The following is a 72,089-nucleotide window of genomic DNA, read 5'->3' as shown; positions in this document are numbered from 1 at the left end:
CAAGGATGGGAAACCGGAAACGGTTCTAAACTTTTGGAAGGCGGGAGGGAGTGACCCTCCCGGCCGTATTTATTAAAATATGAAACAAAATCAAAAACATTAAAATAACATAACAGCGTCCAGTATAATAATGTTGCAGGAAACCTGGTCGACTACTAATGAACCCCTTATCGGCTACATAGAATACTGTAATAATGCAACACATGAAGCCAACTCAGGTCGCCCACGTGGGGGTCTTTCTATATACATCTCTACAAATCTTAAAGCATCTCACTTTGAAATTGACCTCCATGTCAAAAATGGCTCCAGTGTGTTAAACTAATAGCCAGTCACTCAATTATCTTATTAAATGTGTACTTAAGTTGTAAAAAGAAAGTTAGATCTTCTCAAATAATCCTGCTTTGGGGAATGGTAAAAACTTTATATTATGAGCATTTGGATTCAGTATTTATTATTTCAGGTGATTTTAATATGCACTTTGATCCTTTTAATGGGCAGACTCTTGACTTAAAACGGTTAGCTCAATGGACAGAATATGAGTTAAAAAAATACAACTTAAAGATTCTGCATGATTCTGATAATATTCCTACATTTAACAAGGGCGAATGTTCCTCTGTAATAGACTATACTATACTGTCTGAGAAATTAAATAATTTAGTAAAAAATTACGAGATTGTCCCAAGGATCGAAAGTGATCACAATCCACAAGTCATTCTCTTTGACATTGACCCGGAGTATCTGCCAGAAACTAGGACTATGATAAAAGTTCCAACAGCCTTTAATCTTAAAAGGTTAGTTTGGAATGGAAAAACTGAGGATAAAATCTTGGGCGTTCTTGGCTGTTTAATTCAGGATACGCATTCTGCTTACGGTGAAGGGCAGTCTATGGTTGAGCTTTGGTCTCATTTGTGTGATAAATTAGTAGCTAAATTTGCTAGAGATGAGCCCTGTAAGGGTATAACACTAAATCCCCGGAGACCAGGATGGTATTCCTTCCACTTACTTTATCAAAAAAGAAAACTTAATAAAGAAATAAGATTACTTCACAGGAATAATACCAGGCTACCGCGTCTCAATATATCATGTAAAATTAGAGAGTTAAAACAGAGATACAAGAAGGAAATATGGATAGCAAAACAAGATTATTATGAATCAACTTGGGCAAAAGTCCATCATGCGTGTAAATCCAAAGACCTTCGGTTATTCTGGAGCATCATTAATGATATTGAGAATGGTAATAATAGAGCCAGCAGTGCTAATGTTGATGAAGTGAGTTGGGTGAGCTTTTTTAATGAAAAAATTGATACAGAATATTTAGATAATGATAAATATAGTAATATATTAAATGACCTGCATAAAGTAAAAGCTAGGGGGAGTGGGGGTGGCATCTCTCCTCCTCTTTGTAGAGTGGATATGGAACCCTGGTCGCTCAATAAAGTAAAAAAGGCGATAAAAAGGATCAAATCCAACGGTGCACCGGGTCCAAATGGTATCCCGAATGCAATATTTAAGGCTGAATTGAGTAATTGGCCTGAGTTATTAATGCTTTTATTTAATGAAATTCTTAAATCAGGTCTTCTTCCGTTATCCTGGCACGGGAGTATTATACAGCCGATTTACAAATGTGGCCCACAGGATAATCCGGCTAATTACCGTTTAATTACACTCACTGACGTAGAGGCAAAAATATTTGCTAGTTGCTTGCTGGAAGAGTTAGAGACTTGGGCCTCACAGGAGGAGCTGATTCCTAAATTTCAAACAGGGTTTAGAAGGGGCGAATCAACCCACACGAATTTGATTTTATTAACGTTATTAGGTGAGAGAGCCAAAAGTAGGAATCAAAGATTATATGTTTGTTTTATTGATTTAAAAGCCGCTTTTGATTCTGTACCACGAAATAGACTTTGGAGGAAGCTACAGAATTGGGGTATTCCAGAGTCTCTATTAAAAATGATTATATTGCTATACTCCAACACCTGGGTGCAAATCAAATTAGGCGATGGCAAACACATGACCCAACGTTTAGTAACAAATGTGGGACTAAAACAGGGGTGTGTCTTGGCTCCTTGCCTTTTTAATCTTTTTATGGCTGATTTACCAGTCCATTTTAAAAATATAAATTCGCATTCGCCTTCTATTCATGGCCAGGAAATCAAATACATGCAATATGCAGACGATACGATTTTAATGAGCCAAACAGAAATAGGATTAAAAAGGTTAATTAACTCTTTTAATGGTTATGTTACACAAAACGGTCTGACAATTAATATAAAAAAGACAAAGATAATGACTATGGGAAAAGGGAAGCCAAGGATTAAAGAGTGGAATATTAACGGTATGATAATTGAAAATGTGAAATTATACAAATACCTTGGAATCATGTTTGACGATGGTTTGATTTTTAGACAGCATTTTAACACTCTGGAAGCTAGGGGTTGCTCACTTGCATTTGCTTTTAGAAAATTAAGAGACAAACTATTATGCCCCAATTTCAACCATCTGATAAAGGTGATGCGAGCAAAATTAATGCCATCTTTGGAATATTGCTCATTCATCTTCAGGGGCAAAGACGCTAAAGTGCTCGACGATATAGAGATTAGAATATATAAAACTGTTTTTAAAATCCCCAAATATATTAGTCGAGCAAACGTAAGACTGGAATTTGGTTTGAAAAAACAATCCCTGGCGCGTCAATCTACATTCTTGAAGTCTCTTTTAACATTAGTCCGTTCAGAGGAAGGCTCACTGGCAAATTTATGCTGGCTGGAAATCTCAGAAGGGGAATATTCAAAAAATTGGCAGCTGTATTTTAATGAATGCATAAGTAAATTCGACTGCTCTAATTTGGCTGATGAATTGAGGAGCAGGATAGTTTTTAAAAAAGAAATGAATCAAATGGCCGCATTATTAACGACTATAGCGGACAAGGAGGAATTAAGAAAAAGAAGTCATTTCTGGACAGTTGCTAACTCTTTCGATAGGCTGTCACCTCAATCTTACTTGTCTTATCATTTAAAACCTAGACTTAGGAATAAATTTATGTATTTAAGGCTGGGAAGATATCCGACAAAGGATGGTATACCGAAATGGGAAAATCAATGGGCATCGAGCATCTGCAGGCTTTGTAGTCAAAGGGAGGAAACACTAACACACATCGTAACCTTATGTCCAGCTTTGGCAGAGGCTCGGAAGTTGATCTTAAAACCAATTTTTAATGAATTAGGAATTAGAACATGCAGGCAAGCAATTATTACCTGTTTGAGTGGGGCCAATATCAAAGTTACCTACCACTTTGTTAAGTTCATTATTATTGTTGAGAAGAAACTCAAAGACGAAGAACAAGTAAATAACTGTTTATTGTGACCCAAAGTAAAAAAAAAAAAAAAAAAAAAAAGAAACTTATTTTAGGAATTGTTTAAATCAAACTGTATGCCAGTTGAAGGGTCTATTAGTTTAATTTACTATAGTTACGCATATTGCACTTTACTATAGCTAGCAAATGGAAAACAGCAAAAAATGTATTAGAATAGTATTTCCTACTGCTAACACTGTCACTTAAGTTAAATGCTGATATAACAGTGATTGCTGCTAATATATTGTACTCTAGTTAATACCTGTATTTTAATCAGTGTGTAAAAGCTTAAACATTATTATGGAATTGACTGTATTAATGCAATTTTAGATGATTATTTTAATATGATCATAACTCTGTGCATAGTATATGTTTGTATATGTAGGTTGCTTTTATCTATTCTTGTTTGTAATGATTTTAATTAATCAACAAATAAAACTTACTTACTTACTTACTTACTTAAAAACATTAAAATAACATAACAGTTTCATGTTATGTACTATTTCATTTCCACATTACGATGTTTGGCTAACCTTAACAGATCTCTAATACAAAGGTTCTCCTAGCCGAACTAACATCCTACAAAACATTTGACTTGAAATTGTACATCCTAACGTTAAGGGCCAACGGCAAGGTCGTAACCGGTGTCAGATCCCTAAACCAGAAATACCCCCCTCACTTGTGAGGGGAGCGACCGCACAGAGGCGTACCTCAAGTGCATCTACCAATTTCCCTTGGACTTGACGGGGGCCCCAATGAACTCGACGCCATTTAACGGTCGTCCGAGGACTCATGTGAGGTGTCTAAAAGGTAGCGTAAACCCCCTCCCGAACCCCACACAACTTACCCCATCTGCCGTCGCAGATGTCCTGGCCCCGGGAAATTCCCCAGGAGGGCCCGTAGCCCCTCCTATCCAGGAAGGGGCCTTGACCACCTTTCCTTTCCTTCCGGCGGCCTATCCTTAGAAGGGACTGCCTCCCCGTTGAGGGGCCAATGGCCACCTCCCCCGAGCGCTCCCATCCGTAATGGGTGACGCCCCCCCATAGGGATCTTCCAATTACTGCTCACCGATCATGACCTTACCGCCCGACCAAAATAAATACGACAATTTACCTAAATTACTAAATTACAAAACAACCATAACTATTACAAGCATGATTACTGATCAACACTAGCGCAGAATTACTTTATTTGAAAAACATACTGAAAATGACCATTCTTTATTGCATACTCAAAATATCACGACAATCATCACAACCTGCAAGAAATAGAGTTACCACATCAAAACTTTATTAAAAACAACTAGCTGTCCTCAGGGGCTGGTGGGTGGGTCAAAATTGGCTCTTCGTTCCGTCTCGAGCTCACGTGCAGCGGGGAGGTGCAGCTTCAGAGCACAGGAACAAGAGGATGCTTTCTTGGCTTGTTGCTCCTTTTATCCGTCTTCGGGCGGGCGTAAACCCGCCCCCGCCTGCCTCCGAGGGCGTGGCCGGCCGCGTCAGTGTCTAGGACAACCCACTCCAGAGCGGGAAAAGGCGCGCCCCGGCTACGCCGCTTCGGGCATACCAGCCGAGACTCGCCTCCCGCCCAAGATGGCTTCCCGGGGGGATCGTGGTACTCCACCATACGTTCGGGGGGACCGAATGGTCGCCCCTTTCCAAGAGCGTCCAGATTCCATCTGCCAAGTTCCAAATTCGCCCAAACGGCCACTATGAGGCAAACCTGACAGAAGAGGCCTCAGTCGATGACCGGCGCCACACAGATGGTCAGATGGGAAGGGAAGGAAGAATACCTCGGGATGCCAGGACTAAAGGCGCCGCTGGCAGTGATCACGTCCCCGGCAAGGTTCCAATCCTTCGTCACGACCAATCCTTTGAGCATCCGAGTCGCCGAAGAGCCCCACGTGACGGGCACCAATTGATGAATACAGGCCTCAGCAAGGCCTGCGAATGCGAAAGGGTTCCCCCTTCTGTACACAGAGTCCTCAGACTACATAAAAAATTGGCACGGAAACTGAAAATACAAAAACATAGTTTAATAAACCTTTAAAGGTGGTACTACAGCCCACACAACACTCTACAGTATTGTACAAGGTAGCACAAAGAACTCGGACATGTGGTCCCCTTTTATTCATAAAGAAGGGGTTCATAAGTGGGCGGTTACAGCTCAAAAACATGATTTACAACCATATAAGGACATTTTCTTGAACATGATCGATACGTGGGTGGAGTTAATGGTTCGTGAAGCCCGCCGAATGCACATTTCAATCCCCATTAAGCAGAAACAGATGTTACACGTACTGGGCATGCGCCAGGCAAGCTGGAACTATTTATAGCCTGTTGCGGGGCAAACTTCAGGGGTGACAATCAGCGTGGTAGGACTTGCCTCGTGGCGGGCACATGGCAATGCGTAGCATACAAGATGGACGCCCGAAAACAAAATGGAGTCCGGCCATATTAGAAGTACGAGCGGGAAAACTGAAGAAAGACACAATAGCATGTCTTCAGCGAATGCTTAATACTATCGCTGTTTTATTTACAACACTGCCTAACCTATAAAGCTCAATGATTGAGTCCTCTAATAGCCACTGGTCCAGCCCTGTGGTATTGGTACCAAAAGCAGCTCCCCTGGGCGGCACACCAGAACTCTGGTTCTGTATGGACCACAGAGGACTAAACCTAGTCACCGGGACTGATACACACCCCATTCCTAGAGCTGATGAGCTAATTAACAGACTGAGCGGTGCTAAATTCTTTGGTACATATATTTCGACATTGGACTACTGACAGATTGTTCATACTGAGGGGGGGCAAATGAAATCTGCAGTTTTAATACCAGAGGGCCACTTCCAGTTTTGGATGATGCCCTTTGGATTGAAAAATGGCAATTACCTAAATCCCAAACAGAATTGGGAGCTTACCTAGGCCTCACTGGCTGTTAGTATTAAAGAACATTGTTAAGAGATAATGCACCATTGGTGCCCCCTTAACCGAGCTGATTTCTAAGAAGCAGCCCAGATTAGTGTAGTGGACAAAGACTTGTCAGAAAGCCTTTGACTCACTCAATGAAGCACTGTGCACAGCACCTGTGCTCATGGCCCCTGACTCCTCTAAAACATTTATTGTGCAGACTGATGTCTACGAGCATGGCTTAAGGGAAGTCTTAGAACAGCTAAATGAGGAGGGCCTAGACCAATTGGTAGCCTTTGTTCGTAGGAGGTTACTTCCACACTAATAGAAGTAGGGTGCCAATGAAAGACAAGCTTTTGCTGTGGTCTGGACACTAAATAAGTTGGGACCATTCCTGTTTGACACTCACTTCCTGGTTCAGACAGACCTTAGGCCTCTTTGATGGTTCATGCAGATGAGGTCTGAGAATGCCAAATTGTTGAGGTGGTTAATCTCCCTACAGGGAATGGGCTTTCGGGGTGTGGAATTGACCAGGAACAGACCAAACCAGTGCTGATGGTATCTCCAGATCTTTCCACCTTAGTAAAGAGTAGCCCTCCCCAATTTCAGATGGTATGGGACACATATTAATAATAATAATAAACCTTTATTGCGTGATTTAAAAAAACCCATTGCAAATACAAACATTTAAAAGGTTTCAAAATTGCATTTAGAATGTCATATTCATAAAAAAACATTATATGCAGACGATAACAGATAAAACTTCCGTTTAAAAAGTCATATTTATAATAAGCCAGTAGGAATAGCAACAACAAGTTAAGCTTGACAGCGTTATTCTGATGGGGGGTCGCAAACTCTGGGCACCTCAATGAGATTTTTTTCAGCGCGCTCCATAAATCTTACTAGGGTACAATTTAATTTAATGTTTCTAGGGTCAAGGCAGGCCAAAACTGCTGCTCTACAGCTTCTAATAATATTTCTATTTCAATGGTGCTTGAGTAGGGCCCGTTTCTCTGTCAATAGTTTTGGGCACAGGCATATGATGTGTATGATATCTTCTTTGTAGGGCCCACAAAGTCGGCATTGAACTTTTCCATGTTCCCTTTTCCATTTTGGCCAATGAGTCAACAGGTTAATAACTCCCAGTCTCAGTTTTAAAAAACTTAGTTTCGTTCGAGCACTGAACGATATGGTAAGGTACGGCTGTGGATTTACCAAGGCATAGGATTGAAGGGTCATCCACCCATGACTTCTTTTTGCAAGGGTGGCTTTATCATCCACTATTGATAATTGTTTGGTACTGATTTTCGCTAGCCTTTTAAATTCCTTCTGACTATTGTGTAAGTTCCAGAGGTCATTTAGGCATAGGGTTTTTAAACCTTTTGACCAGTATTCATGTCCTGCTCGCCATGAGTTGTTATCAATGCTGGCCCACAAATGGTATCCTAAACTTCCCTCCTTTGATAACCTCAATTTGTGACAGCACACAAGAAAATACATGGCTCTGGCCAATGGCTATTTGCAGATGCCTAGTTCCAACCTAATTTGTTCCGGTGATGTATGGTTTGGTAATTTGAACACTGACCTATAGATCTGGGTAATCATTTTGTCCAGATGGTCACTGTCCAATGAGGGGCTGCGGTTGAGCCTGGTGTCCGTGACCGTTCGTGACCCCCCCCACCCGCCTGTGGGCCTGGCAGGAGACGTTGCTGGTGCAGTCGGGGCGAGGTGTTGGAGGAGTCAGCAAGGTGAGGTGAACGCTGCTCTGAGCGACCTTGCCCCTCCTCTGTGAGTGTCTAGTGTCCAGAGGAGAGTGCACGCACACGCCACAGAAGTCTGGCTACAACCGTAGCGAAAGTTGAAAGGCTCTAAGAGGAGCTGCGGGGAGTGGGATCCCTTGAAGCCACCAGGTACTGGCTATCTTCCGCGGGCTCCGAGACCCTCGCCGACTTTGGTGCCATGAGCAGGAGCCAAGAGCTGCAAGTGAACCCAGCGTGAGACACGTCTCTCTGCACAGCGGGTTTTTCACGGCGGTGGTGTTGGTGTTGAGAAGCGTAGCCTTAGCCTCTGCCTTAGCCGCAAGGGAGGAGAAGGCGGCGGAGAAGGCAGCGTGAACATAAGGTTGAGTGCACCTGTGGAAGTAAAGACAGGAGTCCAGCAGTCCTGTTGGTCGCGAGCGGAATTAGCGATCTGCAAAAAAACTGTGAACTGCCTAACTTCGCGCCATAAACACACTAAGTGTGGTTAACCCGGCGGAAAGCTTGAGGAGGAAGGCATGACGATTGGAATCTACTGAGTGACTGAGGCCACTTAAGGGCAGTAGAGAGCAGCCGACTACCGGAGCCCGATCCATTTCGCCATTGCCATTGCACGCTGAAGCAGCAGCAGATATCCGTGCGCCCCTGCTGTGCTCCCACAAGGTGTTCGTGGATTGGGGGACCGGGGAGCAGGTGAAATCTGTGCCCAGTACCCAGCTACTACCCCCGGACTGGTCCCGGTAGGAGCTTTCATTTTGCTTTCCTTTACTCGTACCTTCCGCCTTCAGCAAACAACCCGGCAGCGGCGTGGCTCGGCTTGGCTCGGCGGCTGCTGCGGAGGGCAGCTGCTGAGGGCTGTCGAGAACTTTCCTTAGACTGGGGTGTGCACAAAACTGTTAAAGCTGCTAAAAAACAATTTTGGAGAGAGAGACGGCCACCAAGCACGCCCTGAAGCACTCTGCTGGGAGCTGCAGGGCGGCGCAGGGCGCTGCACCAAGGGGTGCTCCATCCTGAGTGGGTCGTGCGGAGCTGCCTGGCGTCCTGAATCCACACTAAAGTTACCAAGTTCAACAAGGCAAGGTCACACGCACTGTCTTTGGGCCGTACTGTTCTTTTGGAACTTTCCTTGACTGGGCAAACGCGAGCGCGGCCGCGGTTAGAGGCAGCTGCTAAGTAGGAGCCCAGGGGTAGAGGCCCAGGCAGGTCTGACTAGGTCCGACATTGCCGGTGGGCCCCCCTGTGCGCTCTGCTTGCTTCACCTGTCTTCCCTTACTCCCTTGGTAGGGGTGTGCGGTTACCCTTGACAGTCGGTAGGGTACCGCAGGGGGTTAGCTAACTCAACATGAGGTCCGGTAAGAAAAGGGTCTCCCAGGAAAAGAAGCCGAAGGCAAAATCAAAACCCCAGTCAAAGGCGAACGGGGATCCCTCATCAAGCACCAGCGAGACAGGAAAAGTCAAAGAAGTGAGTGGAAGCTGGGCAGCGACTCAAGGTGAACCTGGAGTGTCAAGAGATCGAAACTCTCCAGCTGCGATCCCTCGACCCAACTTGCGACAACCAAAAATTACATCAAAATTTAACTTTATGAAAGACCCGTTCTCTACTATCTTCTCGTCTAGCGGGAAAATTGTGGGCCTTCAGGATTCACTTCTTCCTCTTTCCCCGATGGACTCGCGGATTGCTCAATCCTCGCAGCAATCCAGTTGTACCTCATTTCACACTTCCTCGTAATCCAGTCTACCAGAACTGAGTCTAGCGTCAGCCGGGGTAAAATGGGCCCTGGTCGATCATAAGCTCTCCAAAAAGGCTATTGGTAGACCATCATCACCCCTAGCGGACAGCTGGGGGGTAACGTCTGTCTCTCATCTTCCCTCTTCTGCCATGGACCTAAACCCTTCAGGGGATCCAGCGGCCTCAAACTCATGCGCAACAAGCCATATACAGAACTGTTTCACGCATAACTCTCCCTCCAGCAGCGGTGTAGAGCTCAACCAACGTCAAGAACCCCCGAGCAGAGATGACACAGGTCACCCAAACAATTCGCCGATTGAAGATACCAGTCATCTGTCTCAACCGGTTTGTCAAGATCCCTCTCACAGGCCCCAGAAGGAGCAGCAAAAGTTCAGCTAGATTACAGCAAAGAGGACTGTGCCAACAAACCAAATCCAGGGGGCGACAGCCTTGCCAACATAACTTATTTGGGCTCGCAAGAATGGGCCGATCTAGTTGCCACAAACATTCCACTCACGCATACGGATCCAGCGTCTCCAAAGGAGGAACTAACAAATACCATTCAGGTTTTCAGACAGGGACCAACTCAGGAGGGTTCTTTCTCAAACTCATCCTCCGTGCCTAACGCTTCATTGTCTTCGACCCCCAATAAACTTACGCACACAGATCCAGCGTCACCAAAGGTGGAACCAACAAATAACACTCAGGCTTTTAGACAGGGACCAAGTCTGGAGGGTCCTCTCTTAAACTCAATCTCCGTGCCTAATGCCTCTTCGTACTTAACCTGCAACAAAAGGGACCTCGATATGGGGCAATCTACAAGATCTCAAGCAACAGAAGTGTCAAAAACGTGGGACATTCTGCTCACCACTATGCAACGTACCGTTGATACCCTCCACTTTCAATCAGACAAAATGGACCTACAGCTGTCCCTACTAGATACCTTGGCCGTTTTTGTTGGGCGGATAGACGACAAACTCGGCCAATTAAATTCGCTAATTAGTAGGGCCCAGCAAGAGGCAAAGCTGTCATGCAGCTGCGGTCCCATTATTGATAAACTCGCAACACTTCCGGAGATTGTATCTTGTCTATTAGAAGGGCTGCCAAAAGGGACAAATGGACGGCCTCAGTGCACTAATCTGGACGGGTCAGGCCACCGCACTGCTCCAACAGGAGGGTCATTCGCACCGGGCATCTCCGACAGAATTTCACCAGAGCCGCCGTTGGGGTGCCAGCCACCGGCCACGGCTCACAATGCAACTAGTTTCACTTTGTCCCCAAATGCTTGCAAGCCGCCCCTAAACGCGAAAGGGCGGCGCCAGCCAAAAAGGAAAGGCCGGAACAAACAAAAATTAATAGGTGCGCCACAAGTTTACCCACTTTTTCAATCAGGGTAAAAATCGGAACAGCCGGTCAGAAGTCCTATCGCAGCAAGCTCTGTCAGAAGGGATCCACCTTCCACTGCCCCCGGACTCCCCCCTAAGGGAGTAATATTAACAGCAAGTCTTACTCAAACCACGTTGGAGGACATCAGAGTTTTATCCGATAACAGTAACGGATTCCAACATAAGCCTGAAGAACACAGTCTCTGCAATGTGACTGATGTAAGTCCTCCGCTCCTTCTATCATGGACATCTGAACTGGTAACAGTTCAGCCAACCCAAAATTTGGACCCTGGACCCTGTACGGAACGAACCAACCACTTCAAGCAATGTAAACTTCTGTCCCCAAGAGCTGGCGGTACCTAGGCTCTTGAGCCCTCAAATTAAATTCCCAACCACCACAGCCAGCTCCTTCATGGATCTTTTCTATGCCTCCTCTATCAACCATCACTTCTGGTGAAAATACTCTTGGGATCCAGCGGCACCCTGATCACAGCAATTCAAATCCGCAAGCTCCTAACAACCAGCCAATTCCCCTGCAACCCTATCCTAAGGATCTTTCTTCGAGCATCCTTTTTACTCCAAAGTATCAATCAAAGGGCCCATTTGATATCCTGAATAGAGGGAATTTACTGCGGCTACTTAGCACTATACCAGCACTTAAGGACTTGTCTTCAGCGGACCTCTTGTTTATTGAATTCATAAAGTCAGGCAGGTTGAATGGGAATGAGGAGACAAAGGCTACATGGACCTCCCCTGACATAGTCAATAAAATCTTTAAGGAGCAAGGTCTCCTTAAAGCGTTGGGGGATCGACACAGCGGTCCACTACAACACTGGATACCCGCTGTCCCTACTTGAGCGGCCCCAGCAGCGACCAGACACAATTTCAACAACTAGGTCCGTGCAGAGGGGAGCACTGGGTCGCTCGACTAAAGAACCACAGGCATTACCCATGCAAAATATCTCAAGGCCTACTAACACGTAACTTACAATTGAACACCGGCTCATCAGGATATGTAATTCACAAGGACATTTTCAATCACAAGGAAATTCACAATGACAAGGTAAACGAACAGAGAGATATCCGCATACGGAGGCACCGCACATGGACCTATGCTCCTGGAACATCAACGGCCTCTATAATAAAGCAGCGGATACTGATTTCCTACAATATGTCAAATCGTTTGACATTATCCTTCTCCAGGAAACATGGCTGGAAGAGCCTATCCATCTAGAGGGTTGTACCTGTCATCATTCCCCAGCCACAAGGAAAAGCAAGTTTGGTCGACTGTCAGGAGGCCTAGCAACCTATCTCAAAATATCAACAATTGGCTATGCTCGGGCACTCAGCACAACTTCCTTGGCCTTAAACACAGTGGAGGTACTACTTAACTTCGGGGGTAAGAAGAAAGAGGTACAGCTGACCAACACCTACATCAACCCTAAAAGCAAGGGAAAGGAGGGAAAAATCCTAATAGACCATTTATACAACGTTATGAACACCCGAACATCTCCAAATCTAATTTTGTCTGGAGACTTTAATCAGTGCATTTTGGGGACTTCAGCAAACAATGATATACAGGCACAGTCTTATCATTGGGATATCCTGAACCAATTATTTAGCAGTCAGTGCAAGGCATCAAAGGCGGCAAAGGCACTGCTGGAAGACCTAGAACACATGGGCCTGAGGGTGCTAAACGGAAGATTCGTAAAGGATTCACCATCTGTGGCCTCATTCATCTCAGCCACTACTACCTCTTTTATTGATTATACGTTAGTCTCCCTCACGCTATTTCATCACGTTCTGGGCTACAACTTAGGAGACAAGGGTGAAAGTGACCATCGCCCTCAAGTTGTCAGTTTAGGAGCCCTCCTAGACGATATTCTTCCAAACGCAACTGGGCCGCAGGACAGTTACACCATCAACCTTAAACAGATTAAAACATCAGTAGCAAATACTGCAGAGGTATTTCTAGCGGCAAAAACTCAGCTGACCACTGCAAACTATCCTTCCGGCAATATAGTGGCAGGTTGTGTGAATTTTCAATTGACTCCAAAGAATTTGTATACAAAGAGGCTAAATATGAACTAAGAACTTTTACTAATTGTAATAGTTGTAATATCATTTATGCCATTTTTTGTCCCTGCAATCTAATTTATGTGGGCCAGATCAAGCAGAAAATAAAGCTGCAAATTTCTCAACACCGAAGCCAGATTCGTTGTAAAACACCGAATGCCCCCTTGGTCGAACATTTTGTCGATAAGGGCCACACGGAAAATGATATACGCTGGACAGTAATCACACAAGTCATCATCCCGCCCAGAGGTGGTGACCTGACCCGAAAGCTCAACAGAGAGGAGCTGAAATGGATACTAAAAACGGACAGTTTGAACTCCGGCCTGAACGTTCAAGAGGAATGGACTGCTCTCATCTAAACCTTAAATGCTCTGATCTATTTGTTCTGTTTAAATTTCCTTTGCTTTGAATCTCCATACTATTTTTATTTTGATTCTCCAGTCCGGGTTTGCAATTTTGCCGAAGCTGCAGCCGCAATACGGAGTACGGAGCTGAGTGCCAGCGGAGCAAAGCAGAGCAAAGGGAAATGCTACCGCTACTGAGAGACGCCGAGAGAAAGCTGCTGAGGGGCTGCGGTTGAGCCTGGTGTCCGTGACCGTCCGTGACCCCCCCCCACCCGCCTGTGGACCTGGCAGGAGACGTTGCTGGTGCGGTCGGGGCGAGGTGTTGGAGGAGTCAGCAAGGTGAGGTGAACGCTGCTCTGAGCGACCTTGCCCCTCCTCTGTGAGTGTCTAGTGTCCAGAGGAGAGTGCACGCACATGCCACAGAAGTCTGGCTACAACCGTAGCGAAAGTTGTAAGGCTCTAAGAGGAGCTGCGGGGAGTGGGATCCCTTGAAGCCACCAGGTACTGGCTATCTTCCGCGGGCTCCGAGATCCTCGCCGACTTTGGTGCCATGAGCAGGAGCCAAGAGCTGCAAGTGAACCCAGCGTGAGACACGTCTCTCTGCGGAGCCGGTTTTTCACGGCGGTGGTGTTGGTGTTGAGAAGCGTAGCCTTAGCCTCTGCCTTAGCCGCCAGGGAGGAGAAGGCGGCGGAGAAGGCAGCGTGAATATAAGGTTAAGTGCACCTGTGGAAGTAAAGACAGGAGTCCAGCAGTCCTGTTGGTCGCGAGCGGAATTAGCGATCTGCAAAAAAACTGTGAACTGCCTAACTTCGTGCCATAAACACACTAAGTGTGGTTAACCCGGCGGAAAGCTTGAGGAGGAAGGCATGACGATTGGACTCTACTGAATGACTGAGGCCACTTGAGGGCAGCAGAGAGCCGCCGACTACCGGAGCCCGATTCAGTTCGCCATTGCCATTGCACGCTGAAGCAGCAGCAGATATCCGTGCGCCCCTGCTGTGCTCCCACAAGGTGTTCGTGGATTGGGGGACCTGGGAGCAGGCAAAATCTGTGCCCAGTACCCAGCTACTACCCCCGGACTGGTCCCGGTAGGAGCTTTCATTTTGCTTTCCTTTAATCGTACCTTCCGCCTTCAGCAAACAACCCGGCAGCGGTGTGGCTCGGCGGCTGCTGAGGAGGGCTCCTGCTGAGGGCTGTCGAGAACTTTCCTTAGACTGGGGTGTGCACAAAACTGTTAAAGCTGCTAAAAAACAATTTCAGAGAGAGAGACGGCTACCAAGCATGCCCTGAAGCACTCTGCTGGGAGCTGCAGGGCGGCGCAGGGCGCTGCACCAAGGGGTGCTCCATCCTGAGTGGGTCGTGCGGAGCTGCCTGGCGTCCTGAATCCACACTAAAGTTACCAAAGTTACCAAGTTCAACGAGGCAAGGTCACACGCACTGTCTCTGGGCCGGTACTGTTCTTTTGGAACTTTCCTTGACTGGGCAAACGCGAGCGCGGCCGTGGTTAGAGGCAGCTGCTAAGTAGGAGCCCAGGGGTAGAGGCCCAGGCAGGTCTGACTAGGTCCGACATTGCCGGTGGGCCCCCCTGTGCGCTCCGCTTGCTTCACCTGTCTTCCCTTACTCCCTTGGTAGGGGTGTGCAGTTACCCTTGACAGTCGGTAGGGTACCGCAGGGGGTTTAGCTAACTCAACATGAGGTCCGGTAAGAAAAGGGTCTACCAGGAAAAGAAGCCGAAGGCAAAATCAAAACCCCAGTCAAAGGCGAACGGGGATCCCTCATCAAGCACCAGCGAGACAGGAAAAATCAAAGAAGTTAGTGGAAGCTGGGCAGCGACTCAAGGTGAACCTGGAGTGTCAAGAGATCGAAACTCTCCAGCTGCGATCCCTCGACCCAACTTGCGACAACCAAAAATTACATCAAAATTTAACTTTATGAAAGACCCGTTCTCTACTATCTTCTCGTCTAGCGGGAAAATTGTGGGCCTTCAGGATTCACTTCTTCCTCTTTCCCCGATGGACTCGCGGTTTGCTCAATCCTCGCAGCAAGCCAGTTGTACCTCATTTCACACTTCCTCATTAGGCAGTCAACCAGAACTGAGTCTAGCGTCAGCCGGGGTAACAAGGGCCCTGGTCGATCATAAGCTCTCCAAAAAGGCTATTGGTAGACCATCATCACCCCTAGCAGACACCTGGGGGGTACTGTCGGTCTCTCATCTTCCCTCTTCTGCCATGCACCTAAACCCTTCAGGGGATCCAGCGGCCTCAAACTCATGCGCAACAAGCCATATACAGAACTGTTTCACGCATAACTCTCCCTCCTGCAGCGGTGTAGAGCTCAACCAACGGCAAGAACCCCCGAGCAGAGATGACACAGGTCACCCAAACAATTCGCCGATTGAAGATACCAGTCATCTGTCTCAACCGGTTTGTACAAGATCCCTCTCACAGGCCCCAGAAGGAGCAGCAAAAGTTCAGCTAGATTACAGCAAAGAGGACTGTGCCAACAAACCAAATCCAGGGGGAAACATCCTTGCCAACATAACTTATTTGGGCTCGCAAGAATGGGCCAATCTAGTTGCCACAAACATTCCACTCACGCATATGGATCCAGCGTCTCCAAAGGAGGAACTAACAAATACCATTCAGGTTTTCAGACAGGGACCAAGTCAGGAGGGTTCTTTCTCAAACTCATCCTCCGTGCCGAACTCTTCATTGTCTTCGACCCCCAATAAACTTACGCACACTGATCCAGCGTCACCAAAGGTGGAACCAACAAATAACACTCAGGCTTTTAGACAGGGACCAAGTCTGGAGGGTCCTCTCTTAAACTCAATCTCCATGCCTAATGCCTCTTCGTACTTAACCTCCAACAAAAGGGACCTCGATATGGGGCAATCTACAAGATCTAAAGCAACAGAAGTGTCAAAAACGTGGGACATTCTGCTCACCACTATGCAACGTACCGTTGATACCCTCCACTTTCAATCAGACAAAATGGACCTACAGCTGTCCCTACTAGATAACCTGCCCGTTTTTGTTGGGCGGATAGACGACAAACTCGGCCAATTAAATTCGCTAATTAGTAGGGCCCAGCAGGAGGCAAAGCTGTCATGCAGCTGCGGTCCCATTATTGATAAACTCGCAACACTTCCGGAGATTGTATCTTGTCTACTAGAAGGGCTGCCAAAAGGGACAAACGGATGGCCTCAGTGCACTAATCCGGACGGGTCAGGCCACCGCGCTGCTCCAACAGGAGGGTCATTCGCACCGGGCATCTCCGACAGAATTTCACCATAGCCGCCGTTGGGGTGCCAGCCACCGGCCACGGCTCACACTGCAACTAGTTTCACTTTGTCCCCAAATGCTTGCAAGCCGCCCCTAAACGCGAAATGGCGGCGCCAGCTAAAAAGGAAAGGCCGGAACAAACAAAAATTCATAGGTATGCCACAAGTTTACCCACTTTTTCAATCAGGGTAAAAATCGGAACAGCCGGTCAGGAGTCCTATCGCAGCAAGCTCTGTCAGAAGGGATCCACCCTCCACTGCCCCCGGACTCCCCCCTAAGGGAGTAATATTAACAGCAAGTCTTACTCCAACCACGTTGGAGGACGTCAGAGTTTTATCCGATAACTGTAACGGATTCCAACATAAGCCTGAAGAACACAGTCTCTGCAATGTGACTGATGTAAGTCCTCCGCTCCTTCTATCATGGACATCTGAACTGGTAACAGTTCAGCCAACCCAAAATTTGGACCCTGGACCCTGTACGGAACGAACCAACCACTTCAAGCAATGTAAACTTCTGTCCCCAAGAGCTGGCGGTACCTAGGCTCTTGAGCCCCCAAATTAAATTCCCAACCACCACAGCCAGCTCCTTCATGGATCTTTTCTATGCCTCCTCTATCAACCATCACTTCTGGTGAAAATACTCTTGGGATCCAGCGGCACCCTGATCACAGCAATTCAAATCCGCAAGCTCCTAACAACCAGCCAATTCCCCTGCAACCCTATCCTAAGGATCTTTCTTCGAGCATCCTTTTTACTCCAGAGTATCAATCAAAGGGCCCATTTGATATCCTGAATAGAGGGAATTTACTGCGGCTACTTGGCACCATACCAGCACTTAAGGACTTGTCTTCAGCTGACCTCTTGTTTATTGAATTCATAAAGTCAGGCAGGTTGAATGGGAGTGAGGAGACAAAGGCTACATGGACCTCCCCTGACATAGTCAATAAAATCTTTAAGGAGCAAGGTCTCCTTAAAGCATGGGGGATCGACACAGCGGTCCACTACAACACTGGATACCCGCTGCCCCTACTTGAGCGGCCCCAGCAGTGACCAGACACAATTTTAACAACTAGGTCCGTGCAGAGGGGAGCACTGGGTCGCTCGACTAAAGAACCACAGGCGTTACCCATGCAAAATATCTCAAGGCCTACTAACACGTAACTCACAGTTGAACACCGGCTCATCAGGATATGTAATTCACAAGGACATTTTCAATCACAAGGAAATTCCCAATGACAAGGTAAACGAACAGAGAGAGATCCGCATACGGAGGCACCACACATGGACCTATGCTCCTGGAATATCAACGGGCTCTATAATAAAGCAGCGGCTACTGATTTCCTACAATATGTCAAATCGTTTGACATTATCCTTCTCCAGGAAACATGGCTGGAAGAGCCTATCCATCTAGAGGGTTATACCTGTCATCATTCCCCAGCCACAAGGAAAAGCAAGTTTGGTCGTCTGTCAGGAGGCCTAGCAACCTATCTCAAAATATCAACGATTGGCTATGCTCGGGCACTCAGCACAACTTCCTTGTCCTTAAACACAGTGGAGGTACTACTTAACTTCGGGGGTAAGAAGAAAGAGGCGCAGCTGACCAACACCTACATCAACCCTAAAACCAAGGGAAAGGAGGGGAAAATCCTAACAGATCATTTATACAACGTTATGAACACCCGAACATCTCCAAATCTATTTTTGTCTGGAGACTTTAATCAGTGCATTTTGGGGACTTCAGCAAACAATGATATACAGGCACAGTCTTATCATTGGGATATCCCGAACCAATTATTTAGCAGTCAGTGCAAGGCATCAAAGGCGGCAAAGGCACTGCTGGAAGACCTAGAACACATGGGCCTGAGGGTACTAAACAGAAGATTCGTAAAGGATTCACCATCTGTGGCCTCATTCATCTCAGCCACCACTACCTCTTTTATTGATTATACGTTTGTCTCCCTCACGCTATTTCATCACGTTCTGGGCTACAACTTAGGAGACAAGGGTGAAAGTGACCATCGCCCTCAAGTTGTCAGTTTAGGAGCCCTCCTAGACGATATTCTTCCAAACGCAACTGGGCCGCAGGACAGTTACACCATCAACCTTAAACGGATTAAAACGTCAGTAGCAAATACTGCAGAGGTATTTCTAGAGGCAAAAACTCAGCTGACCACTGCAAACTATCCTTCCTGCAATATAGTGGCAGGCTGGGAAAAAGTTACGATGGAGTTTGCGAACAATTACTCGACAACTGTACGGCACTCTCCACGACCAGCACAGGGTGCTTCAATGAAGATCTCGGGCACCCAGAAACTGGCAATGAAATCATACAAAAAATCGATTAATAAAGCTTTAAGATTGCTAAAGAAAACCCCGGGGGATGTAATGCTGCTAGCACGGATCCGCAAGCAACGAGCGGATATCAAAAATTAAAAGGGCTAATGACGCTGACTTCTGGGCCAAACTTCATCATGCATCCATGGGCAACAACAGCGCCCAGTTCTGGTCGATCATAAACAAATTGCTAAATCCAAAAATCAGCGGAATAACATCACACATATCGAAATCATCTTGTGAAGTGTTTCTTGATGAACATTTCAATCACCAGGATAGGAAAACAAGGGGGCCTCTTAATCTTCTGGGTGGCAGACAACCGCAAATTCACTCACCAAGTGAAGACGTCATTCTAGTACCCTCTGCAGCTCAAATCAGGAAACTAATCTCCAAAGGTAGAAAAGTCGGGGCAACTGGACCAAACGGTATTCCCCCGGCCCTCTTCAATCTTGAACCTGATTACTGGGCCGACACACTAATCCCCCTCTATTCATCTGTCACCAACTCTGGGTGCTTTCCCGCCTCATGGAGGGGCTCGACCATCTCACCGATCTATAAGGCAGGGGATAGACTCCATCCAAAAAACGACCGACTGATTGCACTCCTTGACGTTGAGGCCAAATACTTTGCAGGACTCCTTTTGACCCATCTGCGAGAATGGGCTGCAAACCAAAGCTTAATACCATCCAGCCAAACAGGGTTCTGCAAAGACATGGGGACAACAACTAACTTGATTGCCATCTCGTTGCTCATTGACAAGGCAAGAGCGACCAAGCAGGCTCTCCACCTATGCTTTGTGGACTTTAAAGCGGCCTTTGACAATGTCAACTGAGAAATCCTATGGCGAAAACTGGCCTCCTGGGGGATTCCCTCACCCCTACTAAACCTTTTGATTGAGTTGCACACAAATACATGGGACCAGGTAAAGCTTGGGAACAGCTCGCACCTCTCTAGGTGCATTCCGACCACAAAGGGCCTAAAACAGGGGTGCGTGTTAGCTCCAACTCTTTTCAATCTTTTTACAGCTGACCTGCCACCCGCCTTAGATGCCTGCATTTCGCATGCTCCGCGGTTAGGAGGTAAAGGGCTGTCCAGCATCTCCTATGCAGATGACGTGGTCCTGGTCAGTCACACGAAAGTTGGCCTTCAAAATCTTATCAACACGCTTCATGGTTATGCTGTCGAAAACCTATTAGAAGTGAACATTAGTAAAACAAAAGTTCTTTCGATAACTAGAAGCAAAAAGTCGTACACTTGGATGCTTGGTTCGGATGCAATCTCAAACTGCTCTGAATACAAATATCTAGGGATCCAAGTCGATAAAGGCGGCCGCTACCAAAACCAATTAGAGGCCATCAAGAGGAAAGGCATGCTAATAGCCGTGACAATGAAACAGCTAAAGACCAATCTGACCGGTGAGACTCTACTTCCTCTATTACGAGTAGCCAAAATTAAAATAGAGTCATCAATCACGTATGGCAGTGAGGCCATAGGAGGAACTGATGCTAAACTTCTGGACACAACCATCTCAAAGGCCTATAGATTTCTTTTTAATCTACCATCCTATACTTCGCAGGCCCAGATTCGGTTGGAATTCGGGTTGACGTGCCAAACGCTTGCTCGAAGAGGTTCATACATCAAGTGCTGGCACAAATTAAAGAACTCCCAAGAAAACACCCTGAGCTGACAGCTCTGGCAAGACATGCTTACCATATCGCGAATGCCGTCAAAAAAATACCTAGAGGAGTCCTTGTCCATAACAGGACTGAGAGACCTATGGGAGACTCCTGTATCACATGCGCAATTCAAGCGCATAGTGAACAAGAGTCTAAAGAGACAATCACATGTGGAGGACAAAGCTTTGCTCTCTTATAGGCAACATGCCTGGATGACCTTGTGCTCCAATCATATTTTGGTCTGGGGTATGGCTGGAAAACAAAAGAGGCCTTTTTCAAACACAGGCTGGGGATTCTACCCGCCATTCCTCACTTACCACCATGGTTGAGGCAGAACTATGGGACCAAATGCCGGCTCTGTGGAACAGGAATCGAAGATTTGGAACACCTATTGTGCACTTGTCCGAGGCTGAACGAAGAAAGAGTAGCTTTGTTGAAAACAGCTTTCAACAAACTAGGAGTCCGCTCACATAGACAAGCTGACCTCGCTTGTTTTGATCCTGGTCTCCCGCCACTAAACGGGAAGCTAGTGAAATTTCTGAAACTAGCGGAACGGAAACAAATAACCCAGGCACTTGTATAGTGGAACCCAGTATAGGACTAAGCGCATTGAACATTTTTTCCCGTGGGGTTTTATTGTTTTTTACCTTTACTATTCGGTCAACCATGAATTTCTGCTTTTAAGGTCTTTTAAATTTCTTATGAGTTTGTTTTATTGCACTTTTTTGTAACGGTTTTTATTAACCTAAACAATAAAGAAAATTACTTACTTACATACTATTTTTAGCGCAATTTGAATCCTTTTTCCTTATTCACTTTGCACTGTGCACTTCACATCAGAGAAACACTCTGCCTCCACCAGCATGGCTACCATGGTTGTTGTCCACTGTTTGTGTCTTAGCTCCGGCACGCCCCTTAACCAATCGGCTTCATTCTACCTTTTTGTAACTCTTCGCGCTTCCTCGCCAAGCACGCCAGGGAATCATTGTACTACCGACTAACCCGGTAAGCCCTGGACAATTCGCTCACTTTACCACTCGGTAAGAATTAACTGCACAAATCTGATGTTCGCTGTTTCTTGACAGGCAGCATCCTGGCGCCGTTGGAACACGTTATTATACCGCGGCACACAGAGCAACCAATTTTGGTAAGATACTATTCTCGGTTACTGGCATGAACCCTATTACTTCTGGTTTCTCTCACCTTTAATAAAATCCTTTTATTTTAGGGCTGCGGTACTATACTTATGGTACTCCTCCTAGCCGGCCACACAAGAGTGCCCTGGTAAGCCCTACTTCCGTCCTCAACAACATCCCACGTAATGCCTTGTGAATTTTTCACTACGGCTTTGTTCCGATTCCACACTCGTACGAGCGTAACCACTAAGATATTCGTCCTGGGCATGCTCCTTGCATGGTTCATCCCGAGCATAACTCCATCCACCTCGTTGCGCCGTGTCTCATCATTCACTTAAATTAGTCTTCGTTGCGCCGTGCTTTGGGTGGGTATGTCTTATCATACTCCTGTGCCTATAGTTTTTACTCACTATTCACCCTGTGTTCATTTCGGCTCCACCCGCACTGTTACCCCGCAGAATCTTGAACACTCGGTTCTTGTTTTTAAATCCCATTCTCCTTAGCACGGTCCGGCTCACTCGGGTCATTCACCCTGTTACGCTTGCACTTGATAGATATGTCACCTGTGGGATCTGAGTCAATGTCCCTTCTTAGCTCAACCTTACCATTCAGAACCACCAGCTTAGTGACATCTTCGCTGGAAACGTTCCGGCTCACTTGATTCGCTCACCTCATTGCGCCTTGCACTTGATAGGCATATCTAGTGTGGTCTCTGAGCTATTGTCTATTCTTAGTTCAACTTCACCATCAAGACCCACCAGCCTATCGACACCTCTGCTGGGCACGTTCACATGGATGGCTGCATTATTATGTTTTGTAAAAACACTGTTTCACCTTCACCATAAGTCACTTACCTTAAGTAATATCAGTCCGTCTCCAATAAATGTGAATCCTTTTCTTCTATTTTTTTCTTCTTAGGCAATTAGAGGCTAACAACGTTAAGGCATAATCTTAATGTTCTGATGATGGTCCCTAAGATTATTAGGGGGACCGAAACGCCGTCGACCCTTGTAACACCTAATACAAAACGTGATTGCTATGTGATGTAATTAGTTTTTCTGATTTTTCTGTACAACTGCATTTTCTACATAGAAAACGTTTGTCTGCCTTAAAAGCCCTTCTTTGTCTTTAAACCTACCTTCTGTATTTGATCCGTGAGTATTGGGCACAGGCTTGTGTACCACACTGGTGATTAGTTGAAGGTATTTTGTTTAAACTAAATTGTTTATTGAGTAAACTTGGAGACCTCTGTCCGGCTGGACATGTCACTCAGAATATAGAACTGATTCTGTCTATATTTATCGTTTCGTTTATTCATGTATGCATGAGACCACTGTTGTTTGGAAAAACTAAGTGAGTTGAGCAGCACTCCCGCAAAATACTTTGCTTCATTGTCAATGAGTGCGATGAGGCGGTAATTCCCTGGTGATTTTTTGTCCCCACCTTTGAAGATTGGTGCAAGGATGGATCCACGGCAGGAGGGCGGTATGGTGTTGTTTTGCAGACATGAGTTAAAAAGGGGGCTTAGTTTCGCAGCCCAGAAAGTTGCATCTTCCTTGAACAGAGCTTGAGGAATTCCACCCGGACCAGGCGCGCCATCCTTGCGTCCCTTTTTTATTATTTTTTCTTTTGTTGGTGTCATTTTGTGACCTAGCTTCTTTAGGGAGTTTGAAGTGTTCAGAACAGGTTCCCGGACAATCTCTGTTTGTGTTACTTTGTCCATGGAAGGGAGATTTGGGTGGTTAATGGGCAGTTCCTGGTCGTTAAAGTGGGAGTAGAGAAATTCGGCCCACTGTATTTCAAGTATGCTCGAAGAGGCAACTTTGGATACGTGCCCAGATGCATTATTGATTGTGCTCCAAAACCTGGCAGAGTTGTTTGTTTTAATGACATGCTGCAATTTGACCCAAAACAAGTTCCATTGGCTTATGCGTAGTTCAAGTTTTGCTTTCTTAAGGTGACTACTGGCCTCTCTCAGTTTTGTTATTTGATGGGATCCATTGGATCAGTTTTTAAAGCCCGCCATAAGCGATTCATCGATTTTGTTGCTGATAGTATCTCAGAATTCGAGAGCGGCTTGTACTTTTGATCGGTTTGACTTGTGTGTTTTGTTTTGTCAATAAGTTCGGTTGCAAATGTTGACTAGTTGGAAGTTATGTTATACGGGCTCGTTTGGCGCTCAATTATTTGTTTAGCCTCTGCTGATACGTGTTGAAGATTCTTAAGGGAGCATTTGATGCGTTTGAGGTTGATTGTAAGGCTCTCGGATGGCAAGTCCCTTACCTTTTTGTGTTGTGTAAGGCAAGTCCTCAGCATGATTTCTTGCGGGCAGTGGTCACTTTCTGTTCTATTTCCAAGACAATATCCTGCTACTTGATGGAGCAGTGAAATGCTGACGAAGGTAAAGTCAATTAATGAAGTGCCGTTTTTCGATAGATAGGAAAATCGAGGTGGCTTGTCAGCAGGATAACGCCCATTTAAGGCTCTAAGGCCCAGATTTTCGAGGTTGCCTTGTAGAGAACTTCCATGTGGATCATCCTTGTGCCATCCAGGCCGGTCTTGCGGTGGTATCTCCCAGATGCTATCATGTGATTTGGTGACCTCATTTTTTAGGAGGACTGACATTAACCACATGTTAAAGTCACCAGTAAGTAGGATATCTGAGTTTAGAAAACCTGTTTGCACTCTTACTACTGACGCTGTTGCTTCTTCTACAAAGGATTTCCTGGATGCTGTGTTTGGGCGGACGTAGGCATTCATTAAGATTACCCTCCAATTTTGGCTGTTGCTCGGAGTGAGAGAAATTCCCACACATTGGAGGCGATTTGATGAGCCCGGCAGGTCCCAGGAGGTGACTGCATTTTTTGATGATATATAAACTGAAAGACCGCCACTCCCTCTTCCTGGACGATTCAGTTTGAGCACTGGAATATGATGGGTTTTAAAGCCTTCTAGGTGCTGCGGTGCCGTAAGCCATGTAAGAGTATGTCGAAGCCCCTAAAGTAGGAAATGGTAGCGTTGTCCTCAAGTTTGCTTGTTAGGCCATTTATGTTCCATGAACAGATTTTTAGAGGAATCTTTTCACGGCGGTCCACCCTGCTGTAATGTCAACGTAAAAGGCGGGTTGTATTCAGAGCGCCGGCCAGCCATGACCATGAACCCACCTCATCCTGATTCCTATTTAATGTGTTCCCATCTTCTTTTGCTTTCCTCGTTGGGTGGACAGAAGTGGGAGTTTTGTTGCATGCACCCCTGAGGATGGAGTAAACTGTACTCCTCCCTACACATCTATGTTCATCACCACAGCTTCCCTGTAGAACGTATGGGTAGCCCTCTTCCCGGCCCGGTTGTGTCTGTATTCCCCATTGCTTAAAGGTGTCGATTGACCCAAGAATTTTCGTCATTGCCTCTTCGGTACTCCAGGTGACCTATGTGGATTCGTTTGATTGGCCTTGAACTGGTGCAATGAATTCTACCGATATTATGTCTTGAGTGGTAATTGGGTCTGACAGACCTGACGCGTGTAGCAGGTTTAAGATGTTGCCCCTGATTTAGGATATCATGGCTGCCTTTAGACTTATATTCTGGATAAAAGAGGATAAAGAGGTTGTTCCCACTCCGAGCTGTGCTATTCGGCCTGGGCATTGCCTCTGTTTTGTCCATGTTTGACGTTTGCGCGACTTTTATCAAAGGACCCGTAGAAGGGATCTCATTGCGCACATATTCGGGCTTTCATTGTTTACATGACCAAAGTTCCAGGTATCACTTGCGCCCTGTTGGTTGTTGACACAGTTTGCGATGTCTACCTGCTTTAAAATGGGGCCCTCAGGCAGCCTTATCGCGAGACTCAGTGTATTATACACATCCATTTCATTCTGCTTGATGGGTGTGTTAGGGGGAGCCATGTTGGTAATGGTTTTTTGTTCTTTTGCTTCATATAAGACCTGACAGCCTTTGGGTGGTCTTCCTCCAACTTTTTTGGCTGCCCCCTGTCCTCGTTTTTAGTGTGCTTTGGGTCTTTCCCCTAAACCTGTAAACATTGACTTAACCTTAATTGGCATATTAACTTATAAGTCCCTTGTAAAGTGCACTACATGTGCCCAGCGCTAGAAAATTAAATGCTGCCTGTCGGCCTGCAGGACTCATTGTGCCGCACACTTAAGTAGCCTTATAACCATAGCTAATGCCTGCCATTGAATAGCCTGTGTATGCAGTTAGCACTGCCACTTCAACGTGACCAGATAAACCTCTGTCTCTTGCCAGGTCTAAACCTTCCCTTTTTCGAAATAAGTAATTCCTCAAGTAGGCCCTGTATGACCCACAGGGCAGGATGCAATTTATTTAAAAGGCAGGACATGTATTTAAGTTTTACAAGTCTAGGTAGCGCAAAACTCCTAGTTTCATTGTTAACTATTGCAAGGCCTATCTCTTCCATAGGATACCATTAATATTACCTCATTACATCTTTTAAATGTAATTTCCAATTGTGAAGAGATAACGTTTCCAAGTTTGGTGTCACTGAATTCACAGTTTAAAATAACAACTCATAGTGAAGTTGGATTTTAATTTTCAGTTCAGCAAATGGTACTTTTTGAACATTGCCATTTACTTACTTTAGCCATTCAGTGCTGTTAAAATTAAAGGAAGATTCATGGTCCAGGTAATGTAGTTCAGGATTATAACTTTATTCTTGAGATTGGATCCAAATTGTAGAGACCCCACCAGGAGCAGTTACACCACTGCTCAGCCCCTCACACCAACTGATTCCTTCTTACAATTCACCCATTCCAACATTCCGATGACTTCATATAGGCCAAGCAGCATAGCAGGTGACAAGCATAGGGAGGATGCATAACACTTGCTAGATTATAACACAAGCCTACCTAATGTCTGTCTGAATATACGTCTGTGTAGGTGAAATCTGGGATTTGTGCATTCCTTCTAGACAGCCACACACAAAGGGAGCTTAGGTGTGCCTGAAGGACCATCCACGTTCTGATAGGACACCCTGTGTGGAATGGAAGGGAGGGCATGTCACTTACACCTGAATCTGAGTTCTTTCTCCACAAAAGGGCTGCATACCCCCTGTAGTGAGTCTAGGGTCAGATCAGGAAGGGGGGATCTCTGTGTACTTCAAATCTTTCTTTAAAGTCTTCCTCACTTCGGAGGCACGACTGGGTATTAGTACTGGACCTCTGACACCGTGACTTCAGTACACTTCTGGACCTGTAAATACTTTGCCAGGAAAAAGAGCTGCTGTGCTGCTGAAAGGATTGACATTCTGCTGGACTACTGCCCTGTTGAACTACTGCATTGCTGTGCTCTTGTCTTGCTGATCTGCCCTGCTGCCTGCTGTTCTCCAGGCTGGGTGAAAAGGATTGGACTTGCATCACATGAACCCAGTGTGACTACATGGCCTTCAGGCTTGCCTTCTGTCCTAAGTCTCAGGAATATCAAAGGCTTCAACCTCCTGCCTCCTGAGAGTCTGCCCTTAGCATCCCCAGTCATGTACCCTTGGAAGTAAGGCTGAATGTGCAACTTTAATCAGAATCCACACATCCTCATCTTATCCGGCGTATTTTCGCTTTTGCGTAAGTCGCAGACAGCACATCTTTGCCTTTGTAAGAATCTGAAATGACGCATCCTTAGCAAAGCGTAAAGTGAGACGGCACATTGTACTCGGAAACAGCACAACACCTTCGTAATTGACGCATTGCATGCTGCTGGAGCAGTAGCCATGCATCACCTTTAGATCCAGTGCCTTGTACTTGGAACTGATAAATCAGCGTGATTGTGTGGAGGATCTCAGCTCACCTTGCCCACTGTCTGGCTCTACACAGGCACATTGCTTTGGCTGCAACTCCCATCTTCTTCTTCATCAACACAAGCCCGGATTAAGGTACTTTGGCTCACCAGGCCCAAGTGGGTCTCTGTATCCAGCCCATGCTCCATTGCAGTTGGACTGAACTTTTGACTTTGCGCATGCCCAGCAAGTCCAGATAACCCACCTAATTGCTTAATGCTTCTTAGTGCTATTCTACATTTATTCCTTACAAATTCATATCTTGACTTCTACTTTTTTCCCTCCACCTCCTCATAGTAGTCTGTAGGTGGCCCTCTCATTGTGTTTGGAAGGTGCCCTGTGGAATAGGGTTGTGTGAGACAGTATGGTGAATGTGTTCTGCTAGTGCAGCGCATGGTCACACAAAACTTCTGCTTCATCTACCTGTTCGATCCATAACCTTCCTGCCCAGTCAGCCTCTTCACTCAGATCACATGTAATCCTGCTGCGAGCAGAAATAGGTTTGCTCTTCTCAGCAACAGGATGTTTCCCACTTGAGACGCCTGTCTGTGTATCTGCATACCACAGTCACCGCTCAGAAAACTTTAAAAAGCCTGCAAAGGGACACACTGCCTCATTGGTTGGCACCTGGGGCCATAGTATCATGAAAGGGTGATACATTATCGCCGCTTTTATCGGCAGGAAACTGCCGCTAAAGCGGCGATAATGGGCTTGATAATATGCCCTTGTGAATTCCCATAGAAGCCCAGGTTCTGGTGTTAACCTGGGCTTCTATGGGAATTCAGAGGGCATATTATCAAACCCATTATTGCCGCTTTAGCTGCAGTTTCCTGCAGATAAAAGCGGCGATAATGTATCGCCCTTTTTTGATAATATGGCCTCTGGTCTTTGAAAACTGCAAGTTGCGGGATCGGCTTTGGGCTGCTGCACAGAAGGCAGAAATTGAAAATAAATGCTGAATCTGACTTGTTCATCTAAGAGTAATAAACAACTTTATTGTGTTGTTAAATACCGTGAAGTGTAACTTCGTGGTAAATAGCGAAAACTTAGAAAAATGCACTTTAGTGCATTTTTCTAAGTGGTATGTTACACACAGACATGTCCTTTGGACATGTGTGTGCGAAACATCAGGCTACATGTACATTTCAGGGGTGCAACAGGGTGTCCATTGGACACCTCTGCACCCTTGAAATCGCAAAATCAAAATGCGAATCGCTAATAGCGATTCGCACATTGATATGTCTTCCCATTCATTCCTATGGGCCTTTAGGCCCATAGGAATGAATCGGGAGTTATTCCTTATTTGCGATTAGCAATTAGCTAATCGCAAAAAAGGAAGCTGTAGCGCTATTACAGACTCGCAAAACATGCCGATGATGAATCTGGCTGTTAATGTGCAAAATAGCGAGTTTATTCGACCTTCCTAAAATAGGACGTTAAACATATTACGTCTGAAAACCAAGACAACGCATTTGTGTCCAAAATGTGCAAATTGTTTGCTAGCCTCGTTTACATTAGTTATACAAATGCTTTGTTCAATTTGTAGCTGCCACGGGGCTGGAGATTGATGTGCAAATATTGCCTTTTCACTTTTAAAACCATCCCCGCTAATAAATACATTATTTTCAAGCATAAATCTTAAAATGAGCCATTATATATCTAGAATCAGCAGAAAAAACAACTATATACAAGTGCATGCAAAGAGTCCACTGTCCTCCATTCCCTTTATTTGTAACCCTGTACTGTGCAAACTGACTCACTTATCTTAAAGCTAAAGCTTGCATGTACCTGTGGTCCTTTCTGAACTGTGAGCTGCATATTGCTTATCCCTCTTGACCCTAATGTTGGCAACAAAACTAAAAATCTGCCTGTGAACCGACTTGTATTTTACCTATTTGTCTGTTTGCATTGCTCCCTACGAGGAGCTCTTCTCTCATGACCAAGAAGCTGTCTCTCTAGCCCAAGCATCTGCCCTGAACCCATTTGCTGACCTACCACCAAAGAAAGTGGAGCTTGGCTGGAATAATGATAAAGTGGGGGTGAGCTCATTACAGGATGAGTGACTCTGTCTCGATGGTATACCTTAAAGCACTTCGAAAGACCTTTTAACCCTTTCGATGCTGATGACGAGCTCAGCTCGTCATCACCCACGGGTGTTGTGTGCTGATGACGAGCTGAGCTCGTCATAGTGCCACTAAAATGGCATTTTCCAGCACTGGGGGGGAAAACGCCCAGCAGCCATGTGGTTAATAGACTGGGGAACAGAAAGCATGCCTTGTCTGTCTGTGTTTATTTCACATATGATAACTTTGGTCAAGAGGCAACTAGATCTCTTTACCAGTTAGAATTGCCACACTATTTTAAGTCATGGGCAAAGTGTGCATTTGTCCAGGGATTCTGGGAAAATTAACGTTTCCATAATCCCATAACCTCTGTTTATTTCTCAATCTCAGGCTCTCTTGTATTAGTTACAATTGATTTTCATCATGATGCTTGAATTAATAGAGAAAAAGTATGTCTTGCCCAGAGCCTCCAATTGTCTTTAGATGACACTGAGAGCTGCAAAGTTTTAGAATATCACTATTCTATATCCCTATTACTTTACTTTACTGTTGTTAACACCATCCTGTCTGAAAACCATACGCCATTCGGACCCAATATTACATTACTCCATATCCGGATGCTGCTAGTCTTTCAAAAACAACTACTTCAATATTTACCTCTTTGCTTGCCATTGTTGATGGCCTCTGTCTTTATGTGCTCCCGTCCCCATATTTCTAGGCAGAGCCTGGGTCCAGAAAACACCTTTTCACTCCCATGTGTCCTGAATCACCTTCATGTCCCTTTTCAGCAGCACCAAATAAATATGCTTGACAAGATTAGTCAAGTCAAGTCAAGTCAGAGAATTTATATAGCGCACTACATACCCAGAGGGTCTCAAGGCACTTAGAAAGGGGAGGAGGATTACTTGTCAAATATCCACGTTTTAAGTTGCTTTCTGAATGCTAGGTGGTTCTGGGTAAGGCGAAGGTAAGCGGGGAGTGAGTTCCATGTTTTAGCAGCCAGGTATGAGAAGGATCTGCCTCCCATGGTGGTCTTGTTGATGCGAGGTACAGTGGCGAGGGCTTGGCTGGAAGAACGTAGATGGCGGGAGGGGGTGTAGAAGGACAGTCGTGAGTTGAGGCATTCTGGTCCGATGTCGTAGAGTGATTTGTGTGCGTGGGTTAGCAGTCGGAAAGTGATTCTCTTATTGACGGGTAGCCAGTGGAGGTCTTTCAGGTGACCAGAGATGTGTTCATTGCGCGGGATGTCTAATATGATCCTGGCTGAGGCGTTTTGGATTCGTTGGAGTTTCTTCTGGAGTTTAGCGGTAGTACCTGCGTAGAGGGTTTTCCGTAGTCCAGTCGGCTCGTGACCAGAGCATGGGTGACTGTTTTCCTTGTTTTGGTGGGGATCCAGCGAAATGTTTTTTTGAGCATGCGAAGAATGTTGAAGCAGGATGAGGATACGGCGCTGACTTGTCTGTTCATTGAGAGTGAAGAATCCAGGATGACGCCTAGGTTCCGTGCGTGGTCTGTCGGGATGGGTGCTTTTCCAAGGGCTTCCGGCCACCAAGAGTCGTCCCATGCAGAGGGGGATGTACCTAAGATGAGGACTTCTGTTTTGTCTGAGTTCAATTTCAGACGGCTTTGTTTCATCCATTCGGCAACTTCTTTCATTCCTTCGTGTAGGTTAGTTTTGGCGGTGCTGGGGTCATTGGTGAGTGATAGGATCAGTTGAGTGTCATCCGCGTAGGAGATGATGTTGAGGTTGTGTTGGCGGGCGATGGCCGCGAGGGGGCTCATGTATACGTTGAAGAGGGTGCGGCTGAGTGAGGATCCTTGTGGTACGCCACAGATGACTTCAGTGGCCTCGGATTTGAATGGTGGAAGGCGGACTCTCTGGGTTCTTCCGGTGAGGAACGAGGTGATCCATTCAAGTGCTTTTCCTTGTATTCCGATGTTATTGAGGCGTTGTAAAAGGGTGCTGTGGCAGACTGTGTCGAATGCTGCAGAGAGGTCGAGGAGGATGAGGGCGACTGTGTCTCCATTGTCCAGTAGAGTTCGAATGTCGTCTGTTGCTGCGATGAGGGCGGTCTCAGTGCTGTGTTTTGCTCGGAAGCCGGACTGTGAGGAGTCGAGGGATTTGTTGGTTTCGAGGAAGACGGCGAGTTGGTTGTTGACAGCTTTCTCGATGACTTTGGCCGGGAATGGAAGGAGCGAAATGGGGCGGTAATTTTTGAGTTCGGTGGGGTCCGCTGTGGGTTTTTTCAGAAGGGCGGTGAGTTCAGCGTGTTTCCAGTCTTCCGGGAAGGAGGCGGAGTTGAAGGAGCAGTTGATGACGTCTCGGAGGTGCGGTGCTATGACGGAGTCTGCTTTGTTGAAGATGTGGTGAGGACATGGGTCTGTGGGGGATCCTGAGTGGATGGAATTCATCAGGCGGATTGTGTCCTCAGTGGAGATTGGGTTCCAGTCGTTAAGGGTGTTCACGGGGGGAGAATGTTCAGCAAATGGTTGGATGGGTTGGTCTCCGGGTTGGTTGTCGAAGCTGTTGTGGATGTCTGCAATCTTGTTGTGGAAGAATGAGGCTAGGGAGTCGCAGAGGGCTTGAGAGGGGGTGATGTCGTTGGAGTTGGCCGAGGGATTGGAAAATTCCTTGACGATGTTGAAAAGTTCCTTGCTGTTGTGGGCGTTGTTGTCAAGTCGATCCTTGAATGCTGTTTTCTTGGCCTTTCGGATTAGTTGGTGGTGAGTGCGGGTGGCGTTTTTGAAGGCGTCCTTGGTGCTAGTGGTTGGGTCTTTTTTCCAGGCCTTTTCAAGGCAGCGGCAGAGTTTCTTGGACTTACTAAGATCATCGTTGAACCATGAGGCCTTCTTGCTGCCAGGTTTGCTTTGACGTTTTCTCAGTGGTGCTAAGGTGTCGGCGGTGTTGGATAACCATAGGGTGAGGTTGGCGGCGGCTTGGTTTGGGTTAGAAGAGTGGGCTGGGGTGTTTAGAAGGAGCGATGCGGAGATCTGGTCGGTGGTGATTTTGTTCCAGTTTCTTTGCAGAGTTGGTTGGAGGTGGTTGGTGGGTTTTGGCTTGTTGTAGGTGAAGTGAACGCAGCTGTGGTCAGTCCCGAGGAGATCCGTAGTGTGGCTGAAGGAGGCATGATTGCTGGAGGTGAAGATGGGGTCGAGTGTGTGACCTGCGATGTGGGTGGGGGAAGTGACTAGTTGTTTAAGTCCGAGGTTGGTGAGGTTGTCCAAGAGGGTGGTGGTGTTGCGGTCGTTGATCTTTTCAAGGTGAAAGTTGAGGTCTCCCAGAAGGATGTCGTCTTTGGAGGGGAGCGCGTGTGGAGTGATGAAGTCCGTGATGTCTTCACTGAATTTTGCGCGGGGTCCTGGTGGTCTGTAGAGGAGGGTGCCTCTGAGTGTGGTCTTGGGGTCGATGTGGATTTGGAAGTGAAGGTTTTCGGAGTTGGCGAGGTTGGCGTCGGAGCTGGTTGAGATGCGGATTGATTTCTTATGGACGATAGCGATTCCTCCTCCTGTGTGGCCGGTACGGTCCTTGCGTGTGATCTTATAGTCTTCAGGGATGGCAATGGTGATGTCTGGGGCGGAGGAAGCGTTCATCCATGTTTATGTTAGGAAGGCGACGTCTGGAGAGATGGTGTCTAGTAGATTCCATAGGTCAATGGCGTGTCTGTGGACCGAGCGGGTGTTGAGAAGGATGCATTGTAGGTGGTTGGGGTCGGGAGTCTGTGGAGTGGTCGTAGCGGAGTAGTTGTCGGTGCCGCTGAATTTGCAGGAGTAGCAGGAGAAAGGTCCATGGGTGTGTCCAGGAGCTGCTAGGACGCAGTTGGGGGCGCGACCGGGGTTTAGGGCTAGGAGGGTTGCGGCATCGTAGGTAATGCGGGAGGGCTGGGAGGGACGGGGGCCAGGGGGTATGGCGCTGGGCGCGGTCCAGGCGCGGACGGGCGTAGACGGGCTTACCTTTGGCGCACCTTCTGCGCGGATTGGACGCGGTCGCTGCCATAGGCGTTTTAGAAACCCGTGAGTCCTCTCTCCGAGCTCATAGTCAGTAGCAATTGACCTTAATGCATGCACAGGTTCCATCCCAGAACACTACAAGCTCCTCATCTAAACCCAGTCGCTAGACAAAAGACAGCATTTTCACAAGCCCCCCTTCACATAGAAAGGCTACATATCCAGACTTTTCTTCTGCGGTCCAGTCATTCATTCTGCCTGACAAAAATGATGCCACTTTATCTCTTCCAGAGTTCCACCAAAGTGACATACTTCCATGCAAGCTTGGACCTCCATCTGCCCAAGCTCCTCAAACATGTCTTCCCTAGATCCATCTGCACCCTGCTGGTGCTGCTCTAGTCATAGAAGAAAACATCTCAAAGCATTTCCTCTCAACGATTAATGACAAGAACAGTGAAAGCATCTGTTCATCTTCTTAGTTGGAGGGCACTCTGGCACTTGAGTCTCCCTCTCTGGGAGGAAATGCGGTGTATTATATATTGTGACTGTGCCACCACAATGTGTAAAACACTTACCTACCTCTTTAGAACCTTTTGAATTCTCTTGTCAGACCTACAGCTCAACCATAAGTAGCTGTGGTTCTGAGCAGCAAGGCTTACTCAAAGGAATAAGTGTTAAGCAATTAAACAGCCTCTAAAAAATTGAAGAGTCAACAAGGCAATTGGCACCAATTTATAAAAATAGACTATTAGAAATGGGGGTCTCTCGATGGCAATGGTTTTCATCTTTGTACAAGAAGGGACCCTAATTCCTAGTCAGTTGGTAGCTTTGCAGTGTGAAAAACATTTGTGCACACATACAGTAATATAGTGAAAACACTACAAATGTACACCACAACAGTTTAGAAAAATAAGTAATCTTTATCTAAACCAAGCAAGACCAAAACGACAAAAATCCAACATACAGTTATCAATATATGGATTTTAAAAGGTACAAACAGTCCTGTCCATAGAAAACTATGGATCTGACACTTTCAACACAAAGTAACTTGGATACATCAAAATCATAAACAAGAACAGCTGCAGGGAAGGTGATGAGTCACTTCCTTGCTCCAGAGGAGGTGATGCGTTGGTACCTTACTGCCCCACAGGGGAGGTGATGCACCAGTTACTTACTGATGAGGAGGTGATGTGTCATGGGCAAAGTTGCAAGGAAGTGATGCATCAGTTCACACTGCAGTCTTGGGGATGTAGACTTGATGCCCGGGTGCGATGAGTGGGGATTTGGTGATCCATCGGTTCTCAATGCGGCTGCGACGGCGCTGCGTTGATCTCTCTAGCAGCAGTCCCATGATGTATCAGTTTTTGCAGTTACACAGAAGGGCTTGCCTACGAATTATGCAGTGATCTCGGACTTCAGAGATCTGTGCATGAGTCTTGGTGTGAAGTGATTGCTACAGCTGCAGGCAGGCACTTTGTCTGGCTTCTTCAGTGGCAAAATGGTGATGCATGGGAATTCTTCCCGCATGGCAGCGTTACGTCAGAAATTGGTGCGGATGTGTCACACTTCTGTAGTTGCTTCTCTTTTCCCAGCTCCCAGCAGCAGGAACAACCACCAGAGGCCCCACACAGGAAAAGGCAACTCTTCACTGGTCAGAACTCGCAGCAAGGAAGTTCAGGGGAGCTGGTGTTGAAGTCTTTCTGGGGCATATTACCAAGCAATAGCGATAATTATCCCTATTGCTTGGTTAGCGTGAAAAAAATATCGCTGAGCTGCAGCGATTTTTATCGCAGATAAACCTTGATATTACCAAGGTTTTACCGCAAATGCGATAAAAATCGTCCGCAATGCATGAATATCACTGAAAAGTCAGCGATATTGATGCCTGAGCGAGCTAATGCTCTTAGCCATGTTATCCACCTCCCATTGGATAATATGGCTAAGAACTGCTCAGGGCAGGTGTTAGCTTTTGGAGATATTCGCGCTTAGCACGAATATCTCCAAAAGTTGGTAATAGGAGATAGCGATGTTAGCGACTGTTTCCAGTCACTAACATCTTGGCACGCCCACTTTGCATGTCATTAGTGATAAATATCACTGACATGCAAAGTGGGGCCCAAGATGGTCGCTATCTCCTACTAGCTGTCGCTAACTGGTGTTAGCGACAGCTAGGTAATAGGGAGATAATTTTATCTCCGCTTTCTTGGCTTTTAAAGCCAAAAAAGCGGAGATAAACCCCCTTGATAATATGCCCCTCTGTCCCTGAGACTTCAGAACAGGAGGCAAGCTCTACCTCAAGTCCTTGGCGATCTTCTTCAAGCAGGAAACATCACACAGTGAAGTCTTGACTCAAGTCCTTGGCGATCTTCTTCAAGCAGGAAACATCACACAGTGAAGTCTTTGTCCTCTCCCTGGCAGAAACAGCCACTGCTAGCCAACCATAGACTGCACAAAGCAAAGGGGCAGAACTTCTCCTTCATCTTTCCTAGCTCTTCTCCTTAGCAGAGGCTCATTTTGAGTCCAGACATTTTCTAAAATAAATTCTGGGGTCTGAGCCCAAATACTTATACTTAATTTCTTTTTGTTCTCTTGTGGCAGAGAGGCTCTGTGCTTAATGAAAACCAGTTCTGTCCTTTCTGGTCCAGCTTCCCAACAGATGGTGCGAACAGCAATATGTAAGGCAGACCAGGCCCATTCAGGTGCAAGGAAATCTCTTCCCCATACTCTAAATACAGCCCGTGTTCTAATTGCATCCCAGATCTGACTAATCCAGGAAAGGCAGGACACACCTCAACCTCCCCAGTGGCTGTCTACAGTGAATACACAGTGCCCAAAGCATCTAGACCAGCAAAAACGATATCCAGCACACAGCAAAAATACAGGAGGCAGAGGCAAAAAGACAAAGGAAAACCACACCAAAGATGCCATGTCCAACATAAAAAGTATATTTAAACACCACAATGAAAAAGATCCACCGGAGGGTTCTATAGATACAGAATTTACAAGGTATAGTAAATCAAAGCATTTCACTCAACGTGACCAAGCATTTGCAAATTCAGCAAATTTCACACCTAATAGAAACATTTTCATAAAAAAGTTTGGTCTACTTGTAATGCAGTCACTTTAGTTAACCAACTTCAGTTGAGAGCCAGTCAGGGGGCCCAGCAAGATCCTTAAGATCACTTATGTCAGCAGGTGAAGCAATCTTCAGGCAGTTCCAGGTGCTTTTATCCTTTGCAGGATTTTCCTATAGAAGGGTCCTGATGCAAGTGATGAACAATGCTGAAGCTGCTCAAGGATGCTATTAATGTCATGCGGTGACAAGTGTTTTGATACAACTAGTCCTCAGCCTACAAAGGGGGTGAGGTGACCCTGCTAACAGTGTTGATGTCCCTTGAAGTCTTCGCTGAGCTGGCAGAAGTCCAGTCGCCACTGAGCTACCAGTCACCCAGTATCACAGTCACTGGTCAATCCTTCCTGGGTCAATAACTCATCTGGTCCCAGCTGCACTCCGATGACACTCCAAGGGTCAGCAAACGTGGATGCAACTGTGTGCATTGGGTCCTGGTCCCTGGTGCTGCACAGCTGTGGTTGGTGGCTGTTTGAAGACTTTGGGCTACCAACTTACCCCAGCAGGCTTTTTCAGCTGCTGTGTCCCTGTGCTGTGAACAGGATGTCAGTCAGCTGGTCTCAGAAGTCTCTTTGCTGTTGCTGCGCTCTGGATATGACTTCTTCTTGAGCAGGACACAGCATGCACAGTCCCTCTTCTTTGCAAGCCACCAGGTGCAGCAAGTGCAGTCCACGATTGTTCAGCCTTTCTTTACCGGTTCCACAATGTTGCAGGGCAGTCCATCGTCTGTCCTTCTTCCATTTCAGTTGAGATCTGAGTTCAGGGTTCCAGTGGTGCACATACTCGTGGCAGGATGCATTTTGTAGCCAATGGGCTATCAGGTTCCCTCACACCGGATGACCACTTCCTGCAAAGTGTGGCATCTGGGCATACCAGAATGCACCATTTTGCCCACCATTCTTGCTACCAGGGGGGCTACATGCCCCTGGAAGACTAGTTTGGCAACTGGTTTTCCCCTCTGCTGTGCCTAGTACAAGCCCTACGGACTGAATAATAGAGCAGTCCCTCTCCCAAGTGTTACCCATTTGCCCTTTACAAGTGGCTTTTCCATGAAAGCTTGTCTTTTGGGCCAACAGCCATGTGACTTCCCTCTTGCATAATTTAGTATACATATATTTCTGAGGGCCAAATGTCAATCCTTGCTTCTCATTTATTTGCTTCAAAGTCCTTTAAACATTCTTGCTTACTAGTGGCCAGTCCTGACTCTTTGTCCCTCCTTTTTCATACAAGGATCAGGGGCTTAGTACAATATCATTATAGTGTGTTCTGTTGATCCGCTTCTGGGGGGACTATTTTATTATCTTTTCAACCTTGTGTGACACTGTGGGTGCTCAGACGTGGCTGCTTACATTTTATTGCGGCATTCACCCACCTAGCTCCTTACATGTGGCTGCCATTCTTTTGTTTTGTTCCTGAAGGCAGTTCCCAGGCTTGTGTGGAATGGAAGCAATTCATTATTGTGGTTTTAAGTCTGCCTCCTTTAATTTCCTCCAGAAAAAGACACAAAAACACTGCAGCAACAACTCTGGGCCCCACACGGCTATAAATGGAATTGATTGCCTCTTTAACAGGTGCCTTGAAACCGCCCTGGCTCTCTTCACCTTGCCCTTCCTGTCTTCTCTTCCCCACATTGATACCAGCTCCAAAGCCAGCAGCAGCCAGTATTGCCTTTTAGCTACTGCAGCTCTAAAGTATATAAAACTTTACACCACTACTTAAACACAGTGCATTATTTCAGTTCCATTAAATCAAAACTTCAAATGCTACTTTAATACTACTTTAATATGCATGCTGCTTGTGTTCTTTCCTCCCCTCCTGGACCTGTGCTTGGTGATGTCTGAGTTCGAAGTCTCTCTCATTGGTTTAGCTCTGAAGCCAACATTTTTTCCTTCTGGGAGAATGTCCCCTGTAAAATGTGCATTTGAATGTACTATATTTAATAAATGCAAAACAAGAATGCAGGGCCAGCAGAAGGGCGGTTCGATTGCACAGGATAATGACTTCAGAGCGGCAATGTTTCCAAGTTTAATTTGCTTTTAAAAGCACTCGCTGACACGTTCCTGGCCTCCAGCAATTTTTGGATAACTCTAGTGATTAATGTTCTTGCTGGAAAGATTGGAGTTGTCTAGTGGAAGACGTTGTGACTCATAGCAAGGTAGCACAGAGGCTTATATAGTACATAAAATGTAAATAGGTCAGTGGGTTACTGCTTTTCTGTTACTTGAAGCTTATAAATTAAAATCCTAACATCGAACAAAGCATAGATTAGAGCAGATATTGGTTCTTTTTATTTAAGAGAACACCCAGCTATTCTGTTCTTATTTCAATTTTGAGATTGTGCTTCTGCGGCCCAAACACTCTGTAGCAATGCTGCCTACTAATATCCATGACTTGTGACTCCTATACCCTGTGGTGCTCTGTTTTCTGTAACAATTCCATTGCGCAAATTTATACACAGATGATTGATTGTCTCTGTGTAATTTGTGTGTGATGTAAAGAAGGTGCTCTGACACCCTACACTGGGATGAGTAGCGCTTTATAACTAATTAAATGCATCTGAACGTTAGTGGTCATGGAGCCTTAAGGGACACTGTTAAAGGGTGGTGGTGGTGAGGGAAGCCACATCACTCAGCCTTGCCTCAACATCACTTCAGGACCACTTCATCATCAGTACAGCACCACCTTCTCATCAGTTCACCATCACCAGTGCAGCTCCAACTCAGCATCATTGCAGCACCACCTCAGCACCAGCACAGTACCACCTCAGCTCCAGCATTGCACCATCTCAGCTTTAGCACAGCACCATCTCAGAATCAGTGAAACACCGCCAACGCAGGCCTAACTCAACAGCAGCTCAGCACCAACGCAGCACCACTTTAGCATCAGCGCACCAGCACCACAGCACAGCACAAACTCAGCATATTGAGCACCACCTAAGCACCTTCTCAGAACCAGTTCAGCACCAGCACCTTAGCATCATTCAGCAACATCACAGCATCACTCAGCACCAGCTCAGCATCAGTGAGACACCACCTGTGCAGCATCTTCTCAGCATCAGTGCAGCAGCACGTCAGCTTTTGTGCAGCACCAGCTCATCACATTCTCTGTATTAGTACATCACCAACTGAACACCTCATTAATGCAGCACCACCTCACCACCAACTCAGCACTAGTTGAGCACCACATCAACATTAGCACAGCACCATCTCAGCATTAGCACAGCACAATCTCTGCATCACTGCACTGCACCACCACCAGGGCAGCTCACCTTAGAAGCAACTCAGGATCCATGAAGCACCACTTCAGCATCACCTCAGCGCAGCACCAACTCAGGATTACTCAGCACCACCTCAGTACCAGTGCAGCAACACCACCTCAGCATACCTCAACACCACTCAACATCACCACAGCATCACTCAGCAGCACCTCAGCATCACTCAGCAACACCTCGGCATCACTTAGCACCACCTCAGAAGCAACACAACACCATCAACACAGTTATAATAGTATTGCACAACCTAGGCACCAGTGCAGCACCATCTCTGCATTAGCACAGCACCATATCCACATCAGTGCAGCAGTACCTCAACACAACACCACATCAGCATCACTTAGCACCAACTGAGCATCAACTCACTAAGTGAGCACCAGTGCAGCAGCACTACCTCAGAATGACTCTGCTCCACCTCAGCACCAGCACAGCACCACCTCAGTCTTAGCACAGCACAATTTCCACATCAATGCACCACCACATCTCAGCACCAATGCAGCACCACTTCAACATCAGCACAGCATCAGCGCAGCACCAACTCAACATAACTTACACCACCTGAGAACCAGCTCAGCACCTCCTGAGCATCAATGCAGCATCATCACCTGAGCATGAACTAGCACCCCAGAATCACTCAGCACCACCTCATCATCACCTTAGCATCACCTCCTTATCAGGCCACCACGAACTCAACATCAGCGCAGCACCACCTCAGCACCAGCGCAGCGCAACATAAATATCAGCACAGCACCATTTCTGCATCAGTGCAAAACGACCAATGCAGCCCCTCCTCAGCCAGAATTCAGCAACCAGGCAGCCCCACCTGAGCACCATCAGAGCATCACCACAACACAGCACAAACTCAGCGCCACTCAAAACCACCTCAGCGTCACTCAGCACCACCTCAGCTTCTCTCAGCACCAGCTCAGTAACACTAAGTAGCACCTCCACACCAGCATTCCACTACCTCTGCATCACTCAGCACCACCTGAGTATCACATTTGCAGCAGCACACCGCATCCTCAGCACCCTTTCAGCATTAGTCAGCACCACCTCAGTGCGCCCTCAGAATCTGGCATCTATTGACTCTCTCTGTCCACTGTTTGTGTTGTAATTCGGGTACTATTTCTCCATATCCATCCTGCTATTGTGTCTGTCCCTTCATTCATAACAAAACAAATCTATAACAAACAAGCATTACAACAGTCAGGAAGAGGTTGCCAGCATTGTAAGGACAAGGAAACTAGAAGAGATGTATTGTTCATTGTACCTAATGTGTTCTTTAATCTCCTCTAAATAACACACTAAAACACAAAATACCATTCCACATACATACACTCCATTACACATAGTCCCACTCCATATAATTCCATGCAATTGAACAAACATAATTAGTAGCCACATAATACAATTACAGACAATAATTCCACTACACAAATCACCAAAACACAATATCACAACTAAAAAGTCCAATCCAATCCACATAATTGGTACACACCACATACATCGACTCCACTCCAAAACACATAGGCAAGATACATTTAATTTACATTTACAATGCCAAGTGCTCCAACTCATTCCTTTTTTTAAAACACACAGATCTGATGTTTAGCTCCTACTTATGTGTTCTTTGTTCTTTTTGGCCACCAAAAACACAAAGCTATACCCACAGTTCCATGCCAAACAATTCAGCTCCTCACATTTCCAATCCACACAACATAATTTAAAACCAACCCACATACTACAACTGAACAACACAATTACACAGCATATAACAGATATCCAATCCACACCACACAATTCCACATTGTGCCACAAAATTCAACAGCACAACATATAATTAAACTGCACTACTTACCACTCCACAACACAGAATCCCACTCCACATAATGCTACTACACTGAATGCCAAATAATTGCTAACCATATATTTCCAAAGCACTCCATGCCACATATGCCTCTACACAAATCCACTCCACACCACACAATTCCACACCACACAATCACACAACTAACTAATCCAATCCAACCCACATAGTACCACTATACACCACATACATACACGCCATAACACATAAGTAAAATACATTGCCGTTTACAATGCCACTAGCTTCAACTCAAACAAATGCGAGACAGATTGCATTTCCGATGCTTGTTTTCTATTTGGTATACTTTGTGCTTACACCTCTGTAACTTTTTTTTCCACATATGGTGTCTATTCTGAATTTGTTTCCTGTTTACTCAATACTACAGGTATTCTAATGTTACCCGGAGTTTGTGGATTCCCATGGAAAATAGCCAGAATATAGATACATTTGTTTTTTGGGGGAAGATGGGTCAAAAGTGCTGTGTAAAAAAAATCTGTTTTTTCCTAAAAATTGCATCAACTGAAGGCTTCTGTCTTAAAATCACCATCTTTCCAGCTTTCGGATGCATGCAGTGTTATATCAAAACTTTTTTTACCACAGTTTTGGCATTTCTTCTAAGAGGTAGCCAGTTTTTCCTAATGTATGTTCTTTCAAACTATTTCCAGTTTTATGAGGAAACTTGTGTAAAACCAATGGGTGATGCCAGATTTCTGAGAAGTAAAGCAAATTCTGAATTCTGCTAGACACTTCTGGTTGCAGAGACATGTAGGGTTTGTAGGTTTTCCAGGATCAGAGGTACACCTTTTATTGTTTTTTCATTGTTTATGGTATAGAGTAATTCATGTGGCAAATTTGATCGGAATCTCATATTTCACCCAATCTGCACATGGGGAGGTAGCGTCAGATTTTGGGATGCTACCTCGGTGTCCACATGTAAAAGCTACCATCTCCAGAAATTTCTCAAAACTAGATACCTGATGGAGTCCAGGGTAGTATGATATGTGTGGTTCTAACAAGGTTTTCCTACCAAGAATCCCTCACGAACCTCAAACTGTGTCTACAGACACACATTTTCATCACATTTCCAAGAGGGAAAGTTTTTGAATATACTGGGTCCACAAATTTGCAACTACCCATCATTCCGTCACAGCTCAATAAAAAAGGTATCTCACATGTGTGAGTGGGTTTTGTTCCCACAACAGACTAGGGCACAACATGCAATATGGAGTTAGGAAAGGTCTATAGCAAAGTGACAGACATTGATTAGATAATACAATTTACGTTTTTTTGTAAACAAAAACCTAGAATGAAACAGTATATTAAGTCCACTTGTGTACAGAAACCAATGAGCAAAATAATTTCTGATAGAGCTTTATTGTTTATTGTTGTTGACTATTTTTCTTTTGTTTTCTACTGTTTTTTTTTTTTTTAATATATATAGTTTTTATAAGTGATTATGTGTTTAAATTTTATATAGTCTTGAATTAAAAAATACAAAAGAGAAAATACAAAATCAATAGACATGAAACATATATACAGTGATGAAGGCAAAGCGGTAGACACCACTACGCGCGTTTCGGCTCTTGAGCCTTCTTCAGGTGACCGTCTATTGTTAGAGTTTCAAAGAGTCCAGGACTCACAGTTAGGTGTGGCGTGGATATAAAAGGTCAGTCGGTAAAGGCAGCTTCTTAAGATCTTGAGATGTGGAACGATGTAGTCCTATAGCTTGTCATATGATGTTATGACATCAGATCATCCTCCATAGTATTTTCCGCTCCTGGGACATCTTTTCTACTTTATCTTTAGGTGGATACAAAATATTCGTGCTAACAATTATACATCATTATTGCTCGCCTCCGGATATTTTATCAACTTGTGGAGATAAATACTCGTTTCCTTCACTATTGCTCTCATCACCTTACCATCTACTCACTGGAAGTTATACTCGTGGAGGTTCTACAAATGTCAACACAAATAACTATCTGAATCTAAGCTACCTCCACTATACTGTTCTACCACCTCATTTTCTCTGATGTCATAACATCATATGACAAGCTATAGGACTACATCGTTCCACATCTCAAGATCTTAAGAAGCTGCCTTTACCGACTGACCTTTTATATCCACGCCACACCTAACTGTGAGTCCTGGACTCTTTGAAACTCTAACAATAGACGGTCACCTGAAGAAGGCTCAAGAGCCGAAACGCGCGTAGTGGTGTCTACCGCTTTGCCTTCATCACTGTATATATGTTTCATGTCTATTGATTTTGTATTTTCTCTTTTGTATTTTTTAATTCAAGACTATATAAAATTTAAACACATAATCACTTATAAAAACTATATATATTAAAAAAAAAAAAACAGTAGAAAACAAAAGAAAAATAGTCAACAACAATAAACAATAAAGCTCTATCAGAAATTATTTTGCTCATTGGTTTCTGTACACAAGTGGACTTAATATACTGTTTCATTCTAGGTTTTTGTTTACAAAAAAACGTAAATTGTATTATCTAATCAATGTCTGTCACTTTGCTATAGACCTTTCCTAACTCTGTTTCTTCCCTATGTATAGCAAGTGCTACTATATTATATAGGGTCCCCTTTTTCCAAATATTAACAACATGCAATATGGACAGATCAAATTAAGCCACCCAAAAACTGACCCTTTTATAGAATGTTGGTGGCTGTGGAATTTGAGCCATAGCTCAGACACCCAGGGAAAGATACCAAACTGCACACTTCTTCGGGGTGATGAGCACCTTGTGGATTCCATGGGGGAACATCACTTACAACGCATTTATTACAATGCACTACCATTACATCGCAACCATTACAACGCAAACCATTACAACGCATTGCGCTGGGGGGTGCTCTAGGATAGGGAATATATTTAATTTACTATCCAACACCTTCCCTTCTATCCACGGGGACTGGAGTTGGAATAGTAAATTAAATAATTCACTATCCAGCGCCTAAAAGCACTATGCGTTGTAGTGGTATGTGATGTAAAAATCGCGTTGTAACAGCAGGCGTTGTAATAGCCTGCGTTGTAGTGACACCAATCCATTCCATGACATGTCTTTACCCACAATGCCCGAAAACCTCAAAGTTTGCCTAAAACACACATTTTTCTCAAATGTTTCTCACATTTTTCCGAGGGAATGTTTTGGAATATGCAGGAAGACACACATTTCGTACAATCCAGCATTCTCCCAAGTTTACCAATAAAAATGGCACCTTGCTTGTGTAAGTGGTCACACAGCCCGCAGCAGGAAAGTGTCCAAAATGCAACATGGACAGATCGAATTTTTCCATTCAAAACCAACCATTTTTTTGCAACTTGGATAGCTGTGGATTTTGGGCCCTAGCTCATTAGGGACCAAGGGAACTCTACCAAACCTGCACATTTTGGAAAACTAGACACCAGAGGAATCGAGGGTGTTATGCTGTGCGCGGATCCCAGGACGTTTTCTTACACACAATGCCTTGCAACCCCAAAATTTGCCAAAACACACATTTTCTGAATATTTCTTTCAGGGAACGTTCTGGACTCCGTTGAGAGTCAAAAAATAACTGTCATCCAGTAGTCTCCTGGTAAAATTGGAAGGGGTCCCCCATACTTCTGGCATTGAAGAACAATTAAAATCTGGGTCTCCAGTCCAACTCGCAGCCAAAGTCAGGTGTCAGCTTCTTTACAATGAGAGAATGTGGTGGGTAGCCACCTGAAACACTCTGTGTCGGAGAAGTAAACATTTTTACTTGGCACTACCACATCTCCTTGGTTATATGAAAGGCAGTGCTTAGCGCGATTAGATATAATCATCATATTAGGAAAGAAGATTACTGGGGGTGGTAACCTGTGACAACAATAAACGAGCATCCTTGTTGTGGAATTTAGTTGTAGTGGATTGGGTATGAGTTATACAATTTTTTGCTGTTGTGCTTTTGTGCTACATTATTGCAATGTTATTGTGTTGTTCTCACAGTTTGACAGCTTTGTTGTTTCCTATCATGTGTCAATTCTTTTTAATGTTGCTTTTTATGTTATTGTGTAATGTTAAGTTGTTTACTTTTGCGATGAAAAAACATGCTGCTATATTTCCAACTAGATGGAGCATTGGCCTTTAAAGTTCTCATGACAAACACTCTTTTAACATTGTCTAAGGCGGGATAATATCACTGCTGCAACTCTTCAAATATTTAAGGCATGCCCAAAATAATGACTAAGATCTGTATTAAATTGAAAAAAAAATTCACAGTTTAGCAACTGTTAAAAAATTGCTAAAGTTTCATTGCTTAAGTTGTGAAAAACATAAAGGAAAAGAAGCAATGGAATTTTCCGGCAAACCAATTCTACAACTACTTTCTATTAGTCTTGTTTTGCAAAATGTGCAATGTTGCATAGTTCCCTGGGGGGTCAACTGACATGAGTGCCTGTTGTGTTTGCCCCTAGGGCACCACCGTACCATAGAAAGGGTCTCAGATGCTTGTGCATCTGTTTCTGTAATACTACTTGTTGAAATGTGGTACATTAGTTAGGGTAAGTAAGTACTTACAAATCGTAGAAATACCACAATCACAATATACGGTACAGTCCAGGTCTTAAAAAATGATTTCCTTGTGCAACCCTTCACAGCTGGCGACAAGCTGACAGGCTCAACTTAGAAGACAGGTGTGTAAATTATTTAAAAACTGCAGGTTATGTGGGAGCAAGAGGTGTGTAGACTGCTCTCCTCAAGGGAATGGCTATATGTTTTCTACTGAGCACGACGCACTGAATCAAATACTGCTAGTACTGAGACAGCGACAAAGTTAATCTCATACTGGTACCTAACACCCGAGAGGCTATACACTAGAGGAACCCTTAATGAAGTGGCAGATGCTGTAAGGATGTGGCACACAGGGAACATTGTTTTGCATACTTAGGGAGTGTCCTAAGCTGACGCAATTTTGGTGAGAGGTATTCCACAATATAGATACACACTTCGACACTCAATTGCCCAGGTTTACCACCTCCACAGTACTAGGTATCCCTAACCCACTCACATTTCCTTTATGCTCTAGACGGGATAGGCACATAGCGTTGGCATTGGGGGCAGTGCACCAATCTATATTGGTGACATGGGCAACAGAGAAGTCACCAACAAGATTAATTTGGCTACATAAGCTCTGGCATATCTTGGGTATGGAGAGACTTTCTTTGATATTGAGACAACAAAATTACGCATATCAAAAGCTATGGAAGCCGCTCCTTTGACTCCTTTCAGAAGGATTTACTGAAATCACCTGTCCTGAACACTTGCAGCTGCTTTTGCTTACAACACATACAGAGAGCTCCTGAGAGGGAGCAGACAGTGAAGTGCAAAGTTGTACCAGAATTTTTCTCCTTATTGTAGTAGATACTGGATTGTTGTTTATGTGTTCGGAAAGGGGAGGGCGAAGGTGCGGGGGAGAGGAGGTAATCTAAACACTGATTGAGTGGTCTTGTATATCTGCATAAAGAATTATTATTTTGTATGTAATGTCAGATGCTTGGTTTCAATAAAACTGTTTTAAACCTAAAATTACATTAGGCAGCACAGCATTGCACAATTAAGAGCATTAAATCTGCTGAGCCTCTAAACCTACATGCCCTACCATATACTTGGGGCTGACAGGTAGGTTGCCATGCCAATTCTAATCACACCGAATTACTATATAACTTTTTCACAGACCACTTACCCTGGTACTGGTTAGCAGAGGCCAACACACAATAAGAGTCAGTTACCACCAGTTTTAGGCAAGAAATGAGGGTGATCAGGGCAAAAAGATGACAGTCTCACAGTAATTATGTTCGTGCACGTGTATCACCAGCCCTACCCTGAGAGGGTGCTGCTATAGGAAAATAAGGGAGTCACTTTGCCACTGTGCCAGCACCCTATTACAGACTGGGGTACAGAGGCCAACAGAGTAGACAAGACCCTTAGGAAAAGCACTGACAGTGCATCACAATAAGGTTGGGCATCATTAGTGTGCCGCCTGAAGACAGAAATCTGCAGGGGGTGAAGAGAGACTCACCGACCTCAATGACATCTCTCTGCAGGGGGTGTAGTCACTTAATGCCCTTGCAGTAGGGGGATCTTTGTCTCGTCTTTAAATTTGAGGTGGCTTCTACCTACATCTTGAAATATGCAGCGGGCTTGTGAGCATCACTAACTTGCTGCCACAAGGGCAGCCACAAGTTTGTGGATGCCCTGGTGGCAGCACATTCATGATACTAGGGTGCACTTTCCCGGTTTGCACCAGAAACCCCTTTTGAGAGATGCCCCTGTCAAAAGTGCGCCCAGTTATAATTAATGATCCTTTGGTGATAACTCATATATTTCCATTAATTTTGATGGAGCGTTGGAGGAGCTCCTAGGCAAAGCTTTAACGTGAAAATATGTAGACGCCACATTGGAAAATTTGTTAAGGAACACCACTACAAAGTGCATTTTGTCTGTTCTCATGGATCATTTTCAAGCTTTGAAACGAGATGGTGACATTCCCGAAAAAACAACTGAGGAAAGCAGGCTAAACCCCGCATATCATGAGGAATATTAAAACTCCAGCCTGGTTTATATGAAAGAGATATTGATAATTGCTTCAATGTTCAGTGATCTTATGAAGGTGCTTAACCTGTTGCCTCGTATGTTTACTTTGCAATATCCTTATAATGCACATTATCCCATATGTAATGATTTGCATACTGCATAGTTTGGAACATGGTCATTGATGGATTTTACATCAAAGACAGAACCATAAAATTTTAAGGAGTAAGACAGCTTGATTTTTCACAGAATGTTAGGTAGGGGATGTTATTCCAGCCCATCAATTGTACATATAATAGCAAAACCCAGCAACTACTTTTTGTTTCATCGTTGTTTCTCCTACATTTTCAGCAGGATCTGTGGAAATGGCTTCAAGAAACCAAACTTTCTGCACAGAATTCGTCCTCCTTGGGTTTTCTGATCTGGCCCACCAGGTGCAGATTTTTCTTCTGTTTGCATTCCTGGTTCTCTATGTGAGCACACTTTTGGGGAACCTCACCATACTTCTCCTGGTGAACATTGACTCTGCACTACACACCCCTATGTACTTCTTCCTCAAACACTTATCCACTGCGGAGATCGGTTTCATAACAACAACTGTTCCAAATATGCTATATGGACTTATGACTGGGGACAGGGGCATCTCACTTGCAGCATGTGCTGGGCAGATGTATTTTTTCCTTCTGTTTGGTGCCACAGAATGCTTCATTTTATTAGTCATGTCATATGACCGCTACTTGGCCATCTGCAGCCCTCTGTTCTACACACAAATCATGACAAACCGGCGATGCCTTCAGCTTGCTGCCACTTCTTGGATCACCTGCACTGTGCTGCAGTTGGTGCAAACTTTCCTAATATTCATGTCACCATTTTGTTGCTGGAGAAGCATCCCTCACTATTTCTGTGATATTTCCCCTGTGTTACAACTGTCGTGTACGGATGTCTACGTAAATAACGTCATGATGTTTTCGGCCAGTGTTCTATTCCTTGTGATACCCTTCCTGATGACTGTGCTTTCCTACATTTTCATAATCTCCGCCATCCTTAAAATCCAGAGTGAGGATGGTAGACGCCGAGCGTTTTCTACATGCGCCTCTCACCTGACATCAGTTACTCTTTTCTTTGGGACCGCCATGCTGAACTACCTGCGCCCCTCTTGGACTTATTCTTTAAAGACAGACAGGATATTTGTGGTGTGTTTCGGGTTTATAACCCCAGTTTTGAATCCCATTATATATTCTCTGAGGAACAATGAGGTCAAAGGAGCCCTACAAAGAAGAATTGAAAGACTCAGGGAAGTAGATTTTTGATGAAGAGCATAACGCGCAAAGACATTTCCAGCCATAAGTGTAATTCCCAGTGACATTGGCTAGAGACATAGGGGGCAGATGTACAAGAAACAGACAGTTCTCGGCGTTAGTGGAGAGTTGCGCCAGTTTCCCTGCACCCAAGACTTTTGCGCCACCATGGGTGCATGTATATTTACAATACAGCGACCCATGGCACATGAATTGACAGATGTGTCAGAAATTCTGACGCATCTGTTGGCACAAAAGTCATGCATTGCTGGTGTTGTGTCTCAAGCACGACTGAACTCCAGCAATGCATGAGGACGTCACTCCTTATGCCTACTCTAAACAGGCGTAAGGTTTTGACGCAGTGGTGTCCTAGTAGGAGCGCAGTGAAATCTTGTAGCTTTCACAGCATCATTTAAATAAGGCTTTCCTGTGTGGGAACGCCCATCATGCATACATTACACCTGATGCAGGTATAATGTGGTGCAGGGCTATACAACATGGGCATAAAAATATGTGGTTTGCCTGTTAAGATTGTGATCGCAATTGGATCGCCAGTGGATATGCCATTTATTTAATATATTCAAAGGCTTTGCTCCAGCCTTCTCTCACATTGAAATGGATGAGGATTGGCTGTCCCAAAGGGCTGGAGTAAATCTCTTTCCAAAGTGTGAAGTAAAATGTTACACTCCCAAATTACGCATTGCTGTAGTGACAGAGGAACACATTCTCAGATGCATTTATGGAAACGTTTGTGAACTAGGAAAATATATGTCTTCACCTGTGTGGAGGAGTACTTTAATGGGTGCATGGTGATGATATTATAAGGAATGATGACAAATGTGCACAAAGCATAGAAAGAACAAAGGCACATGTACAAAAAAACTGAATCTGGTGAAATTATGTCGGAGCTGCTGAGTCACCTATGGGCCTGGAATACCAGCACCAATAAAGAGGTCCAATGCAGAGCCTTTCATTTGACCCTGAGGGAGCAAAGCCTCTGTTTTAATCTTGCAACAATAGGATACTGGTGGACAGTAAACTACCAAATGTTCTTCTGGGCGGTGACTGGAACTTTGCGCCGGTCCCAGAATTTAATTACACAGGCCCATCAGACATTTCCAGAAGCAAATACAGAATGGCGCTCATGGACCTCATAAGGAACTACTCTCTTATAGACCCTTGGCGCCTCCTTCACCCCTGACATCTGGTAAATACCTTTCGTTGTCACTGCCATACCGTGAACTTAAGAATGGATTTCTTCCTACTGTCTGGCACCCTGATGCACATACGACATAGTGGATTATGACATCTCAGACATTTCCTTATCTCTATTGAACAGGAGCTGGGCAGTCTCAAACCGCCCAGGGGACACTGGAGACTGCCTATGTGGCAGTTTGATGAGCCTGCAAAGAAGATTGTGTCAAAAATATCGAGCACAAAAATATTGTTTTCCTAAACCTATAATGTAAATGACAAAAATATCAAAAAAAATCACTTTACACTAATATCAAAAATTAATACAAAAATATTGTTTTTAAGATATATATATTTAAATAATTAATCAAATAATTTTTTGTATTTAATAATTGCCTCATTTGATATGCAGTCCATAGTCCCACATACCTAGCACCAAACATTTAACATATATGTAAAACATTATAAACATTTCTCAATTTACATAATTAACAATTAATTAGTTAGCAACAAATACATAGTTTGAAACTTATCAATTATTTAATTATCTTTCCACCCTATACTCCTATAAGCCCAACAACCCACGTCTAAAATATAATTTAAAAAATAATATTTACACAATTTACATACTTAATAATCAAATCATTAATACTAATTATAGCATATAAATTATTTCTACTTAATTAACTTCCAACACTGTATCCCAAAAACCTCACAACCTGCTGCAACACTATAAATTAATTTTTTACAATGAAATTAAAAATATAAATAACTTAAAATGACATGTATAATGAAATGCATTAACAACTATTACGCCAAAAATATAAAACATATTCAATTAAAATATTATTTAAACACATACAAAAATGTAAAAAAAACAATCATACCATAAAATATTGATATTTTTGTCTGCGAAATTTCTGTACAAAATATTTCTGTAACATGCATAAAAATTTGATATTTTTAGATTTTCAATATTTCTCTCGATATTTTGTCTGAATACCAAAGCAACGCCTTGAAAACCCCACTAATGAGGCACAGTGGAAATTCTGCATATCCTGTGGTGGCTAGGAAAGCCTACATGAAGGGGCAACTGATGAAGAAACAACCCTCCAAAGGAAGAAATTCACTGAGAATAAACAACTAGTAAAGAGGATCAAACTATTGGCTGAGAACTAAAGATAACAACCTAGGGAGGCCAACTACCAACAACTTAGCCAAGCTAAGTTGGATTTCACCTGCATGATCACATTTCTGGATGAGAAGGTACTGGGGCACGTTAAACAACAGCAGAATAAATTTGGAGAAAAAGCAGACAAACTATTACCCCATCAACGATGACAATCGGTAGCTCATTGTTCCATATCAGCCTTGAGGATTCCAGCGGGTCTTCTTAACCAGCACAGATTAGAAAAGAATGTGTAGCCTTCCACATGTCTGTATATTCCTTAGCAATGGGGGCTCTCCAAATACCTGTAGAGGAATCCTTCTTTGATGGACAGCCCCTTCCGTGCCTCACAGAAACTTTGGCTGTGGAGCTGAATTGGGATATCGCAGAGGAAGAAATAGCAAAAGCCATCCAATTAATGTCAACGGGCAAGGCTTCAGGGGCAGACGAATTTCCCATTGAATATTATAAGATGACTGCCACACTTCTGGTTTCTGTACTCAGCATAATTTATAAAGACATGAAATACTCAGTTTCACCACACCCTGAATTCAGTTTTGCAATATCATACTCCTTCCAAAACCGAACAAGGGCCTGAAGCTCAGTGGTAGTTATGGACCCATCTTACTGATAAATACAAACATTACACTGTTTGCAAAGATCCTGGCGATTAGATTGAAGTGCTACATCTCCTCATTGGTAAACAGATCTCAGGTGGGCTTTGTTATGAGACAATCTTTCACTATCCACATGAGGCTGCTCTTTCATATGATATGGCAGTCTAGTGGAAATGTGGAACCAAAGGTCTCAATTTCACTCTATGCCAAAAAAGCATTTGACCAGATTGAATCGAAATATCTGTTCCATATGCTAAGAAGAGCTGATTTTCAGTTTAGGCTCTTAAATCTGATACAACGTTTATACATCTCATCAACAGCCTCAGTTACTTGTAATAACTCTTGTCCGATGATATAATGTTTGCCATAGGGGCGTGTCAGGTGTGTCCTCTATTGCCCGTTCATTTTTCCATGGCCTGGAACCCCGGCAAACAAAATCTGAATGTCTCACAAGGGAAAATAGAATCTTCACACCTTGTGGAGAAATTAAACTGTCTTAGTAAGCAGATGATAGCCTGGTATTGATGACACATTGACATGGCTTTCCCTGCTTTTTTGGCCCTAATCACAACATTTTGGAAATTATCAGCCTACAAGATCAACTGGGATAAGAATGAGGCCCTGCCCTTGTGCATATCTATTACCTCTGATGTCCTGCTGAGATCCTAATGCAGTTGTTCTGACACCACTATTAGATACCTGGAAATGTTCATCGGCTATGATCGTATCATAGCTACAATGAAAAATATGGACCTCTTGGAAGCGAAAATGAGGCTTAACTTGGCGAAATGGTCTCATATATCACTGTCTCTCTGGAGTCCCATACAACCTTCCTTAATTATCTGGTGAGCCTTCCCTATTGATCGATCATTTAGGTGTGTAAATCAGTCAAGGATAGCCAAAGACCTTGGCTTAAGATTACTAAATTGCATGCTCACATGCCGTCTGGAGGCATTTGACACCCTAACTTGTCTCTCTACTAAAACATTGCACAGATTGGCAGATTTGGAGTATATCTATTCTTGTGATCTGGAGAGTTTGGATTGGGGCCACTTTGAACATCATCTCATAGGCAGCCCGATCAGCCCTGCCTTGATCTTTTTGACCACTCCTCTGTTGCAGGTACATGTATGACCAGGTCCCAATCTGAAGGTCCTTCCTAATAAATGGCAGGGAGGTAGCCTGAACGTCTTAGAGTGATTGTGGTATCCATGTGTTGCTGTTATAAGAGACCTGAAATGATTTGTCACCTTATAGTAAGACTTCGGATTGCAGTCCCATCATTATTTGCGATATCTAAAAGAGACTCACTACCTGACGGATGTCCTTCAACATCTCTCCTGGCCTCTCCACAATTAGAGCTCAATGAATATCTCAGGTGGTGGAGCTCTTTCATGGGCGCAATATCCGGTATGTTTTGAATGTTACTAGAAGAAGTCTATTCCTCTGCGTTTCACAGCAGTCTAAGAGAAACATGGTGTGGAAAAGTTGGGATTGATTGCCTTGTATCAGGCTGGATGGAGATCCTTGATACTCTCAACAGGGCCCTGAGAGAATCAAGGCTCAAGTGCAGTTTTTTTTAAAGACCAGCATGACTGGAGCCTTCAAAAGCTGGCAGGAGTCCACCTTAATAGTAATGCAACCTGCTGGAGATGTGGCAGTCCTGATGCATTTCCCCTACTCCTGCTCCTAGGTATATAAAGCAGCACATAAGCTCATCAGCCTATGGTTAGAGCAGTGACTGCACTTGGAGTGGTTATGCGTAGGACAGCTGAGGCATTGAACCCGCCTACTGTGGGTGCTATCATTGAACTGACCATTGCAAAAACCCATTGGCCACTGGTCCTGTATACACAGAACATACAATTTGTATAGAAAAGATATACTCAGTTTTTGCTTACACTAATCACTTTCACAACAGTAGCACCTAATAGGTCCTGAAGAAGGCCACAACTCTGACTAGGTCACCGGCCAAAACATTGCGATCCGTAAATAACATGATTGGGTTTAATGCCTCCCATTGTGTTTCTTGATTTTATTCCAAGCACAGAATTGGCCTGAAAAAACACGTTGCATGTCCTGTTGCTAGTTTAGCTTTCACCCTTTCACCTGGACTGTGTTCCTCACAGCAACCCACAACTCACATTGAGTACTTAGTAACTACCATCCTAGAGAACATATACAAAACATCCCTGAGCTCCTCCCTCTCAGTGAGGGAGTTGTAGCCCACACAATGACTAGTCTTCACTGTGCAAGGATGTTAGAAGTTGTATTTTTGTCACACAGGGCTGGTCCTCTCCTACCTTTCAGTTTCACTCCCGAAGGTCCGAGGATCATCTGGTGGTAGCTGAACATATCTGCTGGAGTCCTTCAGCCTGGCACTCTTTCAGTTTTGCCTTAACATCACATACTTACAAACCTTTCTTCCTTATACAGCCTCCCCTGAGGCTTCACGCCATTTCTCCAGGGTTGACATTGTGTCTTCATTTTGGTTCTCATCCTGCTGATATACTAATCCCAGAGATAATCCATAGTATATTTCTATTTTTTTACTCATGATTTTCTTCCTCTTTCCCAGCAGATATGTTTTCTTTTTTTAATTCTTATTTACATTGTAATCCTGCATTTGCCTCATACTGTGCAGATAATACAGTTTGTATTCGATTGCTATTGTGTGCTTAAAACCTAGTAAGTTTGTTGTATTTGGAAACCAAAAAATAAATAAATACTACAAAACAATAGGAAAAAGTGTCACACTCCTATACTTTTGAACCCTTTCCATCACACTATTTCTAAAAACATCTCCAATGTTTGGAGTATGATAACAATGTTGGTCCGTTTCTAAATTCTCAAATAGCCAAAGCCATTTTGTTTGAACTACAGAGTCTTTGGAGGTGAAGCCTCTCAACAGCCATACCATCAGTTGTAACCTCAGAAGCCGGGTCTCTGATAGATAGAAGATTCTTAGAAGAGATGGCCAGCTTGGGAGCAAAAAAAGGTTGCTGGACCAACAGTTGCTTAAACAACAGGGGCCTCATTTATGAGGCCTTGCGTCAGTTTTGCGCTGCTGATGCGTCACTTTTTGTGACGCATCGGCGGCGTAAAACGTGCGCCTTGTTGCGCCATATTTAAAAAGTGACGCATCTAGGTAGATGCGTCACTTTTTAAACCCCTGCGCCACATTATACCTGCGTCAGGTATAATGTATGCAGAGGGGGCGTTCCCCCGCAAAAAGCCTCGTAATAGTGACGCAGTGAAATCTATGAGATTTCACTGCGTCACTTTTAGGACGCTGTTGCGTCAAAATCTTGCGCCTGCCTCACAGCAGGCGTAAGACTGACGCAAGCCCTTTCACATGGGGCTTTCCCCATGGCAAAGGACGCATTGCTGGAGTTGCGTCACTTTTGTGACACACTCCAGCAATGCGTCACTTTTGCGCTTACAGATACGTCAGAAATACTGACGTATCTGTAACTCCTTGCGACATGATGTGTCATACATTAAATATGACGCATCATTGGTGTCGCAAGGAGTGCGCAGTGAAAAGTGACGCATCGCTGTTTTCACGCAGCGATGCGTCACTTTTCATAAATAAGGCCCCAGAAGTGGGAGTCACATGGTCAGAAAAGAGCGACTAGAATTGAAAATTAAATGAGCCAGATCCACTAGAATCTTGCTTTTGTGTCCCCTGCCTGATTATATAACTTGTGGCAACCTGTTTGTCAGTCCTGTTTAGGACCGATATTCCCTTTTATGCTTTTAATGCTAGACAAAAAATTGAAGAGCGTACCAAATTTCCTTCAGCTCTTTCTTGCCCTGTAATTACTGCTCATCACTTCCAGTTTCCCCAACATTGGAACACACCCATACCGGCTTGCATCTGATATTACCACTGCTGGGGTTGGATACTGTATTGATGCATATTCCATCATGGAATCATCCAGAGTGTAACCTCCTAAAAGTGGTGGGCAAAAAGCTGACATCTAAGTTGAAGAGGAAGTAAGTAGAGCAAGCAAAGTGAAAGTGTGTTCAGGGGTTGAGTCAGTTCCGGCAACATTTAAAAAATATATGTTCAAATGGTGCATTACGCTACAGCATACCTTCCAAGAAAACGGGATGCACACAAAATTGAAAACATTAAGTTCAAATTGCATCTATTACACCATTCACTAAATGTTGTTAGAAACATACCAAAACATACCACTGGCATATGTTAGCATGTTTTGTATAGCCACATCTGCCTCAGCAAACAGGTGTCCCATCGCTGAAACAGCCGCATTTTGAACTCGCTGTAACCTCAGGGTTTCGGTCTTATTTACCCCTAAGTACAGTGCATTGGCATAGTCCAGTCTTGATAAAATGGAGGCCTAAATAATCATTTGCCTAACGGGTGGGTCAAAAAATCCGAGCAATGGTTTAAGCCCCCGAAGTGTGCTAAAGCAGGTCCCATTGACTTTCTTGGTTTGGCATAACACAGTACATTGGTTTGCCAACTGGCAGTCTCTTCGTGGCTTAGGACAGAGCTCTTTATCCACCACCAGCCATATAACAAAATTGAAATACAAAACCTAGACAGGCAAACTTTGATGACTGAGCTGCCTGCAATAGATAAGGTACTGCAGATGCCATTCGGACAGTATATATTTCTGTTTTCCGTTATTCTAGTAACATCTAACACTTGACAGAGAGATAGGCAGCTAGCTTTTGAAAATACCCTAAAAACCTTAATTTATGCTCCTAAAGTAAAATCTGTGGATGTTTGTCAACAGTGAGTTAGAATTGGCCTCCTATTTACGTCACAAGGTGAAATTGGAATTTCTCACCTGAACTCAGATGAACCTCTCTGGGGTCCAAGCTGCTGCTGTTTCAGTTAAACACTGATGGCAAAAACACAGTAAGTCACCATGGCTGGAGTCAGAAGGCCAGGCTTCAGCTGTTCCTAAAAGTGAGATAAGATCCATACAGCTCCCCCACAGTCTGCTCATCAGGGGCAAGAGAGTGATGGCGGGGCTGACACTCTATGCCTTAGTCGGCCTGGATCCAGGACTTTAAGGACAGGTTTTGGGGCAGTGTGACAGAGGGAGATGAGAGAGTTCTGAAGAAGGACAGAAAGTGGGGGCAATGGCATATCATAGATAGAGACCAAAAGAGAGTTTGGAGATGAGGAGTCAGTTTAAAAAAGATAAACAGAGGGTTAGGAGTGAAGGAGAGGAGAAGCCAGTAGAGAGAGAGGGACAGAGTTTTGGGTGGAAGGATAGGCAGGGGGGAATGTGCTTTTGAGAGAGAGAGTTTAATGAACAGAGCGGCATATTATCAAGGAACGGCTTTAAAAATATTGCCGCTTTAGTGGTAGGAAACTGCCGCTAAAATGGCAATAATGGGTTTGATAATATGCCGTAGAGAATTCCGATAGAAGCCCAGGTTAACACCAGAACATGGGCTTCTATTTGAAATCTCAAGGGCATATCATCAAGCCCATTATCGCCACTTTGGTGGCAGTTTCCTGCCACTAAAGCGACGATAATTTTAACGCCGTTCCTTGATAATTTGCCCCAGGAAATGAGACACGGTTTGGGGGTGAGGACGATGAGAAACTTTATAAGAGAGAGACAGTTTTGGGGTGGAGGGAAGGACGCATGGTTGACAGGGACTGCATATGAGACAGAGAGAGTGATTTTTAGGGGCAAACAATGAGTATAAAATATTGTTTCAAGGGATAGGGGAGCGTTAGAAGGAGGGGCAGACATAATTGGCACAGACAGGCAGAAACATGATTGTATGTCACTTTCGGTTGTCACTAAGCACCCACCTTCCAAGTTTTCGAGGACTTTAACAAGTTATACCGTCCTCGTATTGTTAAAACGCATTTCTTTCATGTGTCTAAGGTTTTTTGGAGAAGCTTAGAAATACAAGTTCCCCCGGTATCTTTTACAGTTAAAACACAGGCATTTCTAAAGTCAACTACTATGGAAAATAAATAAGCTTTAAAACTTTAAAGATATGGGTAAATAATAGGTATTGGGATTTCAAAAACAACACTAAACAGCAGGACAAATATACTTACCAGGCAAAATGGCAAGGCACCCTTGTATGCGCAGCACAAACTTGTAAATGTTCGTGAGCGCAAAAAAGCAGTGACACAGGGCAGATCAGTTTAGCAAAACAAATCCCATAAATGAGAGTCGCTGGGAGCTTCGGCATGGAACTCTCCCTATATTATTTGTAGCATCTCAACGCCCAGCACTAGGAAAGGAAATGGTGGTCTGCAAAGAATCTGCTTGAGAAATCTGACCATACACCTAGAAATGACTTGCATTTACTCACAGAGCTCACCTAAAACATCACTTGAACAAGAACCTTCTGACTAACAAAAAAACAAAAGAAGACATGCCAACATTTGAATTTTGGATGACATTTACGTTGTACTGAGTCAGTACGGCTGGCATTGAATCCTTCAGTTGCTCGTAAATTTAAAGCATTTAATGTATCCTCATTTTAAATATAATTCTTCTGATTACTCTAAATTACTAACTAAAGTGACAGGACCATTGAAAAATAAGAAGTGAAGGAGGGATGTAAGCCCATTTAAGATGTATTAATTACAATAGATTTCACAAGCAAAGCACAAGCGCTTTGCAGGCAGAACCTAAAAAGGAGCACGAGTCAGCCCTGGGGAGAACTACAGAGGGAAACACCAAGCAAGCATGCAGGTCGGGCAGTTGGGTGGCACGAGGAGAGAGTTGGAAAACATCTGCACTCCCATGGAATGCTTAATCAAAAAAAGAAAAAAAAAGTTTTCTGAATTTGAGCAGTTAAGAATAGAACCCTGCCAATAAGAAAGATGGTCAAGTGGTTATACTCTAGGGGAAGGGAAAAAAAGATGGGCGAGTAGGGGACAAAGAAAACCATTGAATAAGAAACAAGCTAATGAGCGGGACAAGGCAACACAGTAGTTGGGCTGTTAGCTTCTCCAAAGGTGTTAGCAAGTCCACAAAGTGCACATTGGGTATTTAGTAACCAGACAGCTTGCACTTCCTGGTATGCTCTACCTAATAAATAGTAAACTAAAAAGGCTTACATCGAAAAAACAGTCTCTCTCTCATCCCATTTATTGTTTGCAGTACAACAGTAATAACATTAACTGTCCTTCATGCAAACTGCCCAGTTCTAATATTCCTATGGCTTCAGTTTTTGAGAAAAGCGAAGATGTTTAAGACAGGAAGAGTCTTAATTTATGCAATGCTATTTTTTAGGTCTAGCATTAGCAAAGACCTATTAACGTTAGAAAAATTATACATGTATAGTCTTATATGGCTTTTCATCTATCTCTGTTAATCCACTGGTCTGTTCTCGTTCACATTTCATCTCCACTCACTACAGCATAGGGAACTCGGTCAGCAAACGTCAGCCATTGACTAACTTCACAGTGAGTAACAGGATTAAGCTCTTTCACAAAACGGTGCCCATTTTAATGATAGAGGTTACAATGGAAAAGTATAGTTTGAGACCAAACAAATAAAACAAAAAATAAAACACTTTTAACCATTTTTTTGCTCCATATCCGTCAGCCCTGCCGTTCCGCAAGAATAAAGATTGCCAAAAGCAATGAGGAATCAGAACCAGCATTATCAAGGACAAAGCTGGCAGCCAATGCCAAACCTAGTGGTTTTGCCAATGCTCATTTAAAAGGGTAATTTTGTATGAAGTTTAAAAATACAGCTCTACCGAGTAATCCTTTGCAAGAAAGCTGTAGCAGTCCAAATTTTTAGGGTGGTCCCACCAGTTTATAGATGTATGGCAGCCTCGATATGCTATTAGTTATATCTTGGGGCTTACACAGGGGGAAAACAAACTTTCCACTTTTGTATTCATGAAGAGGACATGTTATGTAACCCGTATGCCGGTCAAAGACGATTTCAAAAAAAGGTCAAGATGGAAAACCTGTACCTTTTAGCAGATGCATATAGGTTTAGGGACATTGGTATTCTGTCTTTCTGAAGAGGTCTGCACTACAAGCAAGTGTTGAGCATCAAAGTAATTCTCCAGTACAACAATGCTGAGCTCAATTAGAAATTCCCTACACGTCTGAGTATACCCTGCCACACTTATGCGGCCAAAAGCGGTACAAAAGGAGGTGTGAGTGTTTGATTGATTCAGATGTTCCGTCCATCACCACCCCTTTTTGTACCACTTTTGGCCGCCATAAGTGTGGCAGGGTATGCTCAGACGCGAGTCCCTTGCTCACTGGATTCAAGCAAGCCGGGCTGAAGACGGCTGGAATGCCAGAAACCGGTCCTCAGAAGATTGTGTCCGGTCCAGGGAAGACATGGCTTGGCAGTTCGGGCTGGACTGTTCCCATGAGGCACAGGGTCAGACTGATTTGCATATAGCCATGTCTGAACTGGGGTGGCAGAGTGGGCTAAAGAACGGTGATGGATTAATCCCAGATCTTTTGACTGGGTGTGAGTGTTTGATTGATTCAGATGCTCCGTCCATCACCACCCCCTTTTGTACCGCAAATCGGTAGTATGGCACAAGAGAGAGGCCTTGCTCAGTCTTGGGTGCGTCAGTAAGAAGAGCCTGAAGTGAGGGGGCCGGAAGGAGGCTTAGTATGTGTTACGCTGGGACTTGACAGTGAGACTGGTAAAGGGTAGGCTCAATCCTAGTAAAATGCAGATAGTCAGACAGGCACCACTGCAGCGTGCTAGAGCTATTAATATGATTCAAAAGAACATGAATATGCAGAGTGGTTCCTCACGAGGCACTATTCACTAACTTTGCGACCTGACTCTTCATATGGGCCACACCTTGCTGCAAGGACTCCCACTGCTGGGGAGGGAAGAAAGTTAAAAAGGACATTGGAAGGGGGTGGCAAGAAAGTGAATATGGCGAACGGGAAGGGGCGGGAAGAAAGTTAACACAGACAATAGGATGGGTTGGGAAGAAACTGAATATGGAGAACAGATGGGACGGTAACAAAGTTATCACAGACAATCGGAGGGGGTGGGAAGAAACTGAATATGGAGAAAGGGATTGTGTGTGTTGTAGTTTGCATATCTATTTGGAGAACATGGACAATGGGAGAGGGCGGGAGCATGGAGAACGCGAACAATGGGAGGGGAGCAGGAACGCAGGGAATGCGTACAACAGGAAAGGGGTGGGAGTATGGAGTACACGGACAATGGGAGGGGGCAGGAAAAAGCACAACATGAAACTATGAAAAGAGTACAAGTACAATGTAACAACAAAGTAAAGGGGCCAGTAGCCATGGGAGAATACAAATGACAAGGGCTTACCAAGGAGGAACTCACAAGCCCAGTAAGGAATCAGGCGCCAGCAATTATGAAGGGCAAAGATACAAGCGACTGAAAAATGTGGGCCATGTACTCTACCTACAACAGATCGCCAGAGCAGCGCTTGCCTGCTGGCTCAGGCTCGACCTAAAAAGGGGAAAGGTGTTGTAGAGGGCTCAGAGTACAAGCATACAAGCTAAAAGAAAGGTAAAGTGAGCACAGTGTGATGGGAGGAGACATGCAAAGGGATCCTGAACTTTCCTGTGGTTGGTTATTCAAAGCGGTCGAAAAACACAGAATGCATTATATATTATTACCAGGTCAACAAAAAGCTCCGACTTCAACTCCGTGCAATAAAGAATTTTGGATCAGATCAATATAACTATGTTCTCCATGTCAAAAAGTTTCCATCCTGTGATATCATGGAGCCTGGGTAATCATCTGACCATATCGAGGTGGCGTAGGAAAGTCTGCATTAATGCTGGCGCTCTGCTCTTTATCTCCACATTATGTTTCACTCTGGATTTGATATCAGCTCACAGCTCAACCCCCTCCTGAGCATGCATTCATTTGATTCTTCGCCTGCATCGTCTATACTGTTGTTTATGTAAGAGAGTCTGGGTGTCTATACAAAATGGGTGTTTTTAATATATTGCGGTTTTATCAAAAGTCCCTGAGTAATGGCTGAGAGCTGTCTGCGTATTAAGGTGCACAGAGGGGTAGGTATACTCAGCCTGATGAGGCTTACTGCTGCGTGGTGCTTTTTCCGCCCTCTGGGATGATGATGCTCCCTGTACGTGGATGGTAGCAGCAGCACCTGGTGTGTGTGAGCTGAGGCAGTCTGTTACAGATGATGTTACTGAGCCAACACAGAGAGCAGCCACCAGGCACAATAGGCTGAAACTGCTTTGTTTGCAGCAAAAAACCACAATACTAAGAGCTGCCAACCATGAAGCAGTGACGGGAGGGAAGTGGTGCACTTATGAACAATGACACTGGCAATAACAATCTGTGAGGGGCGGGAGATGTTGTTGGGGGAAGACATGGTAAGGTTAGCTAACCTGCAAGCAGCGCTATGCACCACAAAGTCACAGGCAGGTCAGAAATTAAAGGAAAGAAAGATTGCACTCGAACAAAACATATGGGCCATTGTAAAAGGGTCCATATAGCAGGGTCAGTAGCCAGGATGGGAACAAAACAGCCACAAGGTGGGGCAAATGTGCACCATTCACCAATGAAAACTATGGAATTTATAAAGGCAGACCAAGCAATCAATGAAAAGCGGTGGGTGTGCAGTGGGCTTTGTTCATATCTCGCAGAGCAGTGCATGCACGCTGACTCTAGGGTCAACCTAAAAAACACATAAAGGTACAGACAGAACGGGACAAGAGTGTATACAGAGGCGGCCCAAGTCCCCCGACCAACTGAAAATAACATACCACACGTATGCACAAAAGTAGTGGCAGGACACCTCCATCAGCCAACTGTCTTAGCAGGTAAAGCCCATGGTAGCTGGAGCCTGCTCCTTCCTTGTGCCTGTGGTTGCCATCCACTACCTCGATCTGCCCTGTCCAGCCTTTACAGACTGCCTTTCGCTCCGCTTACTGGGCCACAATACACAACGCCAGGGGCAAGCACATGATTCCAGGACTAAATGGTCATGCCTACCATCATGACATTACCAAGCCAGAATATGTATTGAGGGTGATTGGCATCAGTGCCCATTCAGTACATGCATATTTGACCCCCCCCTACTGTTTCTGACTTTAAGCTATTTCTGTGGTGAGGATTTTCACATTATTTTCCTTTTGCTCCTCCTGCCTCCTCCCACATAACTTGTAGAGCAACACCCCTCACAGTCTTGAACACCAGCCGCTGTTGCGAAATCAAGTTGTCATATTCCTGTTATACTGGTAGTCAGAATCCAAGTGGATTATTTATAATAGATTTTAGATGGTTTTGAGCCTATGGAACTATTGCTGCCATCGATGTCATCAAACCTTGTGCCCACAATCTGGTGACGCATGGGATTGGCCCAACAAGTCTTTTAGTTAAGTGTGTAGTTCTCTCTGCTTGCTTCCAGGATGAACACTTGTCATTTCAAGGAGAGCCCCAATGAACGTTTGCTGTCTATCATGTTAGAAACTGTACTTCTGAAGGTTTATTAAGAGTCCCAGAAAGTCCACACAACTATACACCATGCTCAGACGTGCTTTGGCCTTAGAAAAAAAGATATAGATATAAGCCAATCATCAAGGCATGGAAAAATATGTATCCCTTGTAACAGCATACATGCTACCACTTGTGCTGGTATGTTTCTGAACATATTGGGTGTGGGAGTCAGACAGAGGGGTAAAGCATTGCAATGATAATGAAGATACCACTGCAAACTTTAGATATTGGTGGTTGTTCTGATGATATGGAACATGAAAGTAAAAGCCCTGAAAATAAATACAGTGGGATCAAAAAGTCTCTATTTTCTATTAGAGGCATTATGCACTATAGAAAGGATGTGTAGAGTATAAATAAGCTCAACGATTTTAGATGTAAAACTGGTCTGAACTACTTGTCTTGCTTTTGCACAAGAATTAGTATACCTACCATTGTCTCTCTGCAATTGAGGTACTGCTACTTTTGCCCCTTTTTGGATCGACCACTATACACTTTCCAGAACTACTTACCTAGATATACAACTTGGACAGTGAAATCACTTTATAAAAAGGTACAAGCAAAATTCTAGGAAAGTTTAAATCATATCAATTTTGGAAATATATTAAAACCACGTGTGTCATCAAGCAAAGAAAAATGTTCTTTAATCTCCCAACCACTACCCTGATCATAAAGTCACAATTTCTGGGTTTGAGTGGTGTTGCTTGAATGCAGTTGGGTTTTTTCAGGTAGCTCAGCCACCTGACCTGGGACTCAGCCTTGAGAGGGGCAACAACTTACTGAGATAACTGGAAATGCTTTCTCTGCAAAAAGGATTTTTTGTGAAGCTAGGGCTTTGAATTGCACTGTTCTTTCTTCTGATAGCTTTTGCACCCTCTTGTAATGGTAATGACTAAATCATTTAGAGCCATGAAAAGGAAGATCATGGATTTAGGCCCTTTGGGAAGGGTGTGGTTTTCCTAGCTCAAGCCACAAAAGCCTGCCTTCCTGCTACTGTTGCCTCGCTGCCATTGTTGATGACTACAAGGAATCAAAGGCAATATCTGAGGGAAAGTGTGCCAACAGTCTGTTAATACAGATGTTTGTCTTCCCTTGCTGAACCCCTTTTAAGTTGTCTTTTAGATCTCTTTTCACTTTTTACCTACTAAACAGTGGTTGCATGTTTACGTTCTCTCATTTAAACATAGTAAGATTAACCTACACCTCAGGGTGGGTGATAAAATCTTGCTCTAACAGCAGAGTTGGTGGAGTTTGGGCAGAATGCAGAGCTCTGGCCAAATTCTGCATACTGCTGAGTGATGGAGTTTTGTCTTGCACGAGGCTTCCCAACTGTAAGTTGGTGAACGCGATGAGAATTGGAGTCCCTTAACATGATTTTCAGGTGCTGATTTCCCAACTGTGGCAATTGAAACCATACACAGTGGTAAAGCTGTCATTCCAATAGAAAATCAACCTGAGCGGCAGCAAAATGAACTCGAGAAGCAATGACCTCTGGCATGTTATGTGGTGCCGTTCGCACTGATTTTTCAGTGGTAACAAGCTCACAGCACTATAGCAGAGTAAGCTGCATAACGTGCTGATTCCCGCGAGTTCCAACCACCCCTACCTACACCTGATTGATACATTTAATTCATTGGCAAGCGTGCCAAAACATGTCTCTAGTCTGCCACCCTGTAGTGCATGTTTCAACTCCTATTTGGACCTGTCAAAATAAACATTTTATCAAGACCAACCCTTCATTTTTAATATCTGTAAGTCACCCCTAAGGTAGCTGTAAAGCTCAAAGGCCAAGGTGCATGGCATTTAAAACAAAATATTTAATAAGCAAGACATGTGTACCTAAGTGGTATATGTTCTGGCAGTGAAACACTAAAGTCTTTTATCACTGCTCTGAGTCTATCCTTCCCTTAGACCAAACCTGGGTTGCACTTAATGCAACGAAACTTCAGTTTGGGGCTAGACAGAGAAATTCTGTTTCCACTCAAATACATTCTAATTTGAAATCCCTATTAGTGGTTATGTTGGGTTCTAGGTTACAATTTTGAAAATGCCACTTTTCGAAAAGTTAGTATTTTTCAACCTGATACTGTGCCTTTCTACCGGTGTACTGCATCACATGACTGTGAATGGCTTGTCTACTGTGGACTGTGTATTCTCTCCAGAGTTTTAGACAAAGGAGTCCTAGGTTTTAAGGGGAATGGTCTCCCAGAAAGGATGGTTGGGTAAGAGCGTTGTCCTGCCCTGATTACACTTTAAAGGGCCCTACCTTCAACGCGCTCAAATGAACCTGAAACCACGCCTGCCCTTGCCTTTGTCACCCTAGATAGTTTGGAGTTAAAGCCAATGGAAGGGGGAAGAACTGACCAGGGCCAGTTTTGGGGTAGGCCAGAGAATTACCCCACAAAAGCCTAGTACCAGGCATAAAAAGTGTAACCTTCATAACCTCTTCTGGAACACTCCTATACTTGTGAAAAATTCAGAAGAAGGACTGCTTTGCTACTTGAAGAAAGAAGCCTAGACCTGCTTGGTTGGCCCCATGAGCTAAAGAAAGGAACACAGCTTGCTTTCAGAGGCCTTCCTGTAACGCCCAACTGACCAACACACACTGAAGCTGTCTGGATGTGACTGAGCTTGCTGCTATCATCAACTGGAGTAGGTCCTTGTCTTGGTCACCCAGAATGGGCTATCCTACCCTTCTGTCCTGTTCCTATTCCTGGGCCAAGTAAAAGATGGGAGGCTGGACATCCTACGTACACACATGGAGACACAGACAGCAGGTTCCCAATATCTTCAGCAGTACTGAGAAGGTTCCTGCGTCTCCTGAGTCATGAATTAATTTACAAGAGTAAATTATCCCATTTGTTGAAGGTTACTGTGGGTCTTACCACCTGCACAAACTACACTACAGCACAGTTCAATAGGGAGGACCATTGGCCCCAACAGTGGAGCATTCCAGATTCAGTCATTCTAATTAGGAAATCTCAGTGGCCCTTTTGGTTAAGAGGAGAGAAATACCACTACCTCCAGACCACAAGCTTGCTAGGCAATAAGACTTCTTCCCGATATGGGCTGCTTAGCTTAACTGATGGGACTTTGGTGTTGACAGACTTCCTGTTCTTCAGATAAAGCTGCCTGGTCCAGCAGCAGAGACAAGCAGCAATTGCAGAAAAAGAAAAGAAATACAAGTTAAGTAAATCTAAGTCTCAATACATGCGCATGACAACAAACTAAAAGACTAAGGGCCAGATGTAGGTAGCCAAATACCGTTCGGTAACGGCCGAAAATACCGAATTTCGGCTGTTACCGACCATTATTTGGATATTGAGATTTAGGGGCCCAAAAAAGTCAGATTCTGTAAATACCAGTCGGTAATTTACCGAATCGGAATTTTCCGATTCGGTATTTACCGAATCGGTATTTACCGAATGGGTAAATAAGAAATGGAATAAAATGAGTTTAGAGATGTAGCAAACTTCTAAAATACCGAATTTCATGAAATTCGGTATTTAAGAGTCGGTACTTACCATGGATTGAAAGCAGGTGGTAACCAGGTGCAGGCTATGAAAAAGGACCCAACATGCAACATTGTGACCAGAATGGCGGAATTCTACGTGATAGCAAGGTGGCTAATGCTACAGGCAGCAGGAGAGAGGGTCTGGATGAGGGAGGAGCAAGTCTATAGGCAGAGGATTACACTGTTCCAACTAACAGAGCCAGAGATATTACAAAGGTACAGATTACACCCCCAAACCATCCTGGACTTGATCAGGGACCTGCACCCAATATTGGAGCACCCAACCCCAAGGGCGCATGCCATCCAACCCCATGTGCAGGCTCTCTGTAGCCTACACCTGCTTGCATCTGGTAGTTACCAGGGGGTCATTGCTGTGGCAGGCGGGGTGTCTCAGAGCTGCTTGTCCCGTTTCTTCAGGAAGTTCCTAGAGGCCATGATGCAGAGGATGCATCATTAAATCTGCTTCCCTGACACACATGCGGAACTGCTGAAGACCAAGACTGATTTTTATCAAATAGCACATTTCCCACACGTCATCAGCTGTATTGACCCACATCCCTATATGCCCATCTGCTGCCACAGAGTACATATACAGGAACAGGAAGTCAACCCACTCCATCAATGTATAAGTAATCTGTGATGCCAACATCATAATCACAAACATTGTGGCCAAGTTCCCAGGAAGTACCCACGACTCCTACATCTTTCAGAACAGTGTGATCTACACACGCCTGACAGCGGGGGAATTTGGTGAAGGATACCTGCTAGGTAAAACAATGTAACACACCCTGATAGATATAGCAGATGTATGTGTATGTGTGCATGTGAGTAATGGTTTTGTCATTTACATATAGGGGACAGTGCATATGCCGTCCGCTCATTCATCCTGACACCCTACCTCAACCCTTCAACCCGCAGCCAGAGACGATACAACGTGGCACACAAATCCACAAGGAACGTTGTGGAGCGCAGCTTTGGCCTGTTAAAAAGCAGGTTCCGCTGCCTCCACAAGAGTGGAGGGCCAAAAGGCGTATAGGAATGAATGGGAAATGCTGAATCGGCAAATACCGAATCGGTAAATACCGATTCGGTAAATTCCGAATGACAGATACCGAATTTTACTAAATAGGTAAAAATTACCGAATTTTTAGCTACATCCCAAATACCGATTCTAAAATACCGAATCTGTAAAATTCGGTATTTTAGAATCAGTATTTTTGGACTACCTACATCTAGCCGTAAAAGACAAAACCTGCACACTCACATGCTTGTACAAGATTAACCAAAAGCAACTCATATAGTCGAAGCCGCAAAAGATCCACATTAAGACACATAGGACTTGGAAATCAGGGTATTTTGAAAAGGGCACTTCTAAGAACCATGGAGACATTTATTAGTGAATCGATCTCCTAGCATCAACTTAACCACTTTGGCTAAATAGAAATAACACAGTTGTTGATGAACCGCATTTCTAGTGCTACGCTGCACAACAACAAAAGTTACCAGGCAGAAAGTTATCCAGGTATAAATTTGTTTTCCTGAAAGAAGGGAGATGTGTAACTACGTGGCATAGTCTGTAAGGGCTTCATATGGTGACTAGCATACCATGCCCTTCCACATAGACCCAAGACCGTAAGCAATTTCCATTAATAGAGGAGCCCTGTAAAGTTGATCTGAGTCCATCGCCCATGCGAGAAAAGATTGGGGGTTTCGTAATTTGCCCACTTTTCTCCATTCCTCTATTTGTTTTTCAGGGGAGAATGGTTCAGTTACTTCCTAGTCAACAATTTTGGGGAGTGGACAGACAGTCATCATGTACCACTCCAGCTGGGCTGGTTATCTCAGTATAGTTCATGTATGTTGCTGTTGCACACACCAAGGGTTCTGATAGTCCTGATCCCCAAAGCTTGCCCCCATGACCTGGACCCGAAGCTGACATCAGTGTGTACTCCTTAATAAAAGGTGAAGATACAGACCTTTGGGCTTCTCTTGACCACTAAATGACTTCTTTGCACTGAGAATCATCTATTCGTAATGATCGTCGTCAAAAAATCTAGTGAGATCTGTTATTTCCACAAGCCCAAAGCTCCGGCGATGACCGGATCTTCGCGCTACAACAGCGGCCATCATCCTACAATGCCCAATGTGCCCATGGTGCCTACAAAGACCTTCTCGTGGTCCCAACCAATGCCAGTGGCAGCTCCTTATGCTGACTTGAGAAGGTCATTCATGAATGGTATACAGATAGTTAGTGTAAGGTTTCTGAAGGATTCATGTTGGATTAACTTACTCCCTTTGGCACTATGACATTTTGTTTTTTAAGTATATGGCACAGTTGGACCTTTATGGTGGTGGTAGTTCTGTTTGTTCACACTATAAAGATTTTTACATTCTGCACGTTTTTTCTTTATGGTAACAGTGAGTCTACTGGTGATGAGATTGAGTTTTTAAAAGGCTTGTTCAAGTGTTCATGGACTACTAAAGTTATTGCTCATTTGCAAAGGTTGTCATGACTCTGGTATATGAATGTTTTCTCTATTAATTAGAAATTAGCCCTCTTATTAGATTGGGTCATAAATGAAAACTTAAGGGTAATAGGTAATAAAGAACGGGGTTGAAAGAACTTGAATTCTACCACAATGTGTGTTGTTCAATATTGTTTGAAGACCTAAGTTCGAGATGCAATAATTTAGGACTAAGGAAGCATGCTTTCCTTGGTTATTTCTCAAGTTTTTGGCTATAGGAGTTGGGGGCATTCTGCCCCCTTCTTTCGATTTGAAGGGTCTGCCCCGAGGAGTTGGCAGTCCCCGGGGCCAAATACATCTCCTTCCACCTTTATTTTGTATTTCTTGCCCCATTGAGGTGGCTGGGCAAAGAGGGTGGTCTTTGCAGCACACCTATAATTTACTACTGAAGCCCTGGTGAGGTGGTTGTCCCCATTGGCTCCTAAAAGCCATATTGGGGTTCTGGGCAGCTCCCCTTCAATTTAATAATGAGGTCCTGGGTGGTGGTGCTCCCCTGGGCTCTTTATAGCCATAGGAGGGGGCCTGCACGGTCACCCCGCCTAATTAAAAATAAAGTCTGAGGGAGTTGGTGGTACTAAGGGCTCGTAGGAGCCCCACATTTATCAAAAAGCAAGGGCCCAGGGACCTGGCCGACCCGGGGGCTGAAATGTAACAAGCATTGGCAAAGCCAATAGGTCGGGCCTTTGGGACCTTATAAGTGTTTAGATAGGCAACAGCTGATGTTGTTGCACCAAGGATATTGTGCTGCATAACTAAATTCTTATAATGTCCCAAAAGCAAGACCTATTGGCTATGCCAATGCTCTTTGTTTGTGCAACTTGAAGTTGTTGTATGGGAGTGCTGTTCAACTGCTCAGAAATATTTCTGTAGTTTGGCTTTGGATCTGGCGTGCTGTGCCATGGCCATGTATGAAAGATAAAGGGAGAGGCAGAGACTGGCACTTGAGAGAGAGGCAGGGACGGTCAGTGGAAGAGGGAGAGAGAAGAAAAGCAGACAAGAGGTACAGATAGGCACAGTGTAAAAGTCAGAGAAACTGGGGCACAGACCGAGGCTGAGGCAAGTTGTGAAAAAGCTCGAGATGAACACATTAAGGTGCTGATTAAGAAGAATCTAAAGAAAACTGAATAGATACTAGTAAGTAAATTAAAGTGTGCTTTTCGGGTGCAGTCAAAGGGTGCAAGAGCAAAAAGGGCGCAGCTGGTACATAATGTGGAGCTGTGATGCCCTTAACTGGACTGATGTAGTAGGGGTGGGCTCTTAGAAGGAATGCAGAGAGCTCACAGGAGCCAGGATGGCAGGCACAGTGTGAAGAAAACTAATGGTACACTTACGGAAATACTGTTGTATTCAGGAATGACTCATGCATCAAGAAACACTTGTGGGAGCTTCTCAGGGTGAAGCTCTCTGTATTCAAGCCATATACTGGTGGGTGAGAGGGTACCCAAAGTATTGTGATAGGCAAATGGGGGGAATCATACTGAAACAGTTAGCACTTACTTAAGGTATGCAACAAGCGTAAGTAATTAGCAGAAGGTCTGTTCGGAATCTGGCAAGCGCCATCTAGAGGATCAGAACATCCGTGATGAAGGTGCCCTCGTGTGACACAGCGTGGATAATGTAGGACGCTGTGGGAAAAATTAGTGTCTTTACTCTGAGGTCTAAGGAAGGGCTGGAATTATG

The 72,089-nt window shown here is 44.5% G+C and overlaps 1 protein-coding gene across 1 annotated transcript; it reads left to right on the top strand.

Moving 5' to 3' along the window:
* The first annotated feature begins 20,081 nt into the window (after nt 1-20,081).
* On the top strand, nt 20,082-49,941 carry LOC147668824 (olfactory receptor 10C1-like). The gene is made up of 3 exons (XM_086948426.1): nt 20,082-20,091; nt 20,195-20,584; nt 48,983-49,941. Exons 1-3 carry the CDS (start codon nt 20,082-20,084, stop codon nt 49,939-49,941), a joined length of 1,359 nt encoding a protein of 452 aa, XP_086804552.1.
* Nucleotides 49,942-72,089: the final 22,148 nt, after the last annotated feature.

Source organism: Lissotriton vulgaris, unplaced genomic scaffold (assembly GCF_964263255.1).
Source record: "Lissotriton vulgaris unplaced genomic scaffold, aLisVul1.2 SCAFFOLD_2120, whole genome shotgun sequence".
Lineage (NCBI taxonomy): Eukaryota > Metazoa > Chordata > Amphibia > Caudata > Salamandridae > Lissotriton > Lissotriton vulgaris.
Note: the sequence above shows the minus strand (reverse complement) of the source record. Positions and strands in the feature narration are given on the sequence as shown.

Bases quoted from the DNA above. Each gene is read 5' to 3' on its own strand.
- LOC147668824 (XM_086948426.1), top strand. The intron at 20,585-48,982 runs GTGAGACTCTAC...CTACATTTTCAG, and splicing joins GCTAAAGACCAATCTGACCG to CAGGATCTGTGGAAATGGCT.